This window comes from Talpa europaea (assembly GCF_964194135.1).
Source record: "Talpa europaea genome assembly, chromosome: 3".
NCBI classification, from domain to species: Eukaryota; Metazoa; Chordata; class Mammalia; order Eulipotyphla; family Talpidae; genus Talpa; species Talpa europaea.
Window position 1 is genome coordinate 129,975,636 of NC_140069.1, and position 72,089 is coordinate 130,047,724.

Here is a 72,089-nt window from a genome sequence, read left to right on the forward strand (position 1 = left end):
TTTTAGGCAGATTGACATTTATGCTATTAAGATACAGTATACTTATATTACTGTTACCATTTCTCACACTGCCTTTTTGTAACTATTTTCACTTCTTTCTCATTCACTCCTTTACCCCTGACAACCACTAATCTATTCTCCATTTCAAGAATGCCCTATAGCCTCCCAGGTGGCGCAGCGGTTGAGCGCTGGGTTGCAAAGCTGCCCTTGGCCTCTGCGGCGCTGGTTTGATCCCTGGCTGTTCCCGGCCACCAGAGGAGGGTCCTGCATGGTGCGCAGACCTCTCCTGCCGCCCACTGCTCTCCTCAGCAGTGTTCTTGTTTTTTAGCATCTGCCTGCTCTGCTCCCTGCTCTGGCTCTGGTGAATTCTCTCACCCTCCTGAACTTCTGACTGTACCCAGTGCATGTATAAACAAAACAAACAAATAAATAAATAAAACATGCCTCTATTTTAAAAAAAAAATGCCCTATAAAGAAATCATATTGTATGCAAACATTTGGGATTCATTTTTTTTTTTCACTCTGTAAGTCTCTGGAACTTCATCCAGATTGTTGGAAACATCAGTAGTTCATTCCTTTTTATCTCTGAGTAGCATTCCATGGTGTGGTTGTACCACAGTTTATTGAAACATTCACCTGTTGAGGGACATCTGGGTTGTTTCCAGTTTGAGGCTATTGCAGAGTTACTGTGAATGTTTGTGTTCAGATATTTGAGTGAACATAAGTGTTCATTTCTCTGGTATAAATGCCCAAGAGTGCAATTGCTAGGTAGTATGGTACTTTCATGTTTAAGTCTTTAAGAAAGGATTGATCTGACTTTTAAAGTGTGGTTGTATCATTTTACATTTCTACCAGCACTGCATGAATGGCCCAGTTTTCCATATTATTGCCAGTATTTGGTGTTGTTACAATTTGTTTTATTTTAGTCCTTCTGACAGGTATGTGGTTGTGTCTCATTGTGACTGTAATTTGCATTTCCCTAATGGCTTATTGATGTTGAACATCCTTTCATAGGTCTGTTTTCCATTTGCATGGATAGTGTCTCTCTCTCTCTCTCTCTCTCTCTCTCTCTCTCTCTCACTCTCTCTCTCTCCCCCTACTTGTGTGAGGTGTTAATTAATTTGATTATGGTAATCATTTCACAATATATGTATATCAAACCATCACATTTTACACTTTAGGTGTTTACAACTTTCTCAGTTATACTGCAATAAAACAAACAAACAAAAACAGCACCAGCATATCACTATCTGTAGCACCAGCATATCACTATCTGATTCCTCTTGCCCTTTAAGTTACTACCATATGGCTTAGAATATGTATAATTTCTGCTTCCTTATGCTAATTTTGAGAGCAGAAAACATGACTTTTTACTTCTTGTGCTTAATTTCCCACAACACTTTCCCACATCACTTTTCCCCAGCACTTTCTGCAGCTCATGATAAGGTAAGTGTACACCTAAAAAATATACCAAATCAATAAATAAATTCTTAAAGCATTAACAGCATCAGGAATTAGAAATGATGAAAGAATCTTGGATTTGAGAACCATAAAACTTGTTTCTTCTTTTTCACTGCCAGTATTTTGGTTTTCCTTTTCGTGTTTCAGACTTAAAGATTACCAGAGGAAAACCCAAGAAAGTGTCTTGCAATATGTAAATAAGCTAATCTCTGCTAATTTATTTGTCATAGTTACTCCTGATCATTTATTGTTTGGCTGAATTAATCCATTAGCAGTTTCTTTAATATTTAATGGAAACAGTATACCTTGAGCCTTATAAGTTCATCATTGAAAAACAACTTGACTAGATCCAAAATGATTGGCTCATATTTTCTTTCCTTAAGTATCCTTGGATACTTAGGTGTTGCCTTGGAGAAATATTATGTGAGATTGCTATTCCACTTACAAATGATTTGATTTTTTTTTTCATCCTGGCAACATAAAGTCTTCTTTACTTGTCTTTAAAATCCAGTGAAGTTGCCAAGTTATATCTGTGTAATGACTTTTTGGGCTTTTGGGTCATTTTTACCCTGGCACACAGTGCTTCCTGTAGGTATGTAAATTTATTTTTGTTTTTTAAAGATTTATTTACTTATGCATACAAGAGCTGGAGCATTGGCCAGAGGTGCAGGGCGGGGCAGGGGTGGTGGGAGGATTCACCAGAGAGAGTGGAGAACAGAACAGGCAGATTGACTGAAATACACTGCTGAGGGGAACAGCGGGTGAGACAGGAAAGGTCTGCTGTGCCATGTATGGTTCATCTCCCTGGCTGGAGATCGAACTCATGCTGCAGTAGCTACGGATTGCTTCATAGTGCTGACACTTAACCCTTTGCACCACCAGGGAGGCCCTATGTAAATTTAAATCTTTTTTTATGTTTTTCTTTTCTTGCTTGCTTCTCGTTTTTGTTTTTTAGCACCTTTCTTCAGGGTCTCCCAAGTAACTATGCATTTGTTGGACTTTCATTGACTGTTTTATATGTAGATAAATACAGAGAGGTATATAGATAAAAACATACTCTACTATTCTTTTCAATGCTTGCTTTACTTTTATTTGCATTTTGATGGCTCTTCTCACATTTATTCTGTGTTTCTTTTAACTCTCTTTGAGGTCTATTTCTTAAGAAACCCTTCTCGTATTTTGCTATGAGAACTATTCTTTTGCTACTATCCTATTGCAGTTATAGTTATAAAAATAGTTATATGACTAATTCATATTTAATTCAGTAACTGAAATATCTGTATTTTCAGATTATTGACTATTAAGCCATGTCTTTACTTAAAGTATATATTTGAATGATAATTTGAATTTAAATGTAAAGATTTAACATATCTTTGATAAATTCCATTGTTATATTTCCTCCATTTTCCCAGCCTATTTAGATGGTTTTGTATCCTTATTACCAACTCACTTCTATGCAAATTAAATTATCCATAAATATTTTCAGAAATATTCTGAATAGCTTTTCTATTTTTTTCCTTATACTTAATCTCTGCATGACTTTTTAGCCTGAGGACTTAATAGATTATCATAATCAAATGAAAGTTAAAATTAACTCAGAGAACTAGTCTGAAACCTGCTTGGTACCAAGAGATTTGCAAATCTATAACTTGTTCAGCTCCTGGGAGCTGAATTAATTATGGCAAATCACACTAATTAAATTATTTACTAACCTTTTATTAAAAACAAACCTATTATGTTATACAATGCATGGTGGATTTACTTAAAGACTCCTTACTTATCTTTTCATATATTGTGAAATTCCTTTTTAGAGATTTAGTGCAAGCGAGACCACCAGACATAGGGGGAAGTTGCAGGTTTCTCTTGCTGCTTTTTAGGTCCCCAGGCTTTCAATTCAATTCTTGTATATTGTATTTCTGCATCATGCAAATCCCCTGTGTTAGACATCCTCAGAGGTTACATATAAAAACTCAATGTTAAACTGTACATAATAATTAGAGTGCAAGGCAAACAAAAAATAAAAGAGAAAAAGAAATGGGCTCTGACAAGATAAGAAACCTTCATAGAAGGTTGGAAAAGAAAGGTTTGAGCTAGTTCTAGCAGGCAGTTGGCAGGTAGAAATGGGGAGTCACAAGTAAGACAATTGCAACAGATGATGGGGTACAGAAGACACAGAGGGATGAATGTGCATATCCCTTGCAGAGGGCAAACAAGTTATGTGCAGGTAGCAGGTGATGTCTTGAGGTGCAGGGCACCCCCAAGCTCTTCAATGCAATGCTTGTTTTTGGTTTGGTTACTTGTTGGATTGTCTGAATCATTGGGCAGAGGAGTTGGGATAAAACTCACCAGGCCTGGGGCAGTTCTGTGCTTCTCAGCTTAGGGCCATGTTAGCAAGAACTACTCTGTAGCAGCAAGACACTGCATAACATCTCTCCCTCTTCCAGCATGGGGCTAGTAAGCATCCCTGCACACATACATCCAGACTCACACTGCTGGGAGACCCTCAGCATAGTGGTTGAAGCTGTCAAAATTGGCATCCTAGTACTGCTTCTCACTAGCTATATGAACTTAGGCAATTTGCTTCATCTCCTGAGCCTTAACTTCCTTCTTGAAAAATGGCCATGATAATAAAACATCTACTTTGAAAGGATGTTGGGAGGATTAAATGTGAGTTAGTGCCAACACAGGACCAGGACTGCATGGTGCACCACCTTTGTGCTATTTAGAACTTCTCAACCCTTTCATTACATGGGTCCAACCCATTCATTCACCAAAGTACTCAGATCAGTGAGAGAAGAGGAGGGATTTTGGTCCTCTTGCCCTTTTACCCAAGAATCCTTGAGCTGAGCACAACCTGCACAACGGCACACAAAAGTCTTGAAGAAAGGACTCAGCATAATGCCTGATTATAACATTCTAAATTAGATTAATATTTAAAAAATGTGGACCTCCCTGGTGGCTCAAGGGATTAAGACGCAGCCAGTGAAGCTTCAGCAGCCACTGCAGTATGACTTCGATCCCCGGCCAGGGAGCTACCCACATGGCACAGCAGACCTCTCCTGACTCGCCCACTACTCCCCTCAGCAGTGTATTTTAGTCAATCTGCCTGTTCTGTTCCCCACTTTGTCTCTGATGAATCCTCTCACCCCCACAACTCTGACCTGTACCTCAGTTCTTATATGCATAAATATATAAAACATATAAATCTTTAAAAAAAATTATAAAATGTGCATAATGATCTAACCTTCAACCTTGATTATTTCAAGGTAACAGTTAACAGTGTTATAAAGTATTCCTCAGAGTTTGCTCTAAGAATGACCGAAATGCAGCCAGTTTACTATTTAAGAGTTGTTAGGACATTTGGTTTTACATTTACAGTTTTCCAATTTTGAAATAAAACTGGCAAATTCACTACAATCCATCTTTTAACACCAAGTACAAAGAATGGAGCGAAGAATGAGAAGCACAGAATGGATAAAACAGTGCTTCCCAAAACTTAAGGAGTAGAGAGTTTCAGGAAACAGTCGGGAGCAAATCCAGCAGGGGGGTTGGAAAATAAGACAGTAGGAAGTCACTGACACCCTTAGGAAGAGTTGTTCTAGTGAAGAAGTGGGGACAGAAGCCCCTGCGGGTCAGCCATGTCGCAACAAATATAAGGCTGGTTATTTTCATTAAAAAATCAGTAAGAATGGTTGGCTTTATTTAAAAGTAGATTACTGTTGAGTCAGTCTTAATCATCTTGGGTCAACCCACATCTATTCTCATAAGGCTACTAAGAACTAAGTCATAATAGATGTAGCTGTCATCTATTGTTTCTTACTTAACTGTCTACAGTTACTCTCTTCCCTGGCCAACAGAAGTACCATTCCACTAACTTGGTTAGGCCATCAACTGCCCACCTTAACATGACAACACCATAGTCTAGAATTTATGGCATCCTGACCTGTTTCCAGTGTGAATTTGTGTAGAAATACAGAGAGGAATTACCCTAATCCCTACCAATTCCGGTTTTGCTGTTTTAAGAATACTTTCAAAATCTAATTGCAGCTTCTCTTTAGGTGTCTTAAAAGTCCCAATTTTCAAGAAAACATGCAGGCTCAAAACTTACTGAGACCTAAATTCCACTCAAAATCTTAAACCATATATTTCCATTGTGTGTAGAGGTTGTTTGACTCAAGGAATAAATGTCTGTTAAACTAAAAAAAAAAAAAAAAAAAAAAAAAAAAAAAAAAATCAGTAAGATACAGAACTTCATTTTTTAATAGAAAATAAACAACGCACCCTTAATTAACATCTTGGTTTTCTGCTTGCTTTGTATCTGCCACTCATTTTTTTCTTAGTATATGTATTTCATACCTTGACCTAAAAACTCTTTATCAGATTTGAGGTCACAGAATTTCATATCCCCATCTGTATATTAGACTGACATCGAGGATATGCAAATCAAATGAGAGAAATTCATTTAACAAGAAGATTGTCTTTAATGAGATTTGACAGGAGTCTAAAATATGAAGAACAAGAAACAGTGTGTTAAATAGATTAAAAATGTATTTGAATCTGCAGATACACAGATTTGACTCTTGAACAACTAATATAAAAATATTTTTTAATTCTACTTAAGTGGGTTTGCTTTGTTCCTCTAGCAGCTGAGTTGGCAGATCACTTGTTTTCCTGAGGGCTCTTTGAACCAATCAGGACACAGATAATCTTATTATACCTCTGTGGGCTTGTGTTCCTTTTGATGAGAGTCTAGAGAAGTCATGGGTAATACTTTACTGGGTGCCAGGAACCGCTTAAGTTTCAGTTGTGCAAGGTCAGATCTTAATTTAGCCACCAACTGGGTGCTTAATTTTAGACACAGAGGAACACATTGGCTCCAAGTTACTTCCTCTGGTTTAGGAAGGCAAAGCCCTGGATAAGAATGACAAGATGATCGTTCCAAAAGGTGAGATTATGAAATATTTGATCTGTTCCTCACCGACTAGCTTACTGGGTAGTTAGTACTGGGATATTTTAAACAAGACAGACACGCATATTGTGGTTCACTACTCATGGCTCAGGGTCATTTTGAGTTAATTTTTTTTTTCCTTTGTAGAAGAACTAGGGTGCAGGCAAGAGGTGTGGGGGTGTGAGAGGATTCACCAGAGACAGAGTGGGGAGTATAACAGGCAGATGTACTAAAATACACTGCTGAGGGAAGCAGCGGGCAAGACTGGAGAGTTTTGCTGTGCCATGTGAGTTAGCTCTCTGGCCAGGAATCGAACTCCCGCAGTATCAGAGATAGTGCTGAAACTTAACCCCTAGGCCACCAGGGAGGCCCACTCAGGGTCGTTTTGTTGCTTATAGAGTATTAACTAAACTGCATAGTTACTAAGCATAAGAAAATGTTCATGAATAAAACAGATAAAGAATGAATAGGCTTATACGAAGTATTCATGTTACAGTGTGAAAGTCTAGAAGGGTCTTAGTTAACCCTGGGTTCTGAAAAAAAGAATTAAATGGTTTTTATGAATAGTTAAAATAAATTTCTATCAAGGTTTTCTCATCATTTGTTGCAAAATATGGGTGTTTTATGTTCAGTTCAAAAAGATGTCTTTAAATTCCTTTAAAATAGATGGAATCTAAGAACTCAATAGAAATGAAATTAGCTTCTGCAAATTAAATTCAAAAATCCTTGGAATTTACCTTAGACCAGCATCTATCTTGTTCTTAAATGAATAGGTAACTTCTTAGGAATCTTCTACATCTAAAGTTCTCTCTGTGAGATGCAGTGATGTGTGCAAGGAAGCCCTAACACTGCTTGGTGCTGAAAGCATTAAATTATTGTCATAAATATCACAATTTTATATTTCAGTTGCTTTTATGGAAATACCATAAAATTTGCCTAAAATCTTTATATTTCCACTGGAGTTATCTGATGATATGCTAGTTGACTTAAGCTCTTTTAGAAAACCTCTAATTCCATCACAATACTGGACCATCTAGTTACAAGGATAGTGGTTGAGCCTTTGTGGCCTATAATGTCAGATAACTGGGTTTACATCTGTATCTCTATCCACTTTCTAGATTTGTGGGCTTGGGCAAATTACCTAACTATACGATGTCTCCACATCCTCATCTGTAAAGTGGGGAGAAGGTATGTTGTAACAATTAAATCATATAATCTTTTTAATGTACTTAGACTAATTCATGTGACAGATAAGCACTTGATAGATGCTACTTAGAGTAATCATTACATTCAATAAAACACTTTCTTTTTTTTTGCTGTGTGCTCAACTTTTGAAGGGAATAGAGATATTGGTGTTTCTGGAGCAGTCTAGAATGAATTATTTAAAGGCAGCAAACTCCCTAGGGTCATGGATCCAAACCCTAGTAGACATTGCATAGATAGTTTTGAATGAATAAATAGTGAAAAATCCTTAGGAAAATAATAATAATCCCTAAGAATTGGTGTGCCAACTCTCCTTTGTTTTTTTTGATTAGTAGAGAAGGGTACTATGGTAGATACTCTGCCTCTATCGTCAACAAGATATTTGACAGTATCTCTTCATGAAGCTTTGTTATCAAAAAGAAGACATTAATACTCGAACGGTGGTGTCATTGGGAGGATTTGTAACTGGATAAACAACTTCTCTTGAGGGGTGTTAAATAATAGATCAATGTCAACCTCAAGGCCTTGTTCTGTGCCAATTTCTGTTTAACATTTATCATCATCAGTGGACAAACAGAAGACATACTTATAAATCTACAAATAAAATAACAATACTTGGAGATCTAGAAAATGTATTAGATCTTAGCAGACTTGAATAAAGATTCAAAACTTAAAAAAAAAGAATTTTTTAATAGAATGAAATAAAGTCCTACACAGCAATTATGTAGCCAAATTACATCATGTAGAATTTGGGAAAACCGGGATCCAAACCAAGTTTGTAACATGATAGCTCAAAAATCCATCAGAACGTGGGCTAAATGAACAGAGCTGCAATGTTTAGAGAAAGGAAGGAGTCATACCCACTTAAAGTATGAATCTGACTGCAGATTACCATCACAATCCATGGTCCAGAGCAATTTTTAGAAAGAGATGGATAAATGCGTTGTTCACAGAAGGCAATTAAGATGGAGGAGGTGAAACCACATTATAAGAACAGTTGTTCAGAGAAGGTTCTTTGGAGACCTGACAATGTGGAGAACCTGCGAATCGTTAAGGGCTCTGGTGTAGGAGAGAAACATTTTCTCAGTATGTCTCCCAGGAATACAAGTAGCATTTCAAAGAATAATGGTTTGAGGAGGTAAATTCGGCATAAATATTTTTCCTAATTAATAAAATCAGACAAAGATGAAAGACTGTGAATGGACACAGTAAGATTTCTGTCTCTTTGTTGTTCAGGCTAAGGCCAGACAATTACTTGTTAGACATATTAATAAAGTGGCTACCTGATAGCCTTTAACTCTGAAGTCTGATGATTCTAGAAAAAAGGAAAAGAAAATAATGGTTGTGTCAGATTATCATTCAAGGATGAGGAATAGGGCCAAAACTACCAAGTAAGCTCTAGAATTCTGCTTCCCCATTTGAGAGGGTTTTCAATCACTGAGTCATAGCAGGTAATGTTCACTACCTGCTTGCAACATGTCAGACACAGCTAATGAGGCAGTTAATCCAGGAAGGCAGGGTTTGAACTCATCTGTCTCCACCAGAAAGAAATCAACAGCCTATGTATGATTTGAAAATAAGATATGGGGAAATGCAATGGCTCATTATTGTTTGAGTTTAAAACGGAAAAAGATTTGAATGTCATGTCAAATGAAATACATCAAGCCCAGAAACAAATATTTTTGGAGAGTGTATATTGTACGGATATTCATGTAGATGTATATCTATACCTAGATCTATATGTGGGTGTACAATGTTTTTTATTAGGGTCCAGTGATCATTGTTATTATAATTATAGCTAATTAATGTAGCCACATGTTTTACTCACCTTTGAACTTAGTTGTGTAAAGAAAATGTTGTTATGTTGTTGATTTTATTGTTTATAACTGGTCTCACCTTCCTCAAGAGCTGCCACTCATAATTAGTGGACACTAAAATTATGGCCTCATGTGAACAGATACAATAACTTGGGTAATGAAGTCTTTGCTTGCATGACCCAGGTAAACATCATTTAATAATAAGAATTGAATAGGAATTAGCTTTGTTTGATAGCTAATAACTATTTTCTTAACTAAACCAAGACATTAAAATGCCCTTTTAATACTTGCTCTTCCTTCAGGCAGGGCAGATTCTGATGGTTTTCTCTGGGGCCCCAGTAGGTGAGCTCATCCCTCAAGAACCACAGCAGTTCCAAAGTGTAGAGTAAATAGTTTTCAGGCTTTTCTGCCCTCCCACCATTAGGATTGCCCTGCCTGATGGGGTACCTGCAGTAGTTACATTGTTGCAAGCTGTCTAATTCACCTCTGTGGGCCTTGGGAGAGTATTGAGATAGTCACCAAGAGAAGCAGAAGAGAGGGGGGAGAGAGAAGGAAGAAGGCCAGAAGAGAGAGAGAGAGAAGCCCAGAGTGAAGACTTGCAGGGAGGCCTGGAGGCCTACTGGCCTCCTGGCACCCCTGCCTGCGGTGTACCTGTTTGCCACACTACATGTAAGAGCTCAATAAAAGCCTGAGAAACCCACCAAGGGCTCCAGGACTCTCCTTTACCCTGTCTACTCAGATCATAGAAAACCTGCTCAGTGCCATCCTGCCCCTACACAAAGTAAAAGAACATTTCCTCAGGCTCAGGGTCCCACATTCCACATAGCATAACCATTGCTCCTTCAGAACCTGTGAGTTTGGATTTAAGCTGACCTTGTATTCAACTAGGAAGAAAACCAAGTGTTACTATATTGTCTTTTCCTCTCCTTTTATCACCTCCTACTGGCCTTCGTCTTAGACCCTCTGCCACTTTCCTCATCTCATGCCACTTTAGTAACTAGCCTAAGAGATTCTGGTTCTACTTTGGGGACCAGTCTGATATTGTTGGCATTTTAAAGGGCACTTAGGGAAGACAGAACAATAAACCTTAAATACAGATTCTCTCACTGATGTAATAGAATTACACTGATGTGACAGCTGCGGGGGCAGTGTGATATTTATGGACACAAAGCTTTTCCTCACACCATGGAAGCAACTGTCCACGCTGGGAACTCTTAAGGCCAGCCATTTTCAGGGCCCACAGAAATAGTTTCGGTTTTGTTATGTCCAAGACAAGTGTGAGTGTGAGTGGTGTAGCCAGGCTTGGATGCAATAAAAAGTAAACCAAAGGGGTCACAGGGAGCAAAGTTAGATTCACCTTTGTTCAGGGATAAGAAGGACTTTGGGCCATGCTTTGGGAGGCCCCATGTTTCAAGGGAAGCTCTAAGGGGTCTCCCAAACATATCAATAGTACTATATCAGTGTGGACCATGGCTGGGTGGTTGTGGGGAGAATACGATGGCAGAGAGGCAGCGAGAGGTCATGCATTCACAAAGTTCAAGCCTGCATCCTGCCTTGCGCCACCATCCCAACCTCCCGACTGCTTCAGTCAGGGACCTATTGGCATGTTGATCCTATTTTTTTTAGACAGTAATGTGTAGATTTCAAGACCAAAAAAATACAGACTGGAGGCAAGTTTAGGGCACCTCGGACCACCCTATGCAACACAAAGCTGTATTGCTCTGAGCCAAGGATAAAGATTTATGTGTCTCTGGAAGCTATTTTTTATTTTTGGAAGTTATTGTCATCAAGAGCTGGCTGTGAGGAGCAGGATCAGAATGTTTTCCTTTAAGGACAACAGACTGTGGGTTGTTTTTCTGCAACTTTGAAAAGACTTTAAAAATGAAGCTACTCCATGCTCTATCCACACGTGGGTGGGTCTTTTAACTTCTTAAAGCTGAAGTTTTCACTTAGGCACCAACTATACACCTACAAAGTAGAATTGAAGTGAGGATTTAAAATAAGGTTGTATATATAAAATGCTTTGCACGGTGCTTGAAACAAAGTGAGGACTAGATAATTTATGGCTGTTATTTTACTCACCATTTTAATTACTACCCAGGATATTCTAAAACTTACAAGATAACCAAACTTTCCCTTTCCCCACAGTTTAAATCTATGATTTTATTCAACCCCATTGTAAGTTGAGCTAATAAAGACTGATGTCTGAATAGTACATTTAGCATTTGGAAATCCTCAATTGATTGGCTCTTTACCTGGAGTATATGAAAGGACTTCAGAGGATCCAGGAGTTCCCTAAAATTTTATGCAAGATTTTGAGTATGCCTGCATCCCTCTGGAAAGAGAATTCATTTTCATCAAATGTGTTTCTGACCCTTAGCAAGGTTACCCAGTGCAGTAATAGAAAAGGCTAACTATGCAGTATGATTGTCTCAATTATTTTACAAATCAGCTATGAATGGAGAATAACTAAATCTCACTAGTGGGCTTCACCAGAACAAGACTGAGTGTTCGACCTCCCCAGTAGCGCAGCAGGTTGAGCACAGTGCTATGAAGCTGTCCACAGCCTCTGCAGTGCTGGCTGGCCGGGGAGATACCCACATGGCAAGGCAGACCTCTGCTGACTTGCCTGCTGCTCCCCTCAGCAGTGCTTTCAGTCCATCTGCCTGTTCTGCCACCCACTCTGTCTCTGGTGAGTCCTCTCACCCTCCCGCACCTCTGGCCTGTACCCTAGCTCTTGTATAAATAAAATAAATCTTAAAAAAAAAAATATGTTGCCAAAAAAAAAAAAAAAAGAAAAAGACTGAGTGTTAAATGACAAACTATGATTTAGAAAGAGTCTTTCCTTAGTTCCCGGTTGATGTTTTATTGAAATAATTTCCAGTGGACTATGCCCTCCTTCAGTTGGGATTGAGTCCTAGTCATTTCACATGTGATCTACAGACAAGTAACTTTCCTCTTGCTCTTCTCATTGCATCTTGATGCCTGACACCTTAGTTCACCTGCAACAGCACTTCACTTCATCACGAGCTTTAGTAAAAGGTTAAGGCAGCTTGTGTTAGGAAGCAGCTGTTTTCCACCTTTTCTGCCCTGCTGTCTTTAGGGATGCAACACTGTTCAGAATCTTAAATTGTTTCCTTCTGGATGGTAAGTAAAGTGACATTTAAAAAAAAAAAAAAACGCTTTCCACAGCCCAACTCAATTTTGCAAAGGAGTCCATGGTGTCTCCCATACTAGAAGCCCACATTTCAAACAGGGCTAGAGTTAAGCCTGTGATTTAAGTAGGTGAAAGGCTCTGTATCCCATTACTAATTCCAGAGCCATGCATTCCCCCTCTGAGCACAGTGATATTAGTGAGAAAGGCAACAGGCCATGCCACAGGTTTAACTTCATCATCTAATTGTGCTGAGGACTCAGTGCTTGTCCCCAGTAATGCGTCAACAATTTTTTTTTCTGTTGGCCACTAAGAACTGCCATTTGACTAGTAGTAGAAGTGGAGAGAAAGGACATTAAGGAAAAATAGAGTTTTTTCCTCTCAGAAAAATAATAGCCCAAGTGAGGATATGTGAAGAACTTGCAAAGCAAATACCTAATGAGTGTAAATCCAGATGTTGAAAAATTGGTGTAAGAGGAGATATTCACAGATAAGGAAGGCCAGAGAAGAATTGGAGAATTTCAGCAATGGCTTCCATAGGAACAATCTCTGGAGTTGAACTTGAAGCAGTGTGAACCATGGCTGTGGAACAGCTGGGAGGGACTTATGAATGAAGAGGAAAAAGACATAAAGACACAAAAGTAAGAAAAAAATGAAGCCAAGCAGAGTGAGGATTCAGATTTGTAAGTTGAAAGAGACTGCATACCTGAGGAGAATCATCTGCTATAAAAATAAAGCAGAGCCTAAATGATGTTAGTGTTCATTTATTTTAAAGTATTTTTTTTTAATTGCTAGGTTTTTTTTTTTTTAAAGATTTATTTATTTATTTATACAAGCACTGGGTACAGTCAGAAGCGCGGGAGGGTGAGAGAATTCACCAGAGCCAGAGCGGGGAGCAGAACAGGCAGAAGGACAGAAGTACACTGCTGAGGGGAGCAGCGGGCGGCAGGAGAGGTCTGCGCGCCATGTGGGACCCTCCTCCGGTGGCCGGGGATCGAACCGGTGTTGCAGAGGCTGCAGGCAGCTTCGCAGCCCAGCCCTCAACCGCTGCGCCACCAGGGGAGGCCCAGTGTTCATTTATTAACTCATTCATTCTTTCCTTCATCCAACACACATTTAGAGATCATGAACCATGAGACAGAGATTTTGCTGGAGAAATAGACTCTTTCTTTGCTCTTAATGGGTTACATTCTAGAGCAAGGAGGTAGACAATGAACCTGTAAACAATACATGAAAAGCAAATTACCATTTGAATCTTTTTGGTGAATGGGATCCCCCTGGGCAATTTGGACCTCTTGAGGAGACTAAAATAGCATGGTAGGAGGGAGCAAGCTTAGTGGAATGCTGTTACTAACTGGAGGACAACCTCCAAACATGCCAGTATTCTCTCCATTCTGTTCCAAGGCCACTAGTCCAAAACTATGAGTTTGTATGCAGTCCGTGCATAAGTCAGGGATCTTGGCTGTTAGCATGTATAGAATCGGCCTTATAAATTTGACTTTAACATGAACAGCAAGAAGAGACAAAGAGCCAATTTCAAAAGAAAGCAAGTATTTAGGAAATTCTCAACAAAGTGCTGTTCTTGTAGTATTTGCCCTCGAAAAAACACACAATGTAAAATTTCATAGAGATAATACATTTTGGTTTGAACAGTGCTACTAATTAAATATAATTTCACAATGGTTAGCCAACCTAGTTTTAGAATTATTTTGATTTCAATACTTACTATTTTTTTTCTCTAGATTAAAAAGAAGTAATTGACAGGATAGTCATGAAGGACACTCAATCCTCTAATTTAATACTTGGAAGAAATAAGCCAATGGGAAATAATCTACTTTTCAAGTCATCATCTTTAGAGTAGATGGGCCAGTCAAGAATTATGACTTATAATGGATAGTTATCAGGAAGGATCATCTAGAAATGCAATGTGTGTCACAGGAAGGAATGGAGAATCTGTTCTCCAGGAAGAGGGCTGGCCTCTGGTCCGGGGATGGAGTTGAGATGGTCTGTATCTCAACTGTTCAAATGGTGCTCTGAGGCTAGTCTCACCTTATAACTCTCCCATTACGATGACTGAGAAAGCAAAATATTGAGGACCCAATAGTAACCATGAAAAGATACATGAACATCACAGCCATAGCATCTTCCTTCCTGAAGGGGTGTAACCAAATCTGGAGACACTTCCACTTTGACTTTGGCCAAGACTAAGACAGTAAATGATGTCATGTCTGTCACTTCTCATTCATTATCCGAAACACTGAATAATTAAGCCTCCTTTGTTTAACTTCCTTTGTTAAAGAACCCTCAATTCAGATCAGGAATGCCACAGGCCATAAGCTCTTTGGCACAAAAGAGGAAATGATACCGCTTCCTTGGGGTGTGTAGTACTTTGCCAGCATGCACAGGTTGGTGAAGGGAGATTTGGCCTGATTTCCTCAACTAGGGAATGGTTCTTGCACAATCGTTTGGGTGCATCTGATTTGGCCAAATAAATGGATGAGTTAGGGGAAAGTGAAATAGTCATCAATAAATTCTGTAAGTCAGTCTAGAAACATTTCTGTTTGACTCTTCAAAAGCAGTTCATGTTTACTCTGGTTATTTTTTGCCAGATATCAATTGACTTGCTGGCAGTTCCCATAATTAAGCCTCACTTAATTAAGCTAGTTTTGCCTCTCCCTATGGTAGCAGCTTCAGCATTCCTAGCTGCATTAAGGATGCTCATCTGCCAAGTTATCAGGAAAGTTTGTTCCAGAAGTACAGGTAGCACAAGTCAATAGAAATGAATTTCCTAGAGTTTCCAGAAAGCATATGGTCTGCTCATACCCAATTGAGCTAGTCAGTGAAAATGTTCTCCAAGTGAATCTGTTTTGTTTTTGGTAGTATTATTTTAATGCTTTGGAATTTTTTTTAAAAAAAGATTTATTTATTTATCTATTTATCTATCTATCTATTTATTTATTTATACAAGCACTGGGTACAGTCAGAAGCGCGGGAGGGTGAGAGAATTCACCAGAGCCAGAGCGGGGAGCAGAACAGGCAGAAGGACCGAAGTACACTGCTGAGGGGAGCAGCGGGCGGCAGGAGAGGTCTGCGCGCCATGCGGGACCCTCCTCCGGTGGCCGGGGAGCAGCCGGGGATCGAACCGGCGCTGCAGAGGCTGCAGGCAGCTTCGCAACCCAGCGATCAACCACTGCACCACCGGGGAGGCCCCTGCTTTGGAATTTTGAAGACTGTTCACTTCATATGTGAGGTTAGGCAGTAGATCCTCAGGGAGAACAGAGATTGAAGTTCTCAGGTGCTTCTATTTAAAGTTTCCTGAATGTCTTCTCTACTTGCTATCAAATTTCCTGAGTTCAAGACTCAGCCACTACATTAGTGATGTTCCTTTCTCTCTAATTCAATAAACATTCATTAAGAAGCTTCTCTGTGCCAAGCATTTTTTAAAGTTGTAGGGGCTGCAGAGATGAGTGAGGTCGATTTCTTCATCTCAGAGTGTAATCTCTTAGGAGCAAAAAAAAAAAAAAAAAAAAAAGAATACAGTTCAAGGCTAACAAACCATTGTTGGAATAAAGAAAGGAATAAAATAGCACATAAACAAGCACAACAGACATAGAATAAAAGTAGAGAACGTGAATGGCTCAGTTTGAGTTTTCAAGTGTGCTGTGGCAGTATAAAGTAGTGTGTTGAGAAGACCCTTGGATTAAAATTAGCATAAGTATGGGCCTTCCTGGTGGCGAAAGGGGTTAAGTCTCAGTACTATGAAACTATCCTCAGCATTGCAGCACTGAGTTCGATACCTGGCCAGGGAGCTGGCCCACATGGCACAGCAGACCTCTCCTGTCTCGCCTGCTGCTCCCCTCAGCAGTATATTTCAGTAGATCTACCTGTTCTGCTCCCCACTTTGTTTCTGGTGAATCCTCTTACCCCCTGTACCTCTGGCCTGCACCCCAGTTCTTACATGCATAAATAAATAAATCTTAAAAAAAATAACATTAGCGTAAGTCAGAAGCATGGGAAAAAAGTGATTAAGCCCAATTATTGCACTACTGAAAAAAAAATCAAAAGTTAGAAAATGTAGACACCCAAAGAGCAGGTTTGGAATGTTTTCAAAAATTAAAATGGACTTTATATATAATACAGATTACAAGGTTAACTGTATCTGTGTTTGTTAAATGCAGACAAGAGAATGCGTTTTAGTTTTTCATTGATACATCTTTCATGTTAACACTATGCTGTTCTGTTGTCATTTGCTCATTATAAAAAAAGTGCCTCTTCAAAGTTACATCCAGACACGGATACTACCAAAGATCCTTGAAGAAGACCAAGTTACAATTTATGATATGGTGCTCAAGTTCAAGAATCTACTGTGTACTTTTATCCCAAAAGGTAACATTCAAATTGTTCCCAACAGAATTACTTTATGGCATTCATTTTGTTGTAACACAAGATGAACAAAGTCTCCTGACTGCTCTTCCAGGAAACAATTAAAACAAATTATACATAAAATTTATGTTTTATGTTAGCAGGAGTTCTAGAGTCAGAAACTATAAAGTAAATTTTAGTCTAGATCAACTCTTTATAACAAAAAATAATTTTAACAAAAGTAAACTTTAGTTTATCTTTACATTCTATAATATTTAGAATTCTCAACTTTGTAATTCAGTTGTGACTTTTGAATAGATTCAATGCTACAAAATTATGCCTTTGAGCCTTCAAAAATAGGCATATTATATTTAAATTTCTGTTCTCTATCATTTTTCCCTTATCTTCAACAGATTTTAGAAACTTAGAGTTCCCAGGAAGGCATTCTCAAGCCTAGAATGACAGTGATATTTCTGTTTAATAGAGTTAATTTATTATGAAATTCCCTGTTTCCTTTAAATAAACACACACCAGAGAGTTGCCAGGAGGGTTGAACTCAGTTCCTGCTGGGCCAGTGAGTGGGAGTTTGTTCAGTAAGTGCTCAGCCTGTTTTTACTTGGGAACAGTTGATTAAAGATTCTAATTTGCGGGCCTCCCCGGTGGAGCAGCAGCGGTTGAGCGCTGGGTTGCGAAGCTGCCCGCGGCCTCTGCGGCGCCGGTTCAATCCCCGGCTGCTCCCCGGCCACCAGAGGAGGGTCCCACATGGCGCGCAGACCTCTCCTGCCGCCCGCTGCTCCCCTCAGCAGTGTACTTCGGTCCTTCTGCCTGCTCTGCTCCCCGCTCTGGCTCTGGTGAATTCTCTCACCCTCCCGCGCTTCTGACTGTACTCAGTGCTTGTATAAACAAAAACAAAACAAACAAACCAGCAAACAAATAAATAAAGCATGCCTCTATAAAAACAAAACAAAACAAAACAAAACAAAAAAAGATTCTAATTTGCATGTGGATCATGAGCGCCCAAGAAATTATTAATTAGCAATGATTAAGTCCAAAGCAACAAACACTTATAAACATAGAGCTGTTAAAGTTGAACAAAACCTTAGAGATCTTCCTACTTAATCCCATCTTTTTTACAGATGAAGAAAACACCACCCAGAAAGGCTAACTGGTTTCCCCTGGATTATATCACAGTAGCTGTTCTGATTCTGACTCGAATTGTATGGTCCTCTTCATTGCTGACAACTAATTTCTGATACAGTGTTGTAATCTAATATTAAGTCATCTTCACTAATATTCCTAAGTAAAATTATCAGAAATATATTCTGTATCTCTTAGATATTTTTATATTTTAGGTGGATAAAATCAGTTGTATATATTTCCTATAGATCTTATTTATTAAAATTATGCACTAAACCTCAAGTATATTGAAAAATTTCATTCCTTTGAAGTACACCGCTCTGATAAATATGGCTTCTATCTCTTTCTCTTTTAGATTTGTACCAGGAAGTAAATAAAACCAAAAGCTTGTGAAGGCCATCCAACAAGGTAAATGGGTATATTGTCTGCACTGGAATGCACTGGCCAAGGCAGATATTTGTTTTCAGCCCATGTTTTTTATTCAGGTAACATTTTTGAGCTCCAGGAATTATGTGAAATATAAATATGCATTGGATGAAATTGATAGAAAAGAATGGCTCCCATTGCAGGAGCCATTCAACAAATACTTGAAATTGTTCTAGGTGGAAAGAGAATATAAAATCCCTTTGATTAAACTTGAAAGAAAAATGTAGAAGTCTTGAAAGTTCCCAATGAATATAATAAGCATAAGGAAAAAGCAAAACAAAGATCATTTGGAATTTGGAAAAGGAAATACCCATATTTTCAACAGAGTACAAAAATCAGCATGTTTTGTTCTATTCACCCTGTCCATTATTCTAAGAATATAGAACACAAATTCTAAAATGTGTTTATCCACCTAAAAGTGATCAAAAGCTAGTATATATTATGAATTAGTTGATTTGAATGTAAAGACTTTTGGTAGGTAGTTGTTAATTTTTCATCTTGTATTATCTCTCAAGTTAACAGTTTCCAAAAGATTATTATATAGCACCCATAAGGGGATTCTCACGATGACCAAAAAGGAAACCTAAAGAAAATATCAGAAGGAAACACAAACCTGAAGAAGTCATTTATCAGCTTCTTCTCAGTTTTGTGTATATCATTGTTAGTTGACCAAGAAGAATTGGCAGTTCTGTTTGTGGAAGCCCAGAGAGAAGAGATTTTACTCCAAGTGATCAGACATAACATTTCCTTTCTTTTAAGGATGTAAGATGGTGGAGTAAGAATTTGGACTTTCCTACCTGACATCTGTGGTTTTAAATGCTAGCTACGAGATTGCAGTCATGGGCCTCGGTTCCCTCAAGTGTAAAATGGAAATACAATGCCCATCATGCAGCATTGTCATAAAAATTAGAGAAAATGTAAATATATAATTCCCCCTGCCACATGATGTATGCTCAGAAGAGGGGAGTCATTATAACTTTGTGTGTGGCAATAAGAAGAGGAGGAAGGGCCTCCCCTGGTGGCACAGGTGGTTGAGCGCAGCGCTGTGAAGCTGTCTGCAGTCTCTGCAGCGCCGGTTTGACCCCCGCCAGCTGGCGAGGGTCCCACATGGCACCTCATACCTCTCCTGTCTCACCCGCTGCTCCCTTCAGCAGTGTATTTCTGTCGTCTGCCTGTTCTGTTCCCCACTCTGTTTCTGGTGAATCCTGTCACCCTCCTGCGAATCTGGCCAGTACTCTGGTTCTTGTATAAATAAATAAATAAAAATAAAAATAAAAAAAAAAGACGAGGAGGAAGAGGAGGGAGCCTAGGATAATTGACCAGATATCACAGAGGGAGATAATGAAACACATTTTTATTTTCTTAGTCCTGTGCCATCATCTTTGTCTTTATTTATGGAATATACCTCTCCAGGGTCCTTCTTCCTCATCAGCCATCTGGCCCTTGCTGGTGGTACTTCTTTTTTAAAGATTTATTTATTTATGCATACAAGAACTGAGGTGTAGGCCAGAGGTGCCAGGCTTAGAGGATTCACCAGAGATAGAGTGGGGAACAGAACAGGCAGATCTACTGAAACTGCTGAGGGGAGCAGCAGGCAAGACAGGAGAGATCTGCTGTGCCATGTGGGTTACCTCCCTGGCCAGGGAGCAAACTCCTGCTGCAGTGGCTATGCTTCATAGTGCTGCGTCTTAACCCCTTGCACCACCAGGGAGGCCCGCTGGTGGTACTTTGATGTATTGCAGTCATATTACACACATTTGCTGGGAGGGAGATACCTGATTTGTGATGATCTGACAGTTACTAAGGGTATTTACTGTTTTGTACTCAGACTCCTTTACTGCCCATCCTTCTGAAGTTGGTGTCACCTCTCCCAGTTGGATAGTCACAAGATTATCCTGGCCTGTGGGACCCAGAATGCAGAGGGAGCCTGGAGAAATTTCTGACACAATATCTCAGTTCCACGGCCTCTCACATTTCCCCACAACCTATGCCATTTGCATATCAATTAATTTTACTTCCTACATTTTCTTTCTCAAAAATCAATATATATCCTGTTCACTCTCTCACCTTTTTCAATCTTCCAATCCTTGTCCAGATACCTCTGAAAAGCGTCTTCTCTGCATATCATTTGAGTCAGAACTAATTCCTAGCTAATAATAAGAAAATTACATAAGAAAACACATATATACAGAAAAGGAAGAAAAAGAAAATTAAAAGTAAAAGTGCCAGCAAACTATAAAATGTTCAAAAGTGCTTATAATCTATGGAAAGACTTCCAATTTTTTTTCCATCTAATTCCCTAACCCTTCAAGTGAAACTTGGTTCTCTTTAACCATTATTATTGAATATATAAATTACTCAATGTATATTTTACATAGTTACGTTACATGAATATCATACCCTATTAGTTTTCATCATTTCTATAATTTTTTGTTTAAGAATGTGTTGTGGGTTAACTTAGGATGGTGCTCCGTGATTTACGTTATTATTTCTATGGAAAATAAAATTTCTTATTAGTTCCAAAAACTAAATTGCAAGTAAAGATTTGTTTTTAATGCTATGTAAAGCTGAATATAGTCCATGTATGCTGTTATTTTCAGAAGAAAGACAAATATCTCTAATCAATATGCTTCTGAGTCAGAGGACAGGAAAACAGATTATTCAAGAAGAGGTTCATCACTTTAATACATTTTTTTCCTACATAGAAAATGGAAGCAATGGGAATAAGAAGATAAATGAGGTCACATAGCTCTTAGTTTGTTTAACTTATTGATGTTTGCTCTGCAATAACAGCAGCTAGGATGAGGTAATTTACTATATTTAGAGCTGCCACTGGCAGGTGGGCAATTCAGAGAAAGGCATTTGTCAACAGATTCTGCTTTAGACAGTGAGCAGGAGAAAAGCTGAAAATTCACTGCAAATTGCCCGCCTGCCTCCAAATGAAGTAGCCAGTATGTCTTTGTCCCCCTTTTATGTCTGTTGGAGCCCCTTCCCCTTAACTTGGCCTTAGGTCCTTCTGCAGTCTGCCTCCTAGCTCCAGATGTTCTGCATGGCTCCACATATCCTACTCTCCCAGCAAAGGCCCAGACTGAAAAAGTCTCCCTTCAGAGTAGAAGCTTCTTGTCTAGACTGTAAATTCCACAAGTGAGATCCAAGTCTGTCTTTCTCCCATTGTCCACAGTGCCTAGGCCTTCCACATAGCTGGCATATATTACTTTAATAAATGAAGGAAGGAACTAAATGAGTGTAACTGTATTTATCTCCTTGTATAGAGAGGTATTCTGCCCACTTTTTTTTTTTTAAGATTTTACTTACTGATAAGAGAAAAGTATTTATGTCTAAACTAGAGCAATCACTTAATAATCTAAAGGAAAGAATCTTTTAACAGTGTGAGTTCGGCTATTAGAAATAAACCAAAGGGGAGAGAGACATCTGATTTACATTAGCTGTCACATACTCTACCTGTTTAGAACAACTGACCTACCTAGATTCTAAACATCCCTATTGCCAACCTCCCATTAGGAGCATGGGAAAGAGAAATTCCTTTAATACTGCTATGTTGGGGGTGGGTGGGGGTTGTTGGGGGACCTGGACTCTTTCTAAGTGGGGGAGGGAAACTTGGTAAACATTATTTACTCATGTGACTCCAGGATCCTAGAAGTGATGAAATGATATAATATTTATTGAACTCCTAAATGTGTACTAAGTGTGTTATATACATTATTTAATTTATATAACCTAACAGTGGATGGATGCTATTTTCATCTTGTTAATGAACAAATTAACATTTAGAAAAAGAACACACAACACACAACACTCAATGGACACTATTCTCCATGAAATTCTTACCCCTCCTCAAATCGAGGTCTTAAGGAAAAGATAGTATGATCTTGCACACTGACACTCCACACTCAAAGTATGAGCTATAGAAAGGGTAAGCAGGGGCCTCCCTGGTGGCGCAAGGGGTTAACATGCAGCACTACGAAGCTATCGCAGCCACTGCAGCAGGAGTTCAATTTCCAGCCAGGGAGGTGACCCACATGGCACAGCAGACCTCTCCTGCCTTGCCTGCTGCTCCCCTCAGCAGTGTGTTTAGGTAAATCCACCTGTTCTGCTCCCCACTCTGTCTCTGGTAAAACCTCTCACCTTCCACACTTCTGGCCTCTACCCCAGATTTTGTATGCATAATAAATAAATCTTTTTTTAAAAGGGCATGTAGGGGCTTCCCTGGTGGTGCAGTGGGTTGAGCGCAGCTCTGTGAAGCTGTCCACAACCTCTGCAGTGCGGGTTCAATTCCCGGCTGGCCAGAAAGAAACCCACATGGCGCGACAGACCTCTCGGGCCTCTCCTGCTGCTCCCCACAGCAGTGTCTTCTATCCGTCTGCCTCTTCTGCTCCCAGCTCTGTCTCTGGTGAACTCTCACCCTCCCACGCCTCTGACCTGTACCCCAGTTCTTGTATAAAAATAAATGAATCTTTTAAAAAAAAGGGTATGCAGGGCCTCCCTGGTGGCGCAGCGGTTGAGCGCTGGGTTGCGAAGCTGCCCGCAGCCTCTGCAGCGCTGGTTCGATCCCCGGCTGCTCCCCGGCCACCAGAGGAGGGTCCCGCATGGCGCGCAGACCTCTCCTGCCGCCCGCTGCTCCCCTCAGCAGTGTACTTCTGTCCTTCTGCCTGCTCTGCTCCCCGCTCTGGCTCTGGTGAATTCTCTCATCCTCCCGCGCTTCTGACTGTACCCAGTACATGTATAAATAAATAAATAAATATTAAAAAAAAAGGGTATGCAAAAAACCCCAGCATTCTTTTGTAGAAGGGAAGAGTTAATATCTATATCGATAGTAAATTTGTCAAGTAGCCTAATACCCTCTGAGGTATTTGTCTTAATGCGCTTACCCACACTGACTACTCTTTTTAAATCACCTTCCAGCTGTACCAAAGGGCTCCTACAACACAGTGACTGCACTCAGTAAACACAACAGCAGCCTTGACCAGCCCTGCAGCAAGCGAAGGTCAGCAATGCATGAAGCAGCCAGACAAGGCCCAAAGATATCGCAGCTCTGCTACAGAGTCACAGAGGCAATGCCCACCTGAGGAACACCTCTGGAGCATACCTTGGAGTGTTGCCGCCGGCTACGGTCACTATGATGTGTTGAAGCACCTAATCCACAACAGTGTGCAAAAAGGAATTGCACCTCCTGATATTTCTTTTTTATATATACATTTTTTTAAAGATTTATTTATTTATTTATTTATACAAGTACTGGGTACAGTCAGAAGCGCGGGAGGGTGAGAGAATTCACCAGAGCCAGAGCGGGAGCAGAGCAGGCAGAAGGACCGAAGTACACTGCTGAGGGGAGCAGCGGGCAGCTGGAGAGGTCTGCGAGCCATGTGGGACCCTCCTCCGGTGGCCGGGGAGCAGCTGGGGATCGAACTGGTGCTGCAGAGGCTGCGGGCAGCTTCGCAGCCCAGCGCTCAACCGCTGCTCCACCGGGGAGGCCCCCTGATATTTCTTTTACCTCTTGGGCTTCTTTCCTTCATTCCTCACTAGGTCGTCTTCCTCTCCTGAATGATTTTGTACCCTCTCCCTCTGGCTGTCCCCCCACAGAACCCCTTTCCACAATTCCGCTGAACTCTGTACACCAGGATCTACAAATCTGCTAGGCAGCTCTGTCGACCCTCTCTGTGATGGATCTGCTTTCACAGAGATGGCTCACCAGGGTCTTACACGCACCTTCTCCTACACTGAACTTGTGTTCTTTCACACTTTTGACATAATAATTCCACTCAGTGAAGACTAACCTTTATCTCTCTTTCACCACCTTCTTTTCCAAATCCGGGCAGTTGCTGGGTGCTATGGTGTCTCTGTTCCCACCTTGCCCTCCCTCTGATCTGCTTCTCATGTCTTCCCTGGACCATCACAGTTGTTTCCTAACCACTCTCCTGCTTTCCAGTCTCCCCATCAGAGAATCTGTGCTACATACCGCACTCCACCTCCTTCTCCTAAGGGGCAACTATGATCATGCAAATGATCCATAAAACCCTCAGTAGCTCCTTACGGACCACCAAATCAAACACAGGCTCCCACTGCATCATCCTGAATTGTCTCTTCAGACTTATCCCTCACGACGCTGAACATATCCTGTAATCCAGCTAACACACCCCTCATGCCCACGGTCTGGGTTGAGGTCACGTCCTTGTCCTGATTTGAATGCCATCCAGCTCAACTGAAAGTGTATCTCTTGAGACTCCTCCTTGAAACTTGACCTAATTCTCCCCAACAGATTGTGATGGTTCCCTCCTTTGCATTTTTTCAAGTCTTTTTTTTTTAAGATTTATTTATTTATGCATACAGGTCAGAGGTGTGGGCAGTGAGAGAATTCACCAGAGACAGAGTGGGGAACAGAACAGGCAGATTGACTGAAGTACACTGCTGAGGGGAGCAACAGGCGAGACAGAAGAGGTCTGTTGTGCCATGTGGATTGCTCCCTGGCAGGCTGGGGATCAAACTCGTGCTGCAGAGTCTTCGGATTGCTTCATAGTGCATGCTTAACACTTGTGCCACCAGGGAGGCCCTCTGTCAAGTCTTTACACAACTACAGATCCAGGAATTAAGAGGCCCAATGCTTAAATTGGCTTCTGCCAAACACTCATACTCTGACAATAGCCTAGAGGCTTAAACTTCTGGTCCACCATTTCCTCATCTGTAATTAAAGGCAAGTACCACAAGTATCCTTTGTGAGGGAAAGAATAGCATTTTTTGAGGCCCCTACAGTGGAATCTCTTAATTAGCACATAAACCCTCTATGTAAGGGTTTGTATTAGCCTGGTTAACAGATGAGGAGATAGAGGTTCATAGAGCTCATTAGCTTGCCCTTAGCTCTCACTGTCAGCAGCAGAAAGAACCATATTCAAATACAGACTGCTTTCCCTGCATGGTGCCCTCTCCTCCTGCTGTCAGTTGACTATTACACAGTCTCACAGAATGAGGCAGAGATATGTTTTATATATCTCTTATGATATTTTGTTTCATTCCCCCTCTGAGCTTCTTAAGAGAGACTTATTCATCTTTGGATCTTTTGCTGGGTAACACAGAGTGTTTGCACATAGAAGGAAGCTGATCAATATTTGTTGAAATGAAATCAAGTCTTTTTTTTTTTTATAAATTTTATTGTTATATTCCCCATACAATTGCAGCCCCCCATTCTGACCCCAATCCCTCCCCTCCCGCCCCCGCCCCCCTAAAAGTGTCTCTGGTTCATAGTTTTTTGTTGATTTTGATTTTCACTTTCTTATAGTTATTCATTTTCCTGGTCCCTTATTTAAGTTTTCTAGATTCCTGCTATGAGTGAGACCATCCGGTATTTTTCTTTTTCTTTTTGGCTTATTTCGCTGAGCATGATCCCTTCCAGCGCCATCCATGTTGCAGCAAATTGCATGTGTTTATCTTTTTTGAATGCTGAGTAATATTCCATGGTATATATGTACCACATCTTCTTGATCCAGTCATCTATTTTTGGGCATTTGGGTTGTTTGTAAACAGAAATCAAGTCTTGATTGTCATCTTTGCATGTGAAGATCTAAGGATCCCTTTTCCTGGGACCATTTTTTGATCTTAGAAATTGACCCATTCATTGCTCAGCTGATCTTGTGATGCATAGATTTTCAAATAACATGAAACATGCTGCATGGTTGTTTAGTGAAAATATTGAGAATGTAAATGTTTCTAATTCATAATTTAAGCCTTAACCAGAAAGGAAAGCAACAGCTTATTTTTAATGGAACTATTTGACAATCTACCCAGCATGCCGCATGTATTTTACTGTCAGGTGGTGATGTATTTGTTCTGGTGCATGATGGGGGCATCCCTGTTTTTGAGACAGCAGGAGGGGGCAATTCTAATTGCATTTCTCTCCTGCTGAAATATGGAGGAAATGGAAATGTGCCTAGCAGAGCAGGTCATCTTCCTATTCACCGAACTACCTATATGGGACATTACCTGTGAGTAGTAAGTCATAGAATGATCATTTTCCATTGAAAAAACAAAATTGCCTATATCAAAATCACAAAAGTCTCCATAGACTACCCCCTAAATTCAAAAGGAAATGGGCAGAATATTCACAAGCTTTGCTTATTTTAGTATATGCTTGATTTTTCCCTTTCTTTTTATTGTCTTGTGTTTTATTAAAAATTTTCCACATGAAACATATATTAGTTTTATGGTGAAATGTCTTTCTTTTAGAAAAGAAGTTGTAAGTGAGAATTATGCACAAGCCACCCAAATGTGCTTTTCTGGTTTTTTTGTTAATGTATTTAACAAAAAACTACAGGATTTCAAAATATTTTTCTCTTGGCAAAGGGTTTTGTGACAAAATTTCTGTATTACTCTAATTATGTACCAACACCTATGGATATTATAGTATAACTTCAAATGTATCCTTGGATAGAAAAAATTCGTTTTAAATTTATTTCTTTGTTCCAAATAAAAGGTGGAAACATTTTTTTAATCGCAAAATGTGCCACAACTAACACATCAATAAAAGTCTATAATCATTATATTAAACTATGCATCATGACACTATGAGAGTATGGTTTGGGGCAATTATATATTTCATATGTTGAAGAACTTTGAAAGAGGTTTTATCACTCTGAGTGGCCACATTGGCTACGTTAAGTGACCAATGACGTATAATTGACGCTAATGACATGCTGTTAAAGTTTACCTGGACTTGCTCCCAGTGTTCATAAATTCACACATGGTTGCTCTGAATTAGGTACAAGAGATCAAATTATCCTTGCCTGTGGTTCTCTACATGGCTAGTTGATCAGGTAAGTGTGAAATTCACAACTTTATCACAGGCTGTGGCAAGTGATCTCAATTGGACTGATGCAAGGTTAATGGAATAATAAAGATTCATTTTGTGATTAATAATTCAGTCGCAAGTTTTACAGAAGCAGAGAGGAGACACATGGGAAATATTAAAGGATAGACTGCTCAGGAAGCAATGAAACAAAGTAATGAATAAGAATTCAAATAGCCTACATTCTAGTGCTTGATCTACATCTATCTGTGTGACCTTAGACAGGTCATTTTACCTCTCCAGACTTCATATTGCTCTTCTGTTAAATGAGGAGTTTGGACTGAGTGATGTCCAAGGTCACTTCCAGCTCTGTCTTCCAGTAACTTCATTACTCTAATGGTCCAGCATCCTTCCATGATAGCAGATGGATTTACATTTCTTTTATACTTTTAATTAAATAGCACTGGTTGCTTCCTCAAAAAAGAGTCAGAAGATGGGATGGTTCCTGAAGAACCACAATTCTAAGACCAAATATATAAGAGCAGTATGTTGCCCATATTTAGAATGGGAAGATGAATCAAAATTAGTCTAAATTACACTAAGCTGAATAGTGGTAAGCTAATGGGCAATAGTTAAATGTTTTGTATAAGATTATCTAGGGACAATATAGGAAACAATCAACTGCATTCACTTGTCCAGTGAGAAAGCTGGTTTATTTAATTTCTCTCTCTTTTTTAAAAGATTTATTTATTTATTTATTTATACAAAAACCAGGGTACAGGCCAGATGCATGGGAGGGTGAGAGGATTCACCAGAGACAGAGCAGGGAACAGAATAGGCAGACTGACGAAATACACTGCTGAGGGGACCAGCAGGTGCTACAGGAGAGGTCTGCTGTGCCATGTGGGACCCTCGCTGGCCGGCCGGGATCAAACTGGCACTGCAGAGGCTGTGGACAGCTTCACAGTGCTGCGCTCAACCACCTGCGCCACCAGGAGAGGCCCTATTTAATTTCTTGATTTTCATCACACCATGTGTTATTGGACCTTTATTTTCCTGTAGTGCACTGAAATATCTTATCCCGGTAATGTCTGAAAATGCTATCCAGGAAAGTGTATTATCACCAGTTCACTCAGCAAAATGTGGACAACATGTACAGTGCCTAGAACTGCTCATTGGAAATGGTTTTGATGTCAATTTTCTGCTTGCTGACCACATTTCTAAGATCTATGATGACATAAGGAAGACTGTGCTGTATATCACTGTTTCAAATAATGATACACATTGCACCAAGTCCAAGTCCTGGCTGCAGAGGCAGACCCAAACCTAGATCCCCTCAACTGTCTACTTGAGGCAGTGAGGGCCAACAATCATGAAATTATCTGACTGCTTCTCTCCCATGGAGCTAATGTCAATAGCTATTTTATGCATATAAATGACATATATTTCCCCAGTGACATTCAGTAACTCCTCAAGGATGAGGTCATGCTGAGGCTGTTGCTGAATAATGGTTAGCAAGTGGAGATGTGCTTTGTCTGAATGCATGGAGTCATCTTTGGAAATTCATTTGTGTGGCCAAGATAGAGAAGGCCACCTTGGGTTACATCCTTTTCTTCTTCATATTGGGTCAGCATCCCAACTTTCACCCACTTGGGAATACTATGAGAAAAGAAAACTCAGCTCTAACTTTTCTATTTTCTTGTCCTTAAAAAATTTTTTTTAAATATTTTTTTCTTTACTGATTTTTTTTTTAAGATTTATTTATTTATTTATACAAGCACTGGGTACAGTCAGAAGCGCGGGAGGGTGAGAGAATTCACCAGAGCCAGAGCAGGGAGCAGAGCAGGCAGAAGGACCGAAGTACAATGCCGAGGGGAGCAGCAGGTGGCAGGAGAGGTCTGCGCGCCATGTGGGACCCTCCTCTGGTGGCCGGGGAGCAGCCGAGATCGAACCGGTGCTGCAGAGGCTGCAGGCAGCTTCGCAACCCAGTGCTCAACCGCTGCGCCACCAGGGAGGCCCTTGTCCTTGAAATTTTGTTGGCAATGCTAATGGGATACAAGTGTAAAATCAGGTCCCAAAAAATGATGTTTGTTTTTCTTGAATTGGGAGCTAAATATAGAAGAATGGGAAAGTGTATGCAATTAATAACTCATGCTTCTTAATGGAATATTAAGGAAAGATGTAGAGAAACATGATTGTCCCATGTTGTGTTGACTATAATCACATAGTTTCAGACAAACAAGCAAGCAGATTTTTTTTTTCATTTTTGTTCATTACAAAGAAGGTACTTTCATTTTCTATAAAAAGACAAAGATTAATTTTTCTTAACAAAATTGTGTGTTTATGTATAGGGTATATTAAAAGTTCTTTTATATTAAATTTTATTAATTTTCATCAGTTCTGTGAGTTTATTATAGTTACTTGGATGAAGCACTTGGTCGGCAGCATTATTCATATATTGATAGATATCCCTGTGTGCTAAACTGAAATCTGCATGAGGAATACAGAGAGTCTGGCCAGAAACCTATCAAATACTAGGTAAAAACAATTTTACCTACAAATTTTTTATGAAGTATGTATATATATATATATATATATATATATAAAGCTTCTTAATGTCATTTTGATAATTTTTCAATAATGCTTTATTCTCTGAATTATCTGTTTTTTTAAATCACCCTTTATATTTCTTCTTATGTGATACAAACTTTTTTTGGCTTTTCTTGACATTTTCCAACTCTCAAATTGTATAATAAGTAATGCTAGCACTGTATTAATATTCTGACTATATTCATTTTGATGAAGTTAAATTCTGTAATATAAAGTTATGTAATCTTTTATGTGACATGGATATGTAAAACATATCTTGAAATACAACTTGTAGAGTTAGGTATTATCATGCTTGCGTTTACAAAGAAAAAACTAAGACTAAGGAGAATTACAAAACAGTCTAGACCCTATGAATTTTTTACATTGACCACTCAGTGCTTCCTTTCTGATTGTCTATGCATTCGTACTGGGGAAAAACGATCAATTTCATGACTTTATTTTCTGTTACCTGTTTTTGTTTTTGAGGCAACATTGGTTTATAATACTATGTGATTTAAGACATAGGGTCACACCTCCTCAGATACATGTCACACCACACCCTTCACTAAGGCACCCACAGTCCTCCACCATCATCCACTGTGCCCTCTCTCTACCTTGCTCCCCCAATCATGTAGCCTCAACTCCACAGTCAGATTTCTAGCATTTGTTATTGTTTTGGTTTTGCTTATAGCTTTCTATTTTTTTTTAAGTAATTATTTTCCTGTGCTAAGGTACTTGATTTTTTTTGTTTGTTTGTTTTTAAAGATTTATTTATTTATTTATACAAGCACTGGGTACAGTCAGAAGCTCGGGAGGGTGAGAGAATTCACCAGAGCCAGAGCGGGGAGCAGAGCAGGCAGAAGGACTGAAGTACACTGCTGAGGGGAGCAGCGGGCGGCAGGAGAGGTCTGCGCGCCATGTAGGATCCTCCTCCAGTGGCGGGGGAGCAGCCGGGGATCGAACCGGCATTGCAGAGGCTGCAGGCAGCTTTGCAACCCAGCGCTCAACCACTGCGCCACCGGGGAGGCCTGAGTTTTTTTTTTTTTAAATGATACTTTTTTAAAAACTGAGTTAACATTTTTGCACCCAACACTAATGATAAAGGACTGATCACAAAAATCTGCAAAGAGCTGATGAGACTCAACAACAACAAAGTAAATAACCCAGTCAAAAAATGGGCAGAAGAGCTAAAAAGAAACTTCTCTGAAGAGGAAATGCAAATGGCCAACAGGCATATGAAAAAATGTTCAACATCACTTGTCATCAGGGAAATGCAAATCAAAACTACCATGAGATACCATCTCACACCAGTGAGAATGGCACATATTAAAAAAACTAGCAACAACAAATGTTGGCGAGGTAGTGGAGAAAAAGGAACTCTTCTGCACTGTTGGTGGGAGTGCAAACTGGTCCAACCACTATGGAGAGCTGTGTGGAGATTTCTGGACCTACTAAACATAGAGCTTCCATATGATCCAACAATTCCACTCCTAGGTATTTACCCAAAGGACACAGAAACATCAATTCCAAAGAACACCTGCACCCCTATGTTTATAGCAGCACTATTTACAATAGCTAAGCTTTGGAAACAGCCCAAATGCCCAAAAATAAATGACTGGATCAAGAAGATGTGGTACATATACACCATGGAATATTACTCAGCATTCAAAAAAGATAAATACATGCAATTTGCAGCAACATGGATGGCACTGGAAGGGATCATGCTCAGCGAAATAAGCCAAAAAGAAAAAGAAAAATACCGGATGGTCTCACTCATAGCAGGAATCTAGAAAACTTAAATAAGGGATCAGGAAAATGAATAACTACAAGAAAGTGAAAATCAAAATCAACAAAAAACTATGAACCAGAGACACTTTTTGGGGGGTGGGGGCCGGGAGGGGAGGGATTGGGGTCAGAATGGGGCATGTGCAGTTGTATGGGGGAATATAAAAATAAAATTTATTATTTAATAAAAAAAAAACTGAGTTAACATTGGTTTAACACTGTACGTAATTTAGGGGAATAATCTTGCACCCCTTTAGATGTTGCCACCATATACCCACTACTACAGCACCTACATTGTCTCAGTAGGAATAAAAGGAAATTTTCTGTAGTTTCAGTCACACATTTTTACAATAGTTGACTGCTATGAGCACGGTTAACCACTGGATGTCAGAATTCCTTCAAGTATTAGCTGTACTCTTCCAAGCAGTGTATTTGTTAGGAATGAAAATAAAATGTTAATTTCTTTAAAAGATGGGTTAATTCTGCCTCTTTAGGTGACAATAGCTTTGCCTCAATCATTTTTGAAAAACATTTTAGTTTTTAAGAAAGACAATTTGAATGTTTATATCTCAAATGTAACAGGAAATGTGGTCTCTCTTTCTTCTTCAATAGAATGATAGTTCACATCATTAAATGATTTTAATGTATCTAGCACGTTCCAGTAGTTTACCTGAATTAATGTTTGATCTCCAAACAATCTTGTGAGGTAGATCCCAGTGTTTCCATGTTTCATAGGCAAGAATACCAAGACGGTAAAAGTCAAGCAACTTGTCCAGGGCCATGGAGTGGCAGAGTCAGAATTGAATCCATGTCAAGTTTCAGAGCCCACATCTGAGCTCATGTGCTGGTGCTGTCCCCTCACTAGCTTGTATTTCTGGAATAATATATCAGTCATTAACTGTGGTATTGAGTTGAAGATAAAGACTGACACCAGATATGTGAGTAGTCTTGGATTTTTGGGAAAATATAACATGTTTAAGTATCAATGAAATGTAAGATTGACTCACGGACATATGGAATCATTTGCAGGAGATGTTCTCCAGATAATTATTCATCAGAAAGATTAGTGGTAGTGAGAAGAAATATGTCTCTCCATTCTAAAAAAAAAAAAAAATGAATAGGCGAGTGAACATTTGTTGTCTTATATCAAGCCATCCACTTAATATATTCTAGTTGAATACCTCTTATGAATCAGACTCTCTTCCTGACACAGGAACAGCCTAAGTGTCTGCCTTCATGGTGCCACATTTAGAGGAATGGTCTGGAATGCTTAAGTACAATTTGAATTTTACTTAAAGTCACCAGTTGTTAACATAATTTTTTATGTTGCATAATTGTTTATCAGAATGACATTTATTAATGCTATTCTAGAACTGTCTGTATCTTATAGGTCAATCCATTAATAATTGTGTTTATCTTAACACATGCAATTTGCAGCAACATGGATGGCGCTGGAAGGGATCATGCTCAGCGAAATAAGCCAGAAAGAAAAAGAAAAATACTGGATGGTCTCAGTCATAGCAGGAATCTAGAAAACTTAAATAAGGGACCAGGGAAAAGAATAACTATAAGAAAGTAAAAATCAAAATCAACAAAAAACTATGAACCAGAGACACTCTATGGGGGGTGGGGGCCGGGGAGGGGAGGGATTGGGGTCAAAATAGGGGGGTCGCAATTGTATGGGGAATATAAAAATAAAATTTATAATAAAAAATAAAATTAAAAAAATTAAAAATTAAAAAAATAATTGTGTTTATCTTTTTGCTTGTTTTACCCATTTATTTTAGAGAATCCTTGCTCATTAAAGCATACGTACCATTTGAAAATTCAAAGACTTGGGCCTCCCCGGTGGCGCAGCGGTTGAGCGCTGGGTTGCAAAGCTGCCCGCGGCCTCTGCGGTGCCAGTTCGATCCCCGGCTGCTCCCCGGCCACCAGAGGAGGGTCCCACATGGCACGCAGACCTCTCCTGCCGCCCGCTGCTCCCCTCAGCAGTGTACTTCGGTCCTTCTGCCTGCTCTGCTCCCCGCTCTGGCTCTGGTGAATTCTCTCACCCTCCCGAGCTTCTGACTGTACACAGTGCATGTATAAACAAAACAAGCAAACAAATAAATAAATAAATAAATAACATGCCTCTATTAAAAAAAAAGAAAATTCAAAGACTTAACAAGACTCCTGTGACTCTGCCAGCCAGCCTCGATGGAGAAGCTTCCTTTACCACCATCCGTTCAAAGATACATCTTATTTAAACAGTATGATCTCTATGGACAAAAGCTAAAACTTCCATAATTTAAAACTAATTTCCTGGAATCAGAGAATTTCCTAGAATCATTTTACATCCTTAACTGTATTTAAATCCATTGATGTTATATCTGGATGGTATATTCTTACAGGAACACTATACTTTACATCTTTTAAGACCTGTATGTGATTTTTTTAAGCTAGTCAATATTTTGCATTTGAATTTTGATTATCTTCACTTGCAACAAGTCTTCAAACTCTGCCTATCAAAAGGTTCCTACATTTCTGTGAACAAATCTCTCCTGTGTTTATAAAACAACTAGCCTTTTTCTCAAACCCATATCTCCAGCCATTTTCTGTCCTACCCCTCTTCTTTCTTTTATAACCATACTGTGTAAAAGAGTTCCCTCCTGTCTGCACATGCATGCACTGTAATCTGGTTTCTCCTAACCGCCTCCCGGTGGCTAATTCAATGAGCATTCTTCAATCTTACAATTGATCTCTGCAGCACCTGAGCAGCCTCTTTGAAATGGCCTTCCCTAGGTTTTCATGATAATCTGCTCTCTTGATTCTCCTCCCACATCCCTGACTGCTCTATCTCTCACTGCTTTCAACATTGTTTCTTTCCTGTCAACCTTTAGTAATATGACCAATGCCCTCTTCTCTTCTTACGCTATGTTCTCTGGGAAATTTCATTCATGACCATGGTTTCAATTATTTTATATATGTTGTTGACTACAAAATTTATATCCAAAGATTAGTTCCTTCTCTAATGTATTTCACAGCTATGTAGACAGTTGCCCTAAGGACATTTCAATACAAAGACACCTCAAATTCTCATGTCCCCACATAAACTCAGTTCCTTTCTTCAAAACAATCTCCTTCCCTTACATTCTCTAACTCAGTAGCCAAATTTTCAATTTGATTTCTCTTCACAAAAGTACATACATCAGCCTTGATGCTCCCACTTTCCTTTCACAATATAACAAATCATCAAATCCTGATAATTTTATCTCTTGAAGTTACAATTTTCTTCTACTCATCCTCACTGATTCAGCCCTAATTCCATCTTTTTCTTGGGGTAGTGTAGGGTTGCCTACCTGGTTTTCTTCCCCACTGTCATGCCGAATCTCATATACATTCTAAACATAACATCCCAGAGTGACAGTTTACAAATATAAATAGAATTTCATTCCCTGTTTGAAATCATTCCCATCTCTCTTAGGATAAAGTGCAAAGTTTTCACATGGTCCTTCATGATCTAAATCCCTGTTTTCCCTCTTTAACTTTTGATGTCTCCTTCACTCCCCACCCCTCTTAACCATGTTAAACACTTTTAGTAACTTATTCTTTGAGAAGTGAGAGTCTCAGACTTTCAGATTTTATATAGCACTTGTTTGTGTTTTGCTAAGTTTACAAACAGGGTTGTCAATTAAATATATATAATCTACTATCACAGTCATTTCGTGAAAGAGGGACAATTTTAATGCCAGAATGTAAGATGGCTTTAAACTTATTAAAATTGAGTGACTTGAGCTTTGAAAAGACCTACCACACTGTCTTCATTTCCTTGTTGATCCGTGAAAATTTCATTCTGGTACAAGTTTCTGAGTTTCTTTGTTTCAGAATCACTGCTGTAGAATTGACTGTGTTCATTGACACCTCAGGGTCTTTGCGTTTTTCTCTCCCTTCTGCCTGGAATCCTTTCTCCCTCTTTCTCTTTTCACCTGATCAGATCCCCTTTGACCTACAACTTTCAGCTGAAATGTTGCCTTCTCTAGCATGGGAGGCCCCCACGCAACACAGCTGTTGCTGTTAAAGATGTCTCAGTTCTCATCTGTCTGCCCTCCTAGACTGTAAGCTCTATGAGGGCAGGATATGTCTGTTATAATCTCCAGGATTTCTTGGATTCAACTACAATCCCTAGAGCATAGAATTCAATAATTGTTTGTTGAGTATATTGAATGACTCTTATATAACACCCAGACAAAAATAATAAGTGATCTCATGGTAAAATAAGCTTTTAATCTCTGAATTGGCTGTGTAATCTAAATAATGTGATATTTGAACTTTTTAAATTTTTTATAATCTCTTTTTTATTTTTTATTTATTTATTTTTTAATGGAGGCATGTTTTTATTTATTTATTTGTTTGTTCGTTTTGTTTATACATGCACTGGGTACAGTCAGAAGCACGGGAGGGTGAGAGAATTCACCAGAGCCAGAGCAGAGAGCAGAGCAGGCAGAAGGACCGAAGTACCCTGCTGAGGGGAGCAGCGGGCGGCAGGAGAGGTCTGCGCGCCTTGTGGGACCCTCCTCTGGTGGCCGGGGAGCAGCCGGGGATCGAACCGGTGCTGAGAGGCTGCGGGCAGCTTCGCAACCCAGCGCTCAACCGCTGCGCCACCGGGGAGGCCCTTGAACTTTTTAAATTTTTAGTGTGTTTTTCTTATATTTATTTTAATCTTTTTTTTTGTTTCTTTGATTTTTTTTTGGTGGGACCCTCGCCGGCGGCCAGGGAACGAACCGGCGCTGCAGAGGCTGCGGGCAGCCTCGCAGCCCAGCGCTCAACCACTGCGCCACCAGGGGAGGCCCTATTTTAATCTTGAGTTACTATATCCTTCCAATTAATATGTCAGTGATCTGTACATTTTTCCAGTGACATTTAGTGTTAGTTATCTATGAAATTTAAATAAGTATTAAAAAGACTTCATAATTAGAGCTTAGAGCTATAATTTTAATCTCTTGTTGTTCTTAGATGATATATTTTCATATAATTTAAACTTTAATGGATTTAATTTGAATTATAATGTTTTGTGTACAAGATTTCATGATTCCTCTGTTGATGTACTGGTTGTAGCTGGAATGTATTGTTAATCAAAAATATATCTCTAAATAAATAAAAAATAATGTTGTAAGTCTCCTATATGATACTTCAGATGTTAAACTAAGGACTGTACATTTTCTTTAATGTGTATTTGTGTAAATCGGTTCAAGATACTTTGAGTATTAAATAAAACTCTAGTACACTTAAGTTTTGTTGTTTTTGCTAATGTAGTTTGTGTAAATCTATCTGAGAAATTCTTAAACATAAAGATATGAATTTAATGCATATGCTAAAGGTTTTGAAGTGGTTCTTTTAGTATTTGTGAGCAAAAGAAAAATATATCCTATGAAACTGAGGTAATTGCTGTGTCAAAAATGGGTTTGATCTGTATCTTACCACACTTAAACTTTTCTAGCAGGGTTTTTGCTTTTCAGTGAGTTAGGTGGTAAAGGAAATTAATTTCTATTTAATTAGGATTCAGTTTCTTCTGGAATGCATCACTTTATCAGGGAGAGTTTAACAATCACTCCTCCACAATGAGCCTTACTTACAGCAGTGCCTGTTAAACCATGTGGAATTGACATGATAGAGTTCTGATGACATTTTCCATGCTGCCAGCATGACTGTCGCTGTTTTGGTCACTGTGGACTTTGTTTTGTATCATACAAAGAGACTGGATGGAAAGAAACAGAACTTGAGTGAGTTTTGTTTGATTTCTCAGTAGAAAATCTTCAAATACTATTTCCTTTTCCAACTTAAAATAATTTCAATAAACACATTGAAATCAAGTGCCTCCTGAAGAATATGGTTTAATCATTTTAGTTAATCACAAGATGTTTCCAGGCAATCAGCTGACAATGCAGAATATATGACAATAATGTATAAATGTTGTACAGCAAATATTCATAGACAACATTCCTTTTATTCCAGGCTTTTGAAAAACTAGTACACATGGGTCCAATAGCTTGATAATTGCTAGAAAGATGGGGTCTTCGATCATCCAGAGAACACACTTAAGCCTTGTCATTGACTTTGTACCAGACATTACTCTCATGTATATAGTCACTTTCTAAATCAGAAATTATTCAGGGCACATTAAAAACTCTAAACTGCTTAGTAGGACAGAATGAAACAGTACATGAATATGTTCATACTTGCATACATACAACATATATAAATATAATATACACAAATATGCACACACATGCATTCATGATAGTGTGACATATTAGCAACTCCATATAGCAGTAGGCAAGAACATTGGCATACAGTCCCACAGACCTGGGTTTAAACTAAGTTCTACCAATTATTAGCTACTTGATTCTGAACAAGATATAAGTAGATAACTGCAACACTAAAACCGAGTAAGTAAATGTGAAACTGAAGCTGTCATTATCTCATAGCGGCAGTGGCTATTGCAGAAATCAAGAACCGTGGCCTTGTGGTACGAGTCTACAATCTGTAGACTCGTATTTATATGTGAAAATATGAAAAATACTGTCAGAGATGTATAACGCTATCACTACTAAATATTTGAAGAAAACAGCAAAGAATTGTCCATGGCACGTATAACCCGTCTGCCTTTGCCTAGTAAAGCCCTGACCACTTGTTGAAAGAGAAAAAGGACTTCCCAGGGGAGAAGGTGTGTAGAAGGAATAGACTTATTTGACCTCCGTGGTCTGTGTTTTGTAACCTCAGAGAGTTTGTAGAGATGTCTGGGGATTTGCTGCTTTCAGAAGGAGACAGTCTAGTAATTTGAACTGAGCAGGGGAGGGGAAGCGGGGGAGAGGCTGAGTTCAAATGTCGATGGACGGGTGATTCCACCAGAGGCACTTGACGGGTACTCACATTCTGTGCTTTAGATACTGGTAAACTGGGAATAGCTGTTTCTCCTGCCTCGGAAGTCTTCCATCCTGGAATCTCTCAGTGAGATTTAGGATATAACGTCTTGGAAGGAGCCCATAGTGTAGGGTAAGGTGGGGAGTGTAGAGGATGCTAAATGTGATATTTACCTTAGGATTGAGTGGGTGCGAGATACCAGTATCTGGTTGTGTTTGAAACAAAGTCTGCGCTGTCTTCTGAAGGAGGAAATTTTTTATGCTTTGTGAAAATCAAATTAGTAGACATGACATTCAGGTATCAATAATCTATGTTTCTAAATGTCCGAATACCCCAAGAAGTCTAGTTGCCTTAATTGGTTTAATATTATTTCAATGAAATGATCATGTTAACCACCTTTGATTAGAAGGTAGTAGCACTTACTTAGACTTGACACATTGGATGTCCCTCAGCTGGACTCAGATCTGCACCAGTATCCTCACTGGAGACACAAGAGGCTAAATTGAATCTGGGGATTAATGAATGCCTGATCAATCTGAACTTCAATTAAACTGAATTCAACTACCCACAGTGATTCTATGATACTCAAAGACATTGTCTTCAAAGGGAAACAAAACTTTCTATTTGACAATCAAAAGTAAAGTTTTCATTACTTTAATAAAAAATGTAAAAAAAAATACACTGGTTGATACAATAAATAGCTGGCAAATAAAAATAAAATCATATCACCTGGGAAAATATGTTTAAAATATAGCAAATTTTAAAAAAGGTAGAATGACATCAAAACTTTTTTAAATAACAGACTTTGGAAAGATAAAGATGGTGAGAACCCTAAGACTATAGAAGGGAAAGAGTAGATATTTCCTATAGATCAAAAGCTTAGTCATTTGTTCTATGAATGTGGAAAGAATCTTGAGAAATATCTAATTCACTTTAATACATTCTGGAAAGGTCATTTCAATAATCAAAACTTTCTGTTCTGTGTTTCACAGAACATTCCAAATACATCATCTCATTTGATTCTTAAATGACTCTAGGAGCAAGGCAGGGAATAGGTTAATTATTTCTACAGATAAGGAGATAGCTCTTAAAGCTAAGGAAGATTGTAAATGTCATATCTAAGACTATACCTGGGACTCCTCACCCCAACTCCCAAACTCTTTCTACTTAGTCATTTTTAGTTCAGATCAGGAAGGTATTGTTCATAATAGCCAAAAAGTACGAACAGCCCAAATGTCCATTAAGTGGTGAATGGATAAATACAAAGCGGCACAACCACACATGTTGTTGCACAGTCAGGAAACATGCTAAACCTGGATGAGCGTCAGAAACATCAGGGTCAGCCAAAGAAAGAAGGCAGGCACAAAGACTACTGTTGTATGATCCCATTTATATATTATACCCAGACAAGACAAGAGGATAAACACCAAGAACATAATCATGGATGCCTGGGGCTGACAGGCAGGAGCAAAGATAGACTGCAAAGGGCACAGAGATCTTTTTGGAGTGCTGAAAATGTTCTAAAATTGGGTTGCGGTGATGGCTATGCAACTCAGTATATTACTGAAAATAATCATTGAACTTTTCACGTAAGGTGAAAATTTGTATTGTATGTAAATTACACCTGAACAAATCACTCTACAAAACGAAAGACTAGGAGGAACTTGTCTCCCTTGTAAATACCATGTTTACAAGCTCCTGGGGTGGCCCAGCTAAACACAAGCGTCATGTGGCTCAGAGGAAAGCGCTTGGTCCTTGTGCTAGCAGCACATGATTTACTAGCTGCGCTCTGCTGATAAAACCAGGAAAGGCCAATGATGACTTAACATTCAAGGGTAGGACAGCGCTTACTGCATTCACCAATCTTATAGGGCCTCAACCCAATAAATGCAACCGACTCTGCCAGCCTAATATATACATACTTGTTATAATATGACTTCTCCACCTTTTATTATTATTACTATTATTGTGTATTATGTATGCACAAAACAAGCACAGAAGAACATACAGGTTGGAGAGCTAGAAATGAAGATTTTCCTCTCCAATTAAGGGCATGTGTTGGCATATTATCTAGGATGATCTTTTGTACACCCTTGAACTCCAGCTCTGATTCCCTGGGGATGCCACAGACAGGAGATCAAGGTGAGTGGATGCTCGACATTTGGAAACCTGTGCCAGGGAAAGTCAGAGAAGGCGAACATTCAAAGGCTGAGGCTCTCAAAAACACAGGAGACCATGGAAGAAAGATCAGCGAGGAAGTATGAAAAGACAGTGGCTTTGATTTTCCTGATAAAATTGCAAATAAAAACAGTCAGTAACCAGATACCAGCTCTAAAGCACTAACTGATCCATTTTGGGGGCACACCAAGTCCCTGTTTTCCCATCCTTTGACACTGAATTTGCCCTTCTAGACCTTCACAGCAGGCTCTCAGTTTTTCTGCCAGTTAAGTCACCACTTCCCTGCTGGATTTGGGATTTTCTAAAGTGGTTGTCATGAACCTGGGTGCCATCCCAGGAAAAAGATCCATGTCTCTGGTGCTGGCCCAATTTGTCACTCTTCCAAACACCACTGTGAGCAAGTTTGCCCAAAACTGTGCTATCAACACTCGAGGTCAAAACTAAAGTAGTTGCTGAAATAAATGAAGACTCAGACCTCTCCGTACACCCCAAATAAAATTTCCTTGATTAGACTGTATGTGATATGTATCGAATCTGCCGCCCTTTCTTAAGTAGAATTCCGTATTTTTGATCTGCAATGTCAGAGGAAAGCCCTGATTGATGAAATCGATCTATTCTTTCCTCTTTTGGATTTTTTTCTGGAAGTCAATCTTTGTCTTTACAGATTTAAAATTAAGAGTTTATCTTAATTTACTTGCATGGACTATTTTCACATTTGAATTAATCTTGTAAAGGATAATTCAACCTACTATACATAAGGTAAAGAGACGCTTAGCAGAGTCCTCTATTAAAAGTATCTGTCTTTCGTCCATCTGTCTTTCATTCTGGTACATTTTGATATGACAGACTGGTAATCTGAACACAAGAGGCAGCTTCAACTTGTGGAACACAACTATAATTGTCACTTACTAGCTGGAAAACTTAAAGAAGTTTTTTAAACTCTCAGAACTGATCTTCATCTTTCTTAAAATGGAAGTAATAGTATATATTGAGTTGAGCGTTGCTTCCCAAGCAGTAAATGGCAGCTATACATGATTATTAAATGGAGACCACAGTGCTAGGCTTGGCACGTTGTGTGTAAAAGCATTTTAGAAATTACAAATGTTATTCAAAGGCAAGATATTAATATAAATAGCTCTAATAATTTTAAATTTGACTCATGCTCACTTGCACAAGCTGGCCTCACAGGGACATTGGCGTGCCAAGCCTGACAGTGCAGACTTGATAAGGTGCTGCCAGTTCTCATCTGATCCTTGTGGCCGGGTTGGTTGTTGTCTGTGCAGAACCTGACCTTTCCCTGACATTCCCCTGGGAGCCTCTCTCCAAAGATCCAGAAGCTCCCAGAAGACAGAGTGCAAGCGGAAGCTTAACTTCCTTAGGGGCGATTACAGCAGCCTATGAGAATCCATCGTACAAAATGTTGAAAACCCAAATCCTTCTGTGCAAGTGGGAAACTTGTTAGATGTAATTGTGGATGCAATCTTGTGCTGTCCAGTGAGAGAGATTATAGTTTTTTTTAAAAGGCAGGGGTGGAGGGAGGGTGATGGGTACAACAGCTTGTTAACAGTAGTTAACAGAGCTGTGATATTTGTGAGAATAAGAGAATTTTCAATTTCCCTGTTTTGCATATGACAGTATAACGTTAGATTTCAAAGTTTCTTCATCAGCGCGTAGAGGAGAATTTAAGTAAGAAATGAAAATCCAGCACCTTGAATAGTTTGTTCACAGCACCCATGAAAAGGACAAGAAAGTCATCGAGATACACTTAGTGACCCTTTGGACTTATTCATTAGTTTGGGGGCCACACTAAGAGGCAGATTGATCCTGAAGCCAAGCTTCCTGGCCCCTGTGAGTCCTAGGGTTTGAAGGCGTTGTGAAGTGTTCTGGGATGAGGAGGAGCAGAGGAGAGCAGAGGCTGGATTACAATTAGGTGGCATTTCTCTATCAGCATTCGTAGTAAACCATTTAAGGAGATCTCAGAAAAAAGATCTCAGAAAAAAAGAAGCTCAAATCACCTAAGCCCTAATAGGTTCACATAATTTCTATTATTTTAAAGACAGCCTTTTATAATGAATTTTGCATATCTAATTTTATATTAGTCTCCAAAAGGACCCCAACACTGTGTTAGCTCCAGGCTCTATAGGACCTGGGGCTACTCCTGCAATTCAGCCGGATTTTTCACAGCATTTTTCTCTTGGAGAAAACACCTTTCTGACAAAGACCAACTCAAACAAGCAAACCCAGATGGGATACTGCCCGGGAGTGGCAGTGGATGGGAGCAGGGAGAATGAAACTGGCCTTGGGCATCAGGAGAAGCCTTCCTGAGGGGGTGTTACTTGAGGCCTGAGCATGGGGGGGGGTAAAGGCTTTCCAGGCAATGGGAGGAGCTGGGAAGCACTTGTGCAGCAGTTTGGGGATGGAGCAATTGTGAGAGTTCAGAAGTCCCTTGTGGCTCAAGTGTGAGAGTTGGGGGAAGACCCCACAAAAAGGCTGGAGAAGTGAGTAGGGCCTGATTCTACAGGGCCCAGAGCACTCAGTTATGATCCTGTCTGGAGGACAATGGAAGCCATTCAAGTATCTTAGGCAGAGAATGATGTGGTGAGATTTGTGGGTTGTTGTTTTTATTTTCAAATTATGTTTATTTATTGAGACAAAGTCAGTTTACATCTCTGTATCGGCCCCAGGAGTTACAGGGTCAGCTGTCCACAGATGCATAATTTTACAACCTGCCCATCACCATGGCCCAACAATCTTCCATCATGCCCCATTGGGTCCCTTTCTTCCCCACTCCCACCTAACCACCTTCCCTCCAGTTTTGCAGTTAGATGTTAAAATTTTATTATTGGTTTGGTTTTCTTTTAAGTTACTTTAAAGTTATCTTAGTAGTCTAAAAGTTGCCTGTGTTTAAGAAGGCAAACTATGGCCATGGGTGGTGGCTATCACGTAATGTTAAGACATGTTCACTTAATATTGGATAAAGATAAGGTCTAAAGCTCCTTGGATGACTCTTCAAAGAAAAAAAATAACCACCACCTATAAGCACATGCCACATGAAGCACATGATGCCGGGGCTATTAAAACAAAAAGAGGGGGCCGACAAAATACCAAAGTCAACTATTTGAAAGAGTTCATGAACCAAGGCCAGTTTCTGCTTATTTCTACCTGCTCCCTACTTCACACCCACCGATGCCCCATTTTTGTTTTTGTTTGTTTTCATGTCACTTCACACTTGCTCCCAGCCTGCTTTCTCTGCCTGGAAAGCTCATCTGTGTCTTCTCCTACCCCACCTATGTTATGGCTGCCTTGCTTCTTCATCTGTGCACCAGGCTCTCCTCTCCTTGATGCCTCGGCGGTGCTTTACCTGCAGAGCTACTTCCTACTAGTTCTCTCTCTGCCTCTCTCCCAAGAGTCTGCACTCCTGAGGGCAGGGACAAGCTCAATTTCTATTTTTCTGTTTATGGTCCAGACTTTCAGCACAGTACCTGTCTCCACAGCAAGTACTCATAAATGTGTGTTAAATAAACAAATAATAGCATTTCCCCCAAAAAAGATTGAAAGAAGAAATTTTTTCATTAAAAACAGAATGCCAATACAGTGTGTGCCTAATTGCCAACCAAAAATCATGAAAATAATTTCCCCAAGATAGAGATTATGTTGTTAAACAAGAGATACTAATCTTAAAAATGTTTGTAGTATTGTTGAGTCTAAAAGCAATTCTACTCAGAAACATAACGTGATCAAGTAGAAATCCAAAAATAGAAATTGCTGATGCTTGGGACACATATGATTGGCTTTGTTCCCTCAATGTAGACAGGGTTACAAGGAAATCTAAATTATTCATTACACTTAAGTCTAGCCAGGGGAAGGTGATGTTTAATCACTCAGCAGAATTTCATCCAGTGGTTTGAAAGTTTGTGAAAAATACTTAAAGGGTGACCCAGTGAATTAAGATCATCCATGAGTTGAGATTACTCATAATTAGTGCTTTTTTTAAATATACAAAATTATCTAAATGACTGTCATTCTTAAGGTAGTGTCCTTGGCAAATCATCATTTTTTTCCAGTTATACTGACATATAGAAAACTACTTTAATGTCTCTTTTTCTGGAGTCATTTTCAGAATTAACCATGGGTCACACAAGATTTGGAAGAAGAAACTCACTTGAGACAAGATTTATTCAGGGTTGTTCTAGAGAGAAAATAAAATATATAGGCTGACTTTTTGAGAGATCACTTTCAACACAATAGAAAGAAGAAATTTCTAATGATTTAAGACATTCAACAATGGGGTCAATTTTTGCTAGCATACAATTTTTACTGAAAGTGTTCAAAAAGATACTAGGTGATGACTGACAGAAATGATAGAGAAGATCAATATATTTCAACGTCTCCTTAATAGTTCAGAAACTGTGATTCTGAGATTATTTGAGTAAATATTTTAAAGTCACACAAAATGTATATTATAATGTACACGTATCAAGTTTTCACTTCTCTAAGTCTGACTTCAAATGTCCTTTTATTATTATAGATATCGTCCATTCATAAAATATTACCTCCATAATCTTTTCTTCTTTCCTATCCTGCTTTAAGTTCCACCATAGAACATCTTTCTAATATGTTTTCTGCTTACTTGCTTATATATTTTTCATCTCCCCCAAATGCAATTAACTAGAAGAAAGGATCATTTTTTCAACAACTGGTGCTAGAAAGAATAACAGGCATAAATAGAAAGACCTAAAATTATAGAACTCTAAGAAGAAAGTATAGAAGTAATTCTCTCTGACCTTGGGTTAAGAAAAGATTTCCTAGTTATAACACAAAAAAGTTGAAGCAATAGAAGAAAAAAATGACAAATTGGACTTTCTCAAAATAAAAATATTTAACCTTCAAAAGAAATCACTAAACAAGCCACCAAATAAGGGAAAAAATCTGCCACTCATATATGTGATAAAGTCCAGAATATATAAATAGCTCTTAAAACTCAGTAATAATAAGACAAAATGAGCATAAGACTTGAATGTGTCACCAAAGAAAAAATCAGATGGCCAATAAACACAAAAAATGATCCTCAGCATCATTACTTATTAGAGAAATGAAAATTAAACCAAAAATGAGACACCACTTCACATGCACTAAAAAGGCTCTAATCAGAAAGATGAGCAATAACTACTCAGGATGTGGAGAAACTGGAGGTCTCATCATTGCTCATGGGAACGTAAGTTGGTGTGGCCATTTTGGATTGTTTAGCAGTTTCTTGTAAATTATAGTTAAATGTAAATTTACCATATAACTCAGTAATCCTACTGCTATAGATCTACCCAAGAGAAATGAAAATACATAGCCACATGAAGACTTACATGTAAATATTCAGAGCAGCCTGCTTATAATAACCCAAACCTGGAAACAGCCCAAATATTCGCCAACTGTTGAATATGTAAGTAAATATATAAGAATATGTGCACTGATAATTGTATATTTCTGTGCATACACATTTTAACAGATTTTTACATATATGTATACTAAAATGATATATTTTTGAAGTCCTGTAAATGATGTGTTTATTTTATCCCACTCATCAGAACATGTGAATACACATAATCTCAAATGAATATCTCTTCTGTTTTCAGTCTAGAAGCAAATCTGAGTTCAAATTCTAGTTCTGCTATCTTTTAGCTCTGTGTCACTAGGTGAGTTAACTTAACCTCTCTGAGCCTGTAGTAGTTAAATACAGGTAACAAAATACATCTTTCATGACTGTGGGATTAAATGAGATAAAGGACATAAAATGCTTAGCACTAGGCTGATGCAATCTCAGTTGTTAGTAGATCATACCCAATATTATCATTTGTCTTTTTGGAATATTATTTGCAAATCTAGTTTTTCACTAATATTCATGGTGAGGAGAAGGAAGCCATTTCATTAGGCGAAGATAACTACTTGTGCACTTCTAGCCGTGGGCCTTCAAATTTTTCACTTAATCTCTCAAAACTTGCTAAAATCTGTAAAGGAGGATCATATTAGCCATAAGAGTTGCTATAATTTGGAAAATGTTACTAAAGAGTCTGTAAACTGCAAAAACATAATGAAAATATAAAGAGCTATATTGTCATGACCTTCTGTTCCCATCAATGCCACCCACAATATGTTTTTAAGAGAACCTTAATAGCTACTCTAGAATGATGCATGGTGGGTTATCCACCCCGCAGAGCATAGTGAAAGAATTTCTGCCAGTGTGGTGGTGGCAAGTCATTCTCAAAATAAACTTCATTCTCCTGTTGTTTGGATATAAAATAAAAGGACCTGTGTCACTCCCTATCTGAAACATTCTCTGCCTGTCCCCTGTCCTCAGGAGCTATCAGGCTCAGCTAAATATGGCCCTGGCCAGTATATTAATAATCCCCAGTGGTTCTGAGACCTCCATGCTCCACCGATGTGACATTCTTTGTGTTCAAATGTCTAGGTGACGTCTGATGCTTAAAACAGCCTATGCTTTCACCCCTCTCTGCATTGTCACAGCCCTGTATCACCACTCTTAAAAAGCGATCGCAGCCACTCCTAGCACCAGTTGCTGACCAGCCTACCCACTTGCCTCCCTGCCTGCCTCTGGCTGCCTTGAATGCCTGGTTCTTCAAGCTCCTTGTGTGTCTGACAAAGCAGGGACCATGTCTACCTTTGGCTACAGGAGAGGACTTAGCAAATATGAATCCATCGATGAGGACGAACTCCTGGCTTCCCTGTCAGCTGAGGAGCTGAAGGAGCTAGAGAGGGAGCTGGAAGACATAGAACCTGATCGCAGCCTTCCCGTGGGGCTGAGGCAAAAGAGCCTGACCGAGAAAACTCCCACCGGGACATTCAGCAGAGAGTCGCTGATGGCCTATTGGGAAAAGGAGTCTCAAAAACTCTTGGAGAAGGAGAGGATGGGGGAATGTGGAAAGGTAGGCTCTCAGGCTCTCTCCTTGGCTACTCCTACCCCCGCCACCCCCAGAGACTGTTTTCTCTAACTTTTCCATCCCCATCAGTCCCCACTTATTTTTTTTTTTTTCTTTTAACCTATTTGTACCTGCTACTGAAATGTTTCTCAGGCTGAAATAGTCATGTAACTTCTAGAGGCACCCAGTGGACGACAGATGTGAAATTCTTAGTTAGGGTTGGGGTCAGCATGAACATAATTCAAGAGCCAGGCATGGGTTTAGATGTTTTGCCAGATGTAAGCCTCATTTGAATTATAAGTTGGCGACGTGGCACAATATTTGCTTTTGGTGTTAAATTCTGATTATGTATATTACTCACATATACACATATTTATATAGCAGTTAAGTAAATATATTTTCTATAAAAGAAAGATAGGCTGTGTGGTTGCTTTGACTGTGGTGGTGACTACAGTAAAAATAATGCCTTTTTCCCAGATGTGTGGGGTGGTGAGACGTACATGGCACTAAGAGTTAGGGGACCTATTTCTAGTCCTCCTCTGCCCCTAAGTTGTGAGACCTGCAACCTGTCACCACATCTACATGGTCCTCTTCCCTATCTGTGCACTTAAGGGACCTGGGTAAATCCAGAACCCGTTTGGAATTCTGATAAGTTTACACCCTTCTCAAAAAGTCGCACCTATGCTTATAGAGAGCTTGATGAGCTCATATCAAATGTATAGATCAATATAAACTCACATACAATTTAAAAATGATGCCCCACCTGGAAACCCATGGGAGGACCCAGGTTAAGGACATGTGCTTGTACTAGAAGTTGGGTCATTTAAGCTCCTCTTTTCTAAAAGGAAACAGTTACTTTGAATTTAGTAAATGTGTTCCTAACAGAAGGAAGTTCAAAGAGCTACGTTCTGGCAATAATAACATGGACACAGACATTATTACATTTGTGGAAGGTCAGGAGCAAGTGTTTAAAATCCTAGTGCTTCACTAGAATCATCTAAAATCAAAATAGCCTGAAGTGGATGGCCAGACTCCACGGGGCTAATCTAGGCGCTCTTAGATGATCTTGATGACAGGGGTGTGGGCTACGTTTGTAGCAAGATATGTGTGAGCTTTGTGCACGTCAATCATCGCAGGAAAGGCGGCTGGGTTCAGGCCAGGGTCTGCCGAGGCCACGGTGGCTGCCGGGTGGAGGCTAGAGGTGGAGGTGGTGAGAAATCACGCATGACACTCCTGGAATGCCTCCACAACCAGGATTTTTAAAAGCCTTTTTTTTCTGATATGGAGATGCTGTCAAAAATCTGATAAAGTAGATAAAACACGATGATATTCTTATTGCAATTGTTAAACAATTTCCTTACTAAAGAGAGAATAAAATGACCTCAGAAAACCCAGGACAGACAGCCACTGTAGCAATCACCCAACAAAGGCATTTTAATGTCATAATGCCTTGAGATCAGTGGAAACAAAGAGCAAAGGCTGCTGTCAGCTGTTGATGTGAACGCCTGAGCTGCCAAAGGTTCTGCTGAGTCCTGCCAGTGGCGTATCAGCTCAATTAAAGAGGCTGCCTTGTTGATGAACTTTGATTCCTTTCTCAGCTAGTTAACTTTTCTCCCACTGCACTTTCCCTGCTGGCCAGCTGTCTCTGCAGTCACAAGGAGTGCTGAGCAGAAGCCTGCTCATGAGGGTGGAAATCCACTGCCATCACAGGAAAAAGCCCAGAGCAGCTGACAGGCCGGCAGGGGTGGGAGACAACAGCCTAACTGAAGAGTCACACAGTAGGGAGTTGGGGTTCTTTAAATGGAGGCTACTGGCTGTGTTAGAATCATGAAAATGTGCTCAATGCCTGTTGCAGGGAAGTTTCTGCCCACCTGGGTTCACATGAACTTACTCTGCCTTAGAGCTTCGAGAGGCCTTGGAGACTCAAATGTCTAACAACCTTAGCTTGAGGATTTCTAGGCCTCGGGCACAGGTGCCAATGAATTCATTCACATTTCATTGACTTCTCACCTTTTGACATGAAAATTGAGACTAGGAGAGGTTAAGAAACTCATCTGAGGTGAACAGCTTATAAAGAAACCAGACCATGATTCTTAAAACGCAGGTCCCCAACCTTCAGGATCACCTGAGAATTCTTAGAACTGCTAATTCTAAGGCTCCCCTGACTTCTGAATGAGGGACCCTGGGGCCTAACACAAGGAGGTCACAAGTCCTCCAGGTGATTTTGAAACCCACTGCACTTGAAACCCACTACACTCAGTCATGCTGTATTTTCTAAGGACCACCCAGGGGTTCAGTGACTTGTCTAAAAGTTTTTTAAAGCAGACCTGAAAACAAGTCCGTTGCCTCCTCATCATGGGATGACGCCAGGGAGCTGGTCGGAAGAAAGGGTTGGCAACCCCCCTTTGTGTAGCCTCACTTAATCCCTGATTGTACCGACACTCACCTTCTCCATAGCATCCCTCGGCGCCTCACACTTCACCTCGCTCCACCTTCCCACACTCATTCTCACAAGGATCGGGGTTAATGCCAGAGCAGTGGCAGACAGGCAGAGAGACTAGTGGCAGAGAGTAGACAAAAATTACTTTTAGCATCCTGCAGCCTCCTCTCTCTAAGTTTCTGCTGAGCCCTGCCAGTGGCGTATCAGCTCAATTAGAGGCCGCTTTGTTGATGAATGTTGATTCCTTTCTCAGCTAGTTAACTTTTCTCCCACTGCACTTGTGTTCTCCTAGCAGTTCACAGCTAGGGTGGAAGCCATCACAGAGTATCCTGGACCATCTAGATTTTAGGAATAAAATCCTGAATTCTGGGCTACAGTCCATCATCTTACCTCTTCCTAGCCCTGTCACTACTTCCCTCCTAGGATTAGTCTTCTTGATTCTTAGTGACTGTTAACCAGTGTCAACTTGGAGCCACTCAGTAAACAAATATTTATCGAGCCACTACAACATGCTAATAAGCACTGTGCAAAGTGAGTGAAACAGATCCCTGCTCTCACCCAGCTACCAGCCATTGGGACCATGACAAACAAGTAATGAAAATCAGTATCTTATCAGAGGAAGTGCAGTGCCACCAGCGCATACCGGGAGAATATCTTGAGGGGGTGTCAAAGAAGGCTTTCCGGAAGAAGTGTCATTAGATGTTACATAGTCATGCGGCAGAAGTTTCTGGTATTATCTCTCAAGCACGTTTTGAGGAGAAAACATCTTTTGCAGATAGAGGCTAAAGGTCTCTTAAAAACCAAAAAGGATTAAGATTTAATGGTGGCGTGCAAGATATTATATATACTTTAGATTTTGGAATAGGCCTCTTTCCTCCAAATACTGAAATAGCTACAAACACACAACATATATGCTCATGTGCACACACAGCCAACGTGGGCTAGAATTATAAGAAAATATATAAATGTATGTGAGGTGAAGTGGGGGTGAGGAGAAACCAGCCTACAAATTATTTCGTTCCTTCAGTTAGTCCAGTTAGTTCACTTCTGTGCAAAATGAGGCTTCCCTTCTCATAGTCACCAAGTAGCTTGACTAGGGGCAAACATTTTTTCTCATGTTTTGGGGTTGTGAGTTGCAGTCAGTTGTCAACTCTCCCTCCCTCCCTCCTCTTTCTCTCTCTCTCTCTCTCTCTCTCTCTCTCTCTCTCACACACACACACACACACACACACACACACACAAACACAATCCCTCCCCCTCCTGCTCCTGAACAAGTGCATAATTAAGACTGGACAAGCCATCCCAGGAGTGGCTGACCCCTTTCCAGGCCATCCCCTGCTGCCTGCCACCCTAAGCAAGCTGAGGCTATTTTGTGATGGCAACTGGGCAAATAAACCTGGAGACAAGCACAGTGTTTTCCAGAGCTCATTCCACGTGCCTCAGGCAGGAGCCCTTGGGGGGTCAAAACAACCTGCCAACTTCGAGGACCAGGACCGAGGACCGAGGCTTTGGGGACAGAAGGGACACCTAGGGCTTTAGAGGAGATAAAGAGAAGGGGTTATCAGCTCTCAGCAATTTCCAGATTGTTGTTTTTTTTTTTTTTTTTCAATCAGAAAAGATAGAAACAAAAACAGAAAGCAGCTGCCACTTGGTATTATAAACAGGAAAGACAAAGAGAAAGAAACGGCTTTTGCCTGAAAGTCTTTCATAATTGATACATGGTGAATAATTTAAGACTCTCAGGCAGAGGTGAAGGTTTGAGTCAAGATTTTCTACTGTTCTGGGCTGTTCCCCATTATAGTTAGAATCTAGTTAGTGACAAGGACGATTATCTTTCCCCCTGGCCTTCTGCAGACCTTCTCATTTAACACTGTGCTAGTGTGACATTTCAGGTTGATATACCGAAAAGGGTGACCTGAATGTTTTTCCTCACAGAACTGGGTTTTGGCTGCTGCTGCCTGGAACGGCAGCCTGTGTCTTCAGCCTCCCTTCTCCAGATGAGGGGCAGGGACAGCAAAGCTCTCAGGTGGCCTGGGGTTTCTGAGACACACTGCCAGGCTCTACTGCAGGGACAGATGAACAATGGAGAAGTCAATGGCATCTGTGCTTCTGTCTACATGTGGCAGGCCAGGGTAGAGAGTACTTGGGTCCCCTTAAATCTGCTATAGGGAGCAAATCTTGGGAAGAATTTTTGAACATTAAAAAAGGAAACCCATTAACATGGTAGATATTTGTGTTGTCTCTTATTTTTCTGGGATGGAGAAATAAAGGACAGAGGGGTGATTCCATAAGGGAAAGCTGAATTTGCTAAATTGTAAGAAGACGAGGAGTCAAGTAGTTCAAAACAGATAGTGAAGAGAGTGAAAAATTAACAATGTTTCTGTAAAACTGAAGTTCTGATTTGTTTGTTCAGATAGGCAAAATGATAGTATAGTTTTACTCTTACAAAATTGAATGCTGGTTATATTTATCTGGCAGAGAATGAAAGAAAATATTTATAGAAAAAGTTGAAAGTTATGCAACGAAATGCATAACTAAGGTTATTAGTCTCCTGAACTAGAGAACAGAACAGATTAACTTTTTTCCCTTATATTCTTTTTGTAGTCCTTGACGGTGTTATTTTTCTCTCTTCTGTTAATTTATCGTGATAAACTGTCATATAATGTTATATTCATTTTAGGTGTAGACCATAAAGCTTTGTGCGTGTGTATATTATAAAACCACATGGCTCCCTTTGTCAATTAAAAATTGTGCTTAAAAATGACAGATCTAGGGCCTCCCTGGTAGCTCAAGGGATTAAGACTCAACTTATGAAGCTGTCCTCAACCTCTGCAGTATGAGTTCCATCCTGGGCCAGCCAGGGAGCAACCCACATGGCGCCACAGACCTCTCTCCTCTCTTGCCTGCTGCTCCCCTCAGCAGTGTATTTCAGTCAATCTGCCTGTTCTGCTCCCCACTCTGTCTCTGGTGAATCCTCTCACCTCCCCTCCACCTCTGGCCTGTACCCCAGTCCTTGTATGCATAAACAAATAAATCCTAAAAAAAAAAGAATTTAAAACAAAATAAAAATTGTGCTTAAAAATGACAGATCTGGTGGGCCTTCCTGGTGGCGCAGCAGGTTGAGCACAGCACTGTGAAGCTATCCACAGCCTCTGCAGCACGGGTTCGATTCCCGGCCTGCCAGGGAGATACCCACATGGCACAGCAGACCTCTCCTGTCTCACCCGCTGCTCCCCTCAGCAGTATTTTCAGTCGCTCTGCGTGTTCTACTCCCCACTCTGTCTCTGGTGAATTCTCTCGCCCTCCTGCGCCTCTGGCCTGTACCCCAGCTCTTGTATAAATAAATAAATAAATCTTTAAAAAAATGACAGATCTGGTAATCACATTATGCTCTTCAGGTTGCAGAAGAAGACAAAGAGGAGAGTGAGGAAGAGCTCATCTTTACTGAAACTAACAGCGAGGTTTCTGAAGAGGTGTACACTGAAGAGGAGCAGGAGGAGGATGAAGATGAGGATGATGAGGAGGAGGCCAGCGATGGCGAGCAGAGCACAACCGAAAGCGAGAAAGGCATGAACGGAACTGTCCCCTCGGACCCCTCGAAGCCAAAGACATTTAAAAGCCAGATGGAAAACATAAACCTGACCAACGGCCACGGTGGGAGGAACACCGAGTCGCCGGCAGCCATCCACCCCTGTGGAAACCCCACGGTGATCGAGGACGCTTTGGAAAGGATTCGAAACAACGACCCCGACACCACCGAGGTCAACCTGAACAACATCGAGAACATCACTTCGCAGACGCTGGCGCGCTTCGCCGAGGCCCTGAGGGACAACACGGTGGTGAAGACCCTCAGCCTGGCCAACACGCACGCGGACGACAGCGCCGCCCTGGCCATCGCCGACATGCTGCAGGCCAACCAGCACATCACCAGCGTCAACGTGGAGTCCAACTTCATCACCGGCAAGGGCATCCTGGCCATCATGCGGGCCCTGCAGCACAACACCGTGCTCACCGAGCTGCGCTTCCACAACCAGAGGCACATCATGGGCAGCCAGGTGGAGATGGAGATCGTGAAGCTGCTGCGGGACAACACCACGCTGCTGAGGCTGGGCTACCACTTCGAGCTCCCCGGACCAAGAATGAGCATGACCAGCCTCTTGACGAGAAATATGGATAAGCAGAGGCAGAAGCGGAGGGAGGAGCAGAAGCAGCAAGAGGGATGTGATGGCGGATCCCATCTGAGGACCAAAGTCTGGCAAAGGGGTACGCCTGGCTCCTCGCCTTATGCATCCCCCAGGCACTCTCCCTGGTCTTCCCCCAAGGTCCCCAAGAAAGCCCAGACGGCTCCCCCGGTGGCCCCGCCCCCTCCACCACCACCACCACCACCACCCCCACCGCCCCCCCAGAAGCTGCCCGCTCCTCCTCCACCCCCGCCACCCCCACTGCCAGACCAGAAGCTGATCACCCGCAACATCGCAGAGGTCATCAAACAACAGGAGAGCGCCCAGCGGGCATTACAGAATGGACAGAAAAAGAAAAAAGGGAAAAAGGTTAAGAAACAGCCAAACAATAACTTAAAGGCAATAAAAAATTCCCTGAGGTCAGTGCAAGAGAAGAAATTGGAAGACAGTTCTCGTCCTTCCACCCCTCAGAGGTCGGTTCATGAGAATCTCATGGAAGCCATTCGGGGAAGCAGCATAAGACAGCTGAAGCGGGTGAGTAACCCCACAGTGGGTATTGGGGCGCAGAGGGAGAATGGTGTCTGTCCTCATTGCAGGACAGTATGGGAATCACCTCTCAAAATACTTACTAGTATTTAAAATATTTTAGCATGCGAGAGCAAGCACCCCGCGTTTGCTACATCAGGAGCAGGTCACCAACCAACCCCCTTCATTTGAGAAGAGGGTCGAGGCCACCTACTTAGCAGTCCTGTGAGGACCAGGCTCTTTGTAAAAGATAGTCCAACATATAAAAGCACTGATTTCCTTAATAGGAAAATCAGGGAGTGTATCTACATTAAAAAAAAATGCATTACTTGCCAGTTATTTTATCACAAAATTGCAATGATTTAAAACCTATTACAATATAAAATTTGAATACCATGCAGCAATAATCAGTCTTCACCTGTTTTAAGTACGCTTCTGAGAATCCTGCTAGAGACATAACCTAGAGCTATTTTTCATTTCCTCATTTGTGTTGTTTTTATTGAAAGCAAATCCCCTGTTTTTGTAGGTGGAAGTTCCAGAAGCTCTGCGATAAAAACAGGATCTTTAGAAGAGGATGCAGAATTATTCAGTGGTATTAAATAGAATGTATTGTGAGATGTTTCTAAAATACCTTTCTTCAATTTGAAATGTTCTCTGGCTTTAACAGTAGCCTCACCCATTAATTCCAAAGAGAACTTTAAGAAACAATCAGCATGTTTCTTCTGTAAATATGAAAATAAATGTCTTTTTTTTTTATGTCATGCGATTTGTATTGGCAGGAAGCAGTTTATTTATAGATGCTCTTCATATCTCTGGATGTGTCGGTAACTGAGCTGTAATGAGTAAATGAAATGTGCTGTTATTTTTGTAATCCTAATAAATTTGGATTGAAGTTTTTTGTTTTTTAAACAAACTAATATTTTTGTGACTTCATGCATCTGTCAGGTGTGTGTGTGGCATTTCTAAATATTAAAAAGATTACGTTCTCTTGCCCAATCGACTTGGATCCTTAACATTTGCTTTAATTTTCTCATATCCAAGAAAAACTTACCAGAGCTCTTTCTAAAGGTCTGTAATCAAGAATCTTCTGATAAATTGCTTTAGTAGTGAGATAAAAAGGGTCCAGGAAAGACCTTCATTGTGACTGTTAGCATCCTCGATGCAATAATGTGAGACCCAGCCTGCATTGCTGTAAGGCTGACAGCTAGCCAGAAGTCAAGGCAATCACTTTTAATTAAACTATTTCTGGAAGAAACTTCGAAAGCTGCTTGGTAGAAATATAATATGGGCTAAGAGAATGTATAGCAGATAAATCCCCTGAATTTTGAGTTCGCTTGAGACTGATGCTTAAGATTCTCCATTCAAGCCTCTTTGGATGAAACTCAGTCCCATGGTCTCAGCCTTTGTGTGCTCTACACAAATAGTAGCAATGTTGATGTCCATCCAGAGACAAGGCACAGGTATTTGCAATCCTCACTCCCTCTCTCTCAAGAAAGACCTGAATTCAAATAACAGAAAGTTATTTCCGAGATTACCTTCATTTCACCCTAGAGTCCCATTCCAACTTACGAAAGCTATAAATCTCTTCTAAAGTCCTTTGTATTAAATGAGATTAGCTGTGTTTCCTCTGTGCCCTGCAAGGTATGACGGTGGTCTTGGCAAGCTCTCCGGGCCACCCATTCATTCAATCACCATTTGTACATGCACAAAGCTTTGGATTATCTCCAATCAAGAGGATTGTGTTTCACCAGAAAATTTCTCCCATAGTTATTGGGTCTGTTTCTTTTCATTTGTTTCTGCTGTTCTTTCTCTTACTCGATAAGAGCGACAGATAAAATCTCTGAAAGATATTTCCCCTCTCCCTTGAGCTAAGTCAGTGCCCAGATTCTATGAGGGAATGACTAACACTTTCTGAACTATTAAGGCGTCTGTGTCATGTACTTTCCACACCAACATAAAATGATGCTGTCCCCATTTTAGAGATGAGGAAACCCAGGCACAGAGGACTGAAGTGTCTCTGTTAGGTCAGATTATCTCTTGACTGACTGTACGTTCTGTCCTCTCTGCTTCCTTCAGACTCAAACTTCCCGAAGTCTCCTTATTCTTAGAACACAGTAGACAATGTCCATTTCCCTCAGAGTAGTTTCACTATTTTTCTCCCTTTTCATTGGTGCTCACAGCATGTTCATTATTATTCCTCAAAGAAACAAAAGCTGGAATTAAGGTTTATGAAAGATGTGTGTGCCCGCAGATGTGCGTGCGTATCTGTCACTGAGAACAGAAAGCCAAGGTAGACTTTTCTCCTCCTCTTGGGCCCTCTCAATGCTCCAGGACAGGGTTCTTCTAAAGGGGAAGAGCTTCCAATCACATCCTGCCAAGGCAGAGGAGCAAATGCTTGCTGGCAACTGGTTGTTAGTAACAGATGCAGGAATGCCAGATAGGAGAAGAAAAAGTAGCCCCTGTGGGACAGGAGCTGCTAATTTTGGAAAGACTGGCAGCGGCCTTCTCACCAGAAGTAGCTGGGAGACAAATACTCTCTCCTTTGCGTTTTAAAAGATGAGCTTGCTGGAACTTTTTGGGCTCAGAAAAGGGCAGCATACACTTAGCAAGTGCTTCTAAAATGTAAAGATAAGGACCACTACATTCAATCTACAAAACAAAATATTATATAACTCAGAAAACAAGTGTGCTATGGTTGGGGATAAAATGGGTAGGTGCATTTATCATTCAGGAAAAATATTTCTCAAGTGTTATTTCAGAAAACAACAGTGTAGACATGCAAGGCATAATGACTGTCTTTATTCAGCACAGGATAGGGATTCTTAGTGCATTTTGCAAACTCATAGGACTGGTATGAAAACTAATTAGCTCATCCTCTATAAAGAGGTTTCAGCTCACCAGGAAAGAGGCCATCCAAGACCAGATAAAGTGGCTAGGCTTTGATTTGTATCTGCATGTTAATCTCTTAAAGTACACCTCATCCTGGTTTGAAATGGGGCCAGAATGGCAAGTCTCGCTCTGCTTCCCGAGCCCTGCTACCACAGATATTTAATAACTCAGCGTCAGCAGGATCTTGATTTAATACCTGCCCTGAGACAGTCAATCGATTCATTCTCGAAACGACCTCAAAATTACTTCCTTTCATGACAAAGTAAATGCTGTCATCTCTGCTTCTCTGTGGCTCAAAAGGTAGAGTGTTATTTCTACTAGTCACCAGAGCACATGATAAAAACAACTAAGAATTAATTGACCAGAGAATTTAAAATTTGGAGATGCGATACCAACACTGAGGCACTTAACAGCTTGCACAAATATATTCTGGGTGCCTACCACACTCCAGATGCTCTTCTGGACCCTGGGAATACCCAGTGAGTAATGAAAATAAACACTGTGCCCACATGTAGTTATGTTCTAGTAGAGGAAACGTACCCATTCCTTCAAGCATTATAGGTTTATTAACTAACTGCCTCCTGTGTCTAGAAGACCAAATTGAATAGAAAGTGCTCTCCACTGTGAGGCTGTGGGAATCCTAAGAAAACCATCCCTTTCAGAATATGTGTAAGAACTGAATTGGAGGCAGATGAGCACAGAGAAAACCTAATCATCTAAAACTGGTGTTTGCAAACTTTTTCTGCTGAGAGGCGAAGACTAAATGTTTTAGACTTTGTGGGCTATTTAGTCACAACCATTCAACTGTGCCAGCGCAGAGCAAAGCAGTCCTAGATAATGCAGATGAGTAAGAATGTTTATGGGCACCAAGATTTAAATTCCATATATTTTCATACAGTGTTGACTTTCCTCTTTTGATTTTTTTCAGTCATTGAAAAATGTAAAAGCTCTTATTAGTTTGCAACCTGGACAAAAATAAGTGTTGAATACATTTGGCCCGTGAGTCACAGTTTACCAGAGACCCTTGAAAAAAGAGCAGATAAGAGGTCACGACAAGCTTCTCCAAGAAGGTGACACTTGATCTGGATTTTTTAAGAATAGAGAAGATGCCAGGCTAAAAGGAGGGAAGTAAGAGGAGTGAGGAATGAGAAGGACATTTGAGTTTGAGGAAACAGTTGAAAATCATAGGGTTTTTCATGTACTTCTCTAAAAATAAGGAGTTGGTTAAAAGGTTAGTTTCTCAGTTTTTGCCCCCTTATATTCATAATGTTGGTGAATTAAGGATAGAATTCATTAAGAACCATTTGATGGACTACTGTATAGTTTCTGTATGAACTTTTTATGAAAATGGTACATGATCTTATAAAAACATCAAAAGAATGGTGGTAGGAGATTGACAGGGACTATAGCTAAGGGGAGAAATCAAATACTGTACAAAAATAAACAACAACGTGGGCCTCCCCGGTGGCGCAGTGGTTGAGCGCTGGGTTGCAAAGCTGCCCGCAGCCTCTGCAGCGCCGGTTCGATCCCCAGCTGCTCCCCGGCCACCGGAGGGGGGTCCCACATGTCGCGCAGACCTCTCCTGCCGCCCGCTGCTCCCCTCAGCAGTGTACTTCGTCAGTCTGCCTGTTCTGCTCCCCGCTCTGGCTCTGGTGAATTCTCTCACCCTCCCGCGCTTCTGACTGTACCCAGTGCTTGTATAAATAGATAAATAAATAAATCTTTAAAAAAAAAATCAACAACGTAAGAAAATTAAATAGTTTCATAAAAAATAATTAAATTAAAAAAACTTAACAATTAGAAAGAAAATACCAATCAGAAAAGGAACATAAGCAATCCCCATAATCCAATCCACACAGAACAACTACTGAAAATGCTTTGAGGTATCCTTTTAGATTCTTCTTAACACATATTTAAATACACACATAACTATTTTTTTCCTTAAAAAGAAGTAGATACCGGTTTACCACACACCATATTTTATTTAATCAATTACAGTCACAGTTGGCAATTTAGGTTATCTTGATTAGTCCCATGAAGTTAGATATTTAGTTCGTTCCAACACATGTCTTATTATTTGGTTATTCCGACATCCAACTTTTCCCTAAAGCCCTTCGAAGAAATGATTGACTGAAAATCACAGCTAGAAAGCTGTCTCCCGGAGAGGCAAGCCTTGCAAAGCCTCATTGTGGTGTACCAAAACTGGAATTTAGGTTTTAACCAAATTGTCATGTTTACCAATTTTCTCTCAGCCAAATTATATGCCAGTCCGAACCACAGAGGCGTGCATCAGTATGATGCATTTCCAAAAGTCTGTGCATTTTCTACATCTGCATAAAAATTCCAGGAGGGGCTGTGTCACAGGCACCTGTTCCGGCCACTTCAGTGAGTAAACTCAGGAATGTGGACTTAATTATGAAAGTCATGGGGAGCATCAAAATATTTCAAGAGGAGGAGTGGCGTGATACTTATCTAGCTTTAAAAAATATGACCTGCGTAACCCATGCACCAGGCAAGGCCCAGGCTGGTGGCAGCAAGACCAGGTGGGAGGACAATAGTAGAGCTCAGAGCACAGTGGCGCGGAAGTGACTGGGATTGCTGCATAGGTGTGGAGATCAGATCAAACAGGGCAGAGACTGAGAAGCTTGCACTGCAGAGTTTAGGAACTGGTTAGAAGCAGGGGCAGGGAGCAACAGAGAGGAGTCTCGGGTGACACTTCACCACCAGACTGGGGTTTGAGTAGATGATGATGACTCGAAAGCAAATACAATAGGTTTGGGAGGAAGAAGGTGAGTTCGGTTTTAAAATATAATGTCTGAGGTGCCTGTCTGTTTAAAGGCATGAGTCTAGAATCGTGGGGATGGGATTTAGGCTGGAAAAAAGGATTTGGGGGTCATGTAGTTAGAATGACATTTAAAGACAACTATAAACCAGAGACACTCTACAGCGGGGGGAGAAGGGAGTAGGATCAAAACAAAGGTGGTGGGAATTTTACAGGGACTATCACCAAGATGAAAATGCATACATTGTGCAAAAATGAAAAATGATGTAAAAATATGTAAAATAAATTTAAAAAAATTAACAAAGAATGACATCTAAAGATGAGGGTTTAGGTGAGGTCTCCAGGGGAGAGCGCGGAGAATGAGTGTGACCAGAACAGGCAGAGACACCAGCCCACGGCCCAGCAGAGGGTCACATTCCGGAGGGAGCCGTCAGCAGCATTTAAAACGCCTCAGCGAGCTCTGACGCTTGAACATGTTCCCTTGAACTGGTGGTCTTGGCCAGGGCAGTGGAGATGGATATCAGATGTGGGGGCAGATTGGCTCCCTTCCCTGAGATGCAGAGGGCACTGCAGCGCTTCAGACACAAGAGTGCTGCTCTGGGAAGAGCCTGAGGGTCCCCAAATTTTTCCTGTATATAATTTTTATTTGGTGTGAAAAAGAAAAGATGCATTTTATATATATATATATATATATATATATACACACACACACACATGCACACACACACGTATACACAATATGTCATTTTTACTTGACATGAGAAAATATTTTTATTTATGGATGAGTTAGTTTATATATCATTTATATATTTATTAAATATTGTAGTTAAAATATATATTTCTCATATCAGGTAGGATGAGGCGTGTTTGTGTAATTATGTGTGTATATATACACACATAAATCGTGTCTAAGATGTAGACAAAGCCAACTGTAAATCTCATGCCATCTGTGACAGGTCAAAGTCTTCTGCAAGAGCTCTGAGACTTCCTGGCTAAGGGGGTGGGGCCTACAGGCGTAGCTCTTGTGATCATCTCTGGCTCCAAGCATGCATCTGTAATCCTGTGATTTAATGGACCTATTCCAAACCACATTGGCCTGATGTAGCAATCAGTTCTCTTTCTTGATTTCCACAGATTCTGCATTGCATGAAAATTGGGGAAATGAAGGGAAGGTGGCTAGTCCAGCAACACAATGACCTTGAACTGAACATCAGGTGTTGCTGTGATTAGAAATCCTTTGGGTAATGGACCAGAGAAGTTTCCTACCCCCTCCAGTGGCTATTTAATCCCATATTAATGGTCTGTGTTTTCTTGCTAGTTTGTCACTTGCTTCCTCTTCTTCCCTCATAACTTTCCACATGACTATCCTCCAATTAAAAAGCCTCGTCTTAATGGGAGTCACTTAAAGTTATGGCTGGGAATAGACTTTCTCCCATTGGGTCTGCCCTGGTGGCACAAGGGGTTAAGCCTCAGCACTATGACACTATCCACAGCCACTACTGCACGAGTTCGATCCCCGGCCAAGGAGCTAACCCACTAGGATGCAGCAGACCTCTCCTGTCTCGCCTGCTGCTCCCCTCAGTAGTGTATTTCAGTCAATCCACCTGTTTTGTTCCCCACTCTGTCCCTGGTGAGTCCTTTTACCCCCCGTGCCTTTGGCCTGTACCCCAGGTCTTGTATGCATGAATACATAAATCTTTAAAAAAAAAATAGAATTCTCCCCTTGGGAAAATGGTATATCCTCTCCTTGACCATCACAAAAACCTTTATTGAGTCACTCATCATCTGCTATCTGAATTATTGCTTCCTAATTGGTTTCTCTCTCTCCATTCTCCCTCACCCCTAATTTGTCTTCAGCATGGCAAAGAGATATTTTTCCAAAATGTGATTCTGATCACATCTGTCATTTGCTTTAAATTCCTCAGTGGAAATTCATATCTACAGAATGAAATATCTTAGCAAAACAAACATGCTCCTGATTATCTTTTTGTTGCTTCTTCCATCACTTGTTCTCATAGACCATGCGCCTTATCAAATCACTTACAATTCATTGAACAAGTGACATCCCCTCTCAATGTGCATTTTTTCACACATCTTCCTGTTTGGAATTCAGCCTCCCATTCCTTATATCTTTCAAAAGAGACCATGGAAGATGAGTAACCTATTGACCCAAGGAGAAGGGGAAAAGGCATTCTTCTGCAAAGCTTCTATTCTTCACTCCCTAGCTCGCTGGGTGACCTCATCCACTCCTATCTGTAAATACCACTCATACAACCTGAGTCCCAAATCCTTACTTCCAGCACAAATATGACCCCCAGGAGTCTAAATTTCCTGCAGTCAGAAAACAAACATGGTCACCCGGATGTCAGATGTAGTGACATCTAGTGAGGAAAAAAAAAATCCTTGTGTAGGCAGGACAGGCAGGACAATCATTGTCTGGCCCTGATGATGGTGTTCGGCGGTAGGCAGTAACCTAGACCCCACAATGGCACTTGAATGTCACTGGGGTACAGGCCAGAGGTATGGATGGTGAGAGGATCCACCAGAGATAGAGTGGAGAGCAGAACAGACAGATCTACTGAAATACATTGCTGAGGGGAGCAGCGGGTGAGGCAGGAGAGGTCTACTGCGCCATACGGATTGCTCTTTGGCCGGGGATGGAACTCTTGCTGTAGTGGCTGGCAGTAGCTGGATAGCACTGTCTTTAACCCCTGAGCCACTAGGGAGACCCGAATGTCATTATTGTCAAAAAGGGCAGAGAAAGGCAAGGCAAAGGCACTCCAGACTTGAACTAGGGAGCAGACAAGGAGTTAAGGAAATAATTCAGATGGATGGATCAAGTCTAGGAATAAAATAGAGTACCAGTCACTGGTCCTGTCTGGATAGATCAAGAGTAAATGACCTAGAACACCTTCTAGAAACATGGTTCCTCACATGGCTAGGATTTGGGGACAGTGCAATAAAAAGGGGATATATCAAAGTCTTGGCATTGTACAGAATTTGAAAACTCCATATGACCAATATTGCTCTCACAAATATTTATTCTGAATTCAAAATGTTTTTGTTTGGCCAAAGGTTTATAGTTGACAAAGTTACAGAGGCAAGATTGGTCCCTAGCACCTGGAGGCTAAGAGGCTAAGAGGCTGCAAGGATTACACAAGTAAGGAACAGCTGATGGGAGCCTTCCCTGAGTGTACACTGGAGGACCAGGGTTCCAAGAACACCTGCATGCACTCTTGCTGGCCCCCCTCCACCCAGGACTCTATATCCTTCCCATGTGTGGTCTGGTTACACGGTGAGGCTGTGGTCATAAGCGGCTGTGCAGGATACAGTCGGGAGAGGTTCCAGATAAGGCAAGAACTGACAATGTGGCGAGAGAAGTCCTGTCCTCTATAACCTTCCTGAGTTAAAATGAGTATAATCTTTAAAAGCCTAAGTCTTGAGTTCATTAGATGAAATTTCACTCCAAAGTGGAGGTTTTTACTCATATTATCAACATGTTTGTATACTTTTCTGCACACAATCACTTGCTCCAGATTGAAATAGTGTGTAACTAGCCATACAATCTTTATTTCAAGTTAAATTGCCTAAGTCTACTGACAACACAACTTTGATGGAGTCATAGATTTGGGATATTTTAATTTAGGTATGTAATCAAAAAGTGTACCAATCTTCACTGATCAAAATACTGTTGTCACTAGCACAAAGTGCTAAAATTTCCTCTCCAAAAAAATCAGGTGATCCACATCACTGTCACAGAAACACAAAACCAAATCATCTAAAGTCACTCTCAGGGTTCAATTTGACCCCTCATTCCACAATTTATCTTGGGCTAATTCCTGATCAACTTGGGGCTGGGTGGTGGCAGCACCCCAGATTAAAAATTGGTATAGTCATATGAACAATAAACAAATAGCAGCTCAGAGGAACTCTACATTGAAGCAAAATGTGGAACGTTAGAAGGGTTTTTGACATTTAAAGGAAATGTCAGAAGAAAAATACCTTTATTTATATGTATTTGTGAATGTTTTTCTAGAAGTTATACTTCAAACTCCTGCAGCTCTTGCTTCATCAATATGTAACCAGGTGGGAGTTGGGGAGATGACACAGGGGACCAGCAGAAAGACGAAAATAACACACTCAGGAGGAACAAGCTAATATTCACCGAAGCCCTGATTTATTTTTCTCTAAATTCTGCCAAGAATTTTCAGTTACCCTTTACAGAGATGCCCAGAGGAAGTGTGACAGAAATCTCGCCTGTCGAAGTTTTTGGGATGGATAACTAGGCTTTACCCCAGAAGCTGTCACCAGTCACAGTTGTTTTAAAAGAGGACAGTGGGCCTCCCTGGTGGCGCAAGGGGTTAAGCACTGCACTATGAAGCAATCCACGGCCTCTGAAGCACAAGTTCGATCCCCGGCCCGCCAGGGAGCAATCCATAGGGCACAGCAGACCTCTCCTGACTTGCCCGCTGCTCCCCTCAGCAGTGTATTTCAGTCAGTCTGCATGTTCTGTTCCCCACTGTGTCTCTGGTGAATCCTCTCATCCCCCTGGGCCTGTACCTCAGCTCTTGTATGCATAAATAAATAAATATTTTTTTTAAAAAAAGAGGACAGTGGTATGGCAAAGAAGAAAACTAGCCTTTTAGTGGGGAACTTAAAGTGTATCTGCACATGTTTTCAATAGTGCACACTCAAAATTTAGAGTCTACTGTGACTTTAAAAAGACCAAAAAAATAAGCTAAACACATCCAACTTTTTCTCAATGTACAACATTTGTAAATTAAAAGTCACTGTTGGGGTTGATAAAAATATGAAGTGGAAAATGCTTAAGGAAAGAAGGCAGACTGGCAGACATTACTTCAAGTTCAAGACTGAGGCAATTCCAAATAAATTCTTCTGTAATCATTTAAGCATTTGGGATTATGCAAACATGCCAGTTACCTAATTTAATACTTCAAATGGAAAAAAAAAATTTTTAATAGTGATGGAGTGAGGAGGGGATTAGAAATGAGCAAAGCAAAGACAAAGTACACAAGACATTCTACTCACTGAAGGCTTTAAAAATCTGAGGCTGTTCTCATTGCAGAACTTGCCTTTGCTAGCTGCTGGTTTAGCTGCACATAGTTTATTTTCCTTTCTGTTGTAGTTTTGTGCTTTTTTTTTTTTTAAAGAGGCATGTATTTTTATTTATTTATTTGTTTGTTTGTTTGTTTGTTTGTTTGTACATGCACTGGGTACAGTCAGAAGGGCGGGAGGGTGAGAGAATTCACCAGAGCCAGAGCGGGGAGCAGAGCAGGCAGAAGGACCGAAGTACACTGCTGAGGGGAGCAGCGGGCAGCAGGAGAGGTCTGCGCGCCATGTGGGACCCTCCTCCAGTGGCCGGGGAGCAGCCGGGGATCGAACTGGCGCCGCAAAGGCCGTGGGCAGTTTCGCAACCCAGCGCTCAACCGCTGCGCCACCGGGGAGGCCCAGTTTTGTGCTTTTTTGAAAGCAAGGGGTGACAGCATTTCTCTTCAGACTTAAGCACGTGCAGAAGCAGAGAAATCCCGAGATTTCTGCATCTGAAGTACAGACACGGAGTAGTATTTTTGTATTTTACCCAGACCATCTCCACATATTACCAAGGCAGAGGCCTATAGTGGCTAAGTCCACGGCCTCTGTATTTAGACTTCAAGGTTCAGCCCTGTTGCTTACTATTGAACTTTGTGCAAATTATTGAAACCAAGTTTCCTTTGCTTGCCTGAAATATTAGAATTACTTCTTAGAAAACAGCTCAGACAGTGTCAAATCATTTAAAAATGATTTTTCTGAAAGAAAAAACTTACAGTGATGGACATTGTGGGAGTTGGGTGAGCATGGCTTTGGGATTTTCGGAAGCACCTTAAATGGCTTCATCTTTATCATCAATAAGTAGTCTGGTCTGAAATTAGATGGGCGCCCACATTCCAGTACCCTCTGCAGAAAGGATAAGCCAGAAGTCAGAGCACAGACTATACTGGGAATTGCAAACTAAATGGACAGGTGTTCACTGTGTCCTCTGGAGATCACGTTTATTACAAAAAACTTGCAGGGGCTGTAAACCTCATGCCAGCGAAGCCCCATATTTGCCAATTTTATTACTATGACTTAAAAAAGTTCAGGGAATTTTCACTGTGCCCCCAGTACCCCATACCAGCTCACAACTCGCACATAAAACCAAATGCTTTCCTGTACAATTTATACCTCCTGAATTGCCTGACAGTTACTGTTAATTTCTGTGATGAGGGGAGGAGAGAATGGTAGACTCTCAAACAAAAACTGGATAAATTTTAGGAGGGGTTAGCAGAATGGAAGCTATTGCTATAATATTCAGAGAAAGAATAAAGCTGGACAGTGATTTAAGGGGACACATTTTCAGGAGAAGCAGCATCTTGAAGACTAGGAAGCAGTTACAATTCCCTGAAACCTGTTGTTTTTTCCGGTTTTCTGTTTGAAATTGTGCAGGAGCTCTCTCTATCTTTTGGGGAGTTGCTGTAAAAAAAAAATGCCACTGGGGATTTGGGTCTGAAAACCAAACAACTTGGAAAAATGTTTTCTACATTATGAACTTTACAGAGCTTTATTTTTGTTCCTCCAGAAGACTTAGAACAGCTCTGGTAAGTCAATTAATATTGTTGTCAAGGTGAATACTTATTCAGGTCAGTTATTCTAGAAGAAATAATCATCTAAAGATTACCGGTACCTATATTTCATGGAACAGTGCTGAATATAAGGATTTATGTATGTCCAAAATTCCAAATGGCCCTTTGTAAAAAAAACCACCATGGAGATATGTTGCCTTAGTATTGACAAAATGATACACATATATTACCACATAGTATAAATGTTTTAAACTCTCCCCAGGTTGAGAGAGAAATTATGCAGCAATTCAATATTAACAATCCTGCATTAAACAATCTATAGCCAGCAAATCTTCAAATTAGCCTAAGTTTTCACCACTGAACCTATTACCAGTCTTGTGGGGAATGATTACAAATATAAATCTTCTCCTGTTTTCCCCAAATGTTCTCCTGAGATGCTGAGTGCAGTCACATAAACTTTCAAAGAGTCAGGACCTATGGCTATTTCTCAATCTAAGTGGAGTCAGCTAAAAACTGTCTTGTACTTGGATAAGTTGTTTTTAATTTCCACAGATGAGGGTTGTTCTATAAATATTTTATATACATCAGTGTTGCTCCTCATGCACACAAACACAAAGATACCCACCTTAACCCTAAGTGGCCTCAGGCTGGCATCTCCAGCGCCCTGTTGGAACCCTCAGTCAAATGCTTCACAAGTATTTCCAACCTCTAGTGTCAAGATTTTTACTTCCTCACTACTGCATGCCTTTCTGCCATTCTTTCATAGTCCCTTGGGAGCACACTTCCTGCTCCTGGTCGGACTAAACTACAGAAATTCTGAGAGGGTGGGGGCTGAAGAGGGGAGAGCCTGATTTCTTAGTCTTTGCATTAGGTAGTTGCATGAATTTCTACCACTACCCTGATCTTATTCTGACACCGGTATATGGGATGAGAGATTTGTTTTAGTCTGGGGTCCATTTCCAACTTAAAGGAAAAAAATAATTTAAAAATAGTTTGGTTTAACAAAGGACCTTAAGATAGCAACACTTGAGTGCATTCACCTAATTTTGAAAAAAGAGGAGATTTCAAAGATTTGGGAACAAGATACAGAAAATTTCCTCTCGGTTTTGTTCCTTCTTGCTTTATTCACTGGCTCCCGTTAATGCATTTGAAAGCTTTTGGGGAAGGTGAAATGCTCAAAAAATTCCTTTACTTTTTATAATGCCCACCTTTTCCAGCAATTTTATGGGACTTTCACCAACAGGAAGACACAGCAATGGTTTGCGCGTGAATAGTGTGAAGTTTGACTGTAATGTCAAGAAGTTCCTGTGTAGGATCATCACTGCAGTTCTCTTATACACTACAAACAAAACCAAGATACAAAGATAAGGCTATGTCTAAGCATTAACCACCATGAAATGGAAAGAAAACTGTTTCTCCTTCCTGAGCTATCCTACTTTGTTCAACAACCCACCAAATCTCACTTGAGTTCAATTATAAATAACAATAGGTGAAGGAGCCTTCCTGGCTTAGGGGTTAAGCTTCAGCACTATCACCACTGGGAAGTGAGATCTATCCCCGGCCAGGGAGCTTACCCACATGGCACAGCAGACTCCTCCTGTCTCAGCCACTGCTCCCCTTAGCAGTGTATTCAGTGAATCCATTTGTTCTGCTCCCCACTGTCTCTGGTGAATCCTTTCATGGCCTGCATCTCTGGCCTACATGCGTAACTCTGTGCATAAATAAATACATCTTTAAAAAAAAATAATAGGTGAAGTAAGCCTTACAGAATCAAAATTAAACCCCGATGCTGAATAAATGGTTCTCCCTACCTCTTTTCTCCTAAGCAAGTTATTGCGATAGTCGAATTGGGAAATGAAGACACGTGAAAAATATTGACTCCCATCAAACCATTTTTTCTGCTGAAAAACAATGTGATTAAAGTGCGAAGTAGAAAAGGCTGTTGAAAGGATTTGGGTGGAGCTCAGAATTTCTGTCTTGGCATTTGGCCTAACTGGCTGAAACCCTGTCAGGTTGACCCAGATGTGTTGGCTGCAAAATTTTGGGGCACTGGTAAGCATCTAAAGCAATTATTTGGTTCAGAATCTACTTGAACTTTCTAAACATCTGTAGGCATTTGATCCTTATAAGCATGTTCCATAGCACACAGTCATTCTACCATGGACAAAGCAAGCCCATTTAAATGGAACCTAACGTGTTCCATTTAGTTGGAAAGAAATGACAATTCTAAGATACTTATTACTCTTATAATTGTTTAACTACTAATGTTAACGATATCACAACACTTGGCAAATATCCACAGCAAAGCTCAGAAGATTAAAAAAAATTTTTTTCAGTTGAATGGACTGGTTGTAAACTGAGCTTCAGCTGAGAAAAAGTTGGAGTGCCTACATTTACATTCTTGTTCCAAAAACATAACATACAAATTTGCTATTTCATCAGCTTCTTCCTACATTTCCATCTTTCAAAATGGAGCCTTGTTACTGAGTGTTCTCCCATCACCGATCTTAAAAATCTGCTTGCAAACACAAACACAAATTCTTTTCATTCTCTACCTCATTAGTCCCCTACCTTAGCTGAAAAAGAAAATGGTTTCACTTTAGACTCAGAAGCTGATCTAAGGAGGCAATTAAAATTCTGTTTACAGACAACTACAGAAATGTGACATTATGAATAGCTTAGTTTCCTGAGAGTTAAGTGGACATAATACCCTTTTCTTGCATTTATTTTGTTTCTCTCAACACCACAAACACTAGACATAAGTTTTATTTTCCTGCCTCTTTTCCAATAAGGGTGAAGTACATGCAACCAAATTGGAATCTCCCTTCGCTCACTAGTAGGAAAATCAGGAAGTTGGATTTAAAGTGCTCAGCTTGTTCTTGTGCTCCTTGGAAGAATTCCCAGGCTTTAAATTGACAGTGCAGCTGTTGACTGAAAAATATGCAGAAAGGTTAATGCATTCTCAAACTAATTTTCTGCCAGGCAAGTTAATTATAAAGGCTTATAAAATACTTGTTTAAATAGAAGTAATGCCCCTTTACATCCATAAGAAAATGATTTGGATGTAGAATTGAAAGCTGTATTTTATCTCAACTCTGTACTAAATGACAGGAGTGTCCTGTGATGACTGAATGCTTGGACAATGTAGGGTGACCGCCATCATTGAGCCAAAGTATGATCACATGCTTCGGAGTCAGAGGCTGGCTCCTCAGAGCAAGCCAGCTTTCCCAGGCAGAGACGGGAACAGGACACTGGCAGCTTCTGTCAACACCCACATGATATGTGAGAAAGGGTGAAACTTGTAGACACCTTTCAAAAACAAAGTAAATCTGCAACTTATCCACAAGTTAGGAAAAGTAGAGAAAAGCAATAAATAGAACTGTGTGCATGCAAAGAATAACTGAACTAGTTGTCAGAGCTGGCTTCTAGTATTAGCTCCCTCTAACTGACCTAACCCACTCTGAGTATGTCTAACCTCACTCAGGAGATGAGAGTAGGTTAGATATGACTCCATGGTCTTACACTTAAGACGTAAGTATTTCAGATTTTAAGGAGGAAGGGAACTTATGTTACTCTGCTGGTACATTTAAATACCTATCACATAATCTTAATAAATAGTTGCTTAAATAGAGTGATATTGATGCTTAAAAAATTCTTAAGTCTTTTTTTTTTTAAGATTTATTTATTTATTTATACAAGCACTGGGTACAGTCAAGAGCGTGGGAGGGTGAGAGAATTCACCAGAGCCAGAGCAGGGAGCAGAGCAGGCAAAAGGACCGAAGTACACTGCTGAGCGGAGCAGTGGGTGGCATGAGAGGTCTGCGTGCCATGTGGGACCTCCTCCGGTGGTCGGGGAGTAGCCGGGGATCAAACCGGTGCTGCAGAGGCTGCGGGCAGCTTCACAACCCAGCGCTCAACCTCTGCGCCACTGGGGAGGCCCCCCAAAAATTCTTAAGTCTTGATGAAAATTTTCACCCATCGTATCTAAAATGGGATTCAGATCAAGATATGCCAACCTATTCAAGACATAGTGTTGACCCTATGGTAAGTTTAATAAACCTTGGGGGTTACTAAAAAACTTAAGGGACCACTTCAGAATTACTAGAAATTTCCCAATACAGATATACCTGCCTAAACTAAGAGCCACCTATAAGTTGTTATATTTTACTCAAAATTAGTGTATTACATATAGTCATCTGTCAATCTTGGTGTTGTACATAACCTTTCTAGACTTACACCAGACTTCTGTGCCATTAAATATTGTAATAATAGCAAGTATGATGTGTATTTAAAAAAATCCCAATGTATATTTTTATAATCAATGGCAGATTTATCTATATATATGTGGATAAATCCAGAATCTCAATGGGCTTACTCCCACACAGCGATGGAAGGTAGCAAATACCACATAAGGAAGTAAAGGCAGTCTTAGTATTAGCTGAAAAGTGTTCCCCATCTATTCATAATAGCCAATTTACTATACCTTTTTTTCCCACTGAATTCACCAAAAAGCAAAGTTTTCAAAAAATCATGAATAAAAAGCCAAGAGATTGCAAGAGACTGCTGTTTTGGAGGTGAGATGTGATCATGTCAATAAGATAATGTGCAAAGTAAAATTTCAACTTTTTCATAATGTTCTTTCTATTGTACCATATAAATTGGTCTTGTCTCTATACTTGTCTTTCAAGAACTACATTCCTATACCAGAGTAAGTTATTTCAGGAATTTCTTTGTAAATATAATGTGACAAGAGCAAATTCTTGGGCAATTTCTCTTTAAAAAGTTTCTTTAGTACATTTCAAGTGTTCACATTTATACAATGAAACTTTTTAATAGAACATAATATTCTTGAAATGTCTGTGAAATTTGGCTAAAGCTCTTAGAAGACATTTTGCAGCATCCTACACACTGGATTCCATAACTCAGTTTAGTCTCCAGACACCCACTTGTAGCAGGGTCAGTAGAACAA

The 72,089-nt window shown here is 40.3% G+C and overlaps 2 protein-coding genes across 2 annotated transcripts; both read left to right on the forward strand.

The window, feature by feature from the left end:
- Nucleotides 1-8,550: 8,550 nt before the first annotated feature.
- ASB15 (ankyrin repeat and SOCS box containing 15) lies at nucleotides 8,551-33,962 on the forward strand (the record flags this gene model as incomplete). Its single annotated transcript, XM_084230621.1, is given in 16 exon segments — nucleotides 8,551-8,750; nucleotides 16,863-16,969; nucleotides 18,568-18,590; nucleotides 18,592-18,655; nucleotides 18,658-18,684; nucleotides 23,432-23,542; nucleotides 23,545-23,610; nucleotides 23,613-23,675; nucleotides 26,331-26,502; nucleotides 28,365-28,596; nucleotides 28,599-28,685; nucleotides 28,689-28,766; nucleotides 28,770-28,814; nucleotides 28,818-28,838; nucleotides 28,842-28,871; nucleotides 33,858-33,962. Coding segments are annotated over 16 exon segments (1,431 nt in total).
- Nucleotides 33,963-47,416: 13,454 nt separating this feature from the next.
- On the forward strand, nucleotides 47,417-55,382 carry LMOD2 (leiomodin 2; the record flags this gene model as incomplete). Its single annotated transcript, XM_084229270.1, has 3 exons — nucleotides 47,417-47,689; nucleotides 53,522-54,838; nucleotides 55,356-55,382. 3 exons carry the CDS (start codon nucleotides 47,417-47,419, stop codon nucleotides 55,380-55,382), a joined length of 1,617 nt encoding a protein of 538 aa, XP_084085396.1.
- Between the last annotated feature and the right edge of the window lie 16,707 nt (nucleotides 55,383-72,089).